Consider the following 72,089-nt stretch of genomic DNA (forward strand, 5'->3'; position numbering starts at 1 on the left):
ATTGCTCTGTCTCTTGTTCTCTCTCCCCCGCAGCAAGCACAGGACTCCAGTGGAGATTTGTGAGGGTATGAGAGTATAAACACATCCTCGCTGATCAGAGAACAGCTCGTCCTGCTCTTGAACACTTCCAGACCGGCTCTCACACAGCTATGACTGACTGTGAGTCAGAGGGTACACTCAACAACAGCACAGCGTCTCTCACACACACACACACACACACACACACGCTGACCAGCGGCCTGACAGAGAGTGAATGAGATGGGTTAGTGTAATCAACCCCAGTAATGTCACCCCCAATTACTCATTCTCTTAAAAGGCTATTAAAACATAATTGCCGAACGATTTACATCCCTGTTAATGCAGCCACGGATAATTTATTATTTTCCATAAGCCTTTCTTTTTTATGCAGACAAAAAGAGAGAGCGAGAGAGAGAGACCGTGCGAAGAAGAATAATATCCTGAGTCAGTAGGGAAAGGGATGTTGGTTGCAAAGTAAAGTCATTTAAAACCCACCAAGATGCCTCCAGGTTAGTTAATAATAAACAAAACACTAATATACTGTATGCTAGCGGACCAGATAATATTCAGTATTTTTGTGTGACTCCTGTTTGTGTTGTCATAGGAGATTTAGTCCACCATAGACCAGCAGCCTGATTTATAAAACATACATACCAATGCATTTGATCCTAAATTCCACAGACTTCATCCTATGTCAAAAGTGAGGAAAAAAATAAGAATTAGTAAAGACAAAAACTGATGTGGAAATGTTCTTAGGCATACACCAACTGATGAGCATGCATACTAATATTGTAAATTAAAATGTAAACATATTATAAGCAAATAGCAATATTCTTTAATTCTTGTTGTCTTCGGTCACTTGTGACCGGAGAATTTCACGTATAGAATTTTTTAAAATCATAGCTTCACCGGAATAGTATGAAACTTGGTGACTTTTATGGCACTTGGTATGTCAACACACTCATAATTGAGGGCATGATTCGAAAAAGCCAAGTGGTCATAAAAAAATTGTCCAAAAATGACAAAGATTTAAATACACAAAATGTTTGTGTGTATAATCAACAAATCCCCCACGATGTAGAAAAAATTGTACAGCAATGAAGGGGTGAAACTCTAAACATCTAGAGTGCAAAATCAACACATACACACACACACACACACACACACACACACACACGTACACATACACCTATGAACTGGTGTGACTGTAACACAGCAAATATGGTAAATCAAATAAATAATTCAGCTACAATGCAGTAAAAAAGTGGACAGCAAGGAATGGGTTATACTCTAAAAAATCAAGAGTGTAAAACAAATACATCCACTCACACACACATACAAAATGAGTTAGAAGACAATAAGAGGTTGAAATCAGATCAGATCCAGAAGGATTAGGCTCTGATAAAGCATTCCTGTTCCTTTTTGTTACATTTTTGTAGAGTTTTAATGTTTTGTGTAGCAAAATGCTTTCTGTGTGCAGGGTTGAGTGTAGTAATAATAATGCAAAAACCTATATAATAACCTATATAATAATAATGCAAAAAATATAAACCTTGACAAAAAGTAGTCTTTGAGAATGCCTAAATATACATTTAAATCCACAACCTAATAAAAGTAAACAATAGTGTCTAAAAACAACAAAGGAATTCCCAAGCCTCTCTATAGAGTCCTATACAGGCAACTAGTGGTTACACCATGAAATGAGATGTTTTTTCTTTCTTTGCTCACACCAGGAGGTGCTAATCTGCATTCAAAAATCGGATTTTAAAGGCCTAGTGTCTATTTTCATCTGAAATACTGCATCAATTGAAAAATAATTTTAGAAAATTAGACAATGGGACAAATTGATCATAATTATTGCATAAATATTAATAAAAAAAATATATTATATATTAAGAATAATGTTTATAAAAATACCTTGCAACCGTACTTTTGGTATACTAAACTGGTATACTTAAAGTCTGCTAAATTGTGCACTTTAATTGTGTGGAAGTAGTGCTGAAGTCCAACTAAATATTTACTGAAATATATTTGATTGTGCTTAAGTGGGTCTATTGCAAGTATACTTTAGGTACACTTTAAATATCTTGCATTTAAAGACTGGTATTGTTCAAAGGTCATACAGTCCTCATCAATAGTGACATTAAAACACATTTTAGGCTTAATATTAAGAAATGTGCATTGTGTGTTTTCATATCACTAAGTCTCGAGCAATATGTCAGTAAATATGGTCATAGATTTGTACTATACTTAGTATGTAATAAATGTATAAATATATAACTTTTTTACTAGGCAACCCTAGATAAATGGTTTCAGAAGTTGTCATACGTTCACATGTTGGATCATTCTATGCATATCTTTATAAATGAGGCCCCCGTTATGCACCAGGTTTAATCTAGCTATCAAGTCTGTCCTTTTACCTTGTTTCTCACCTCCCTGCCTACAGGAATCAAGACCTTGTTTTTCCCCCAGTGTCCTACTCTAATTGGTGCTAATAAAGATCAATTAGAGTAATTAAGTGCTTTGGTTGAATTAATCTTGGCTGGTGAATATATTAGCTTGGACTCGTTACACTCCTCCTTGCCGAAGTTGGAGAAGATGATCCCAGGCTCGTTCCTGCTAAGGGCCTCCAAACCATTCTTTGGTTTGAGGCGCCAAGAATGCCTCACCTGTGTAACTGTTTTGCATTTCTCAGGACGGAAACACTGTCCATTAAAGCTGCTGCTTAACCTCCTTGACCATAGCTGGGAAAATCTATTTATACCTGCGCATCTCACCATATGCTCATGTTCGTTCGCACTCTCTCTGTCTCTCTTCCAAGGCCTGTGTTAGTGGAAAGCAATTGTGTGGAATGTGTAAGAATTAAGTGCCCCATCATTCAGACTAGACATGCAATTAGATGAGCTGCGGCAGTTTCCAACAGACAAGCACAGAGTCTTGTCACTATAACTCAGCCCTTCCCCCTCCCTTTCCTTTTTATTCCATAAAATACACACATACACACAAACATGCATATTTAGACAAAAAACATTTTTTGGGGGATTTTGTACTGGCTTAAAACTATGTTGAACTAGTAGTTTTGCTCGCTGTGTTGCTTTTATTAATGTATGCAATGGGATTCAAATTATGATTTTAAAAACAAATAAATGTATATACACTAATGTTGAAAAAGTTGGGGTGGATAAGATTTCTCTTTGTTTTTGAAAGAAGTCTCTTAAGCTCAAAAAGGCTGTGTTCATTTGATCAAAAATACAGTAAAAGTAAAAAAAAAAACAAAAACAACATTATTACAATTTAAAATAACTGTTTTTCTATTTTCCTGTGATGACAAAGCTGAATTTTGAGCAGCCATTAGTCTTCAGTGTCACATGATCCTTCACAAATCATTCTAATATGCTGATATGGTGCTCTTATCAATTACTGGAGCTTGATAAATAATGGTTCGTTATTATCAATTTTGAAAATTTTTACTAATACATATTTCAACTTAATAAAAGGCTCAAAACAACAGCATTTATTTGGAATAAAAATCTTTTGCAACAATATAAATGTCTTTACTGTCAGTTTTGATCAATCTATTGAATCCTTGCTGAATAAATTATTTTATTAATTTCTTTGGTGTCTTACCCCAAACATTGAATAGTGTATCATGGTTTCCACAACTCTTTCCATCATTCAGCAAAAATAGTTTTCAGCATTGATAGTAATAAAAAGTTTTTCGTTAAGCAAATCAACATATTAGAATGAATTCTGATCATGTGACAAAGACTGGAGCTGAAAATTCGACATCACAAGAATAAATTACATCTAAAAATATATTCAAATAGGAAAACGTTCTTTTCAACTGTAATAATATTTCACTTTATTTTACCGTAATAGTACTGTTTTTGCTGTATTTTGGTCAAATAAATGCAGCCTTGATGTGCATAAAAGACAACATTTAAAAAAATCCAAACTTGTGTGATAGTGTAGTTTTTTGTAGTGTTTATACTGTAATGATGATCTACTTTTGAATTATGAAATTCTTCAGTAGTTCTTGGTTAAAAAAAAAAAAAAAGTTGTACAAACACCCACATATGCCTGGGAAATGTCAAAATCTAGTTATGCCAATATGTTAAATGTAGTTATGCCAATATGTAACAGAAACTATAATTGTTGTGATTGAGTTAGCTGTGTGTCTGCTGTCCGTTTTTCTATTTCCTCTTCACACCCTTGCTAATATTTTTAGCATGTAGCTGCTAAACCATCCAGGGAATGACTATTGATACCAGGATATGTACTCAGCACAATTTCCACTAATTCTGATCAATGTCGTCGACTCGCCAAGTACAAAATGGTGAATTGCTGGCGTAGAGGGATAATTGCCTTTCATGCACCGAATTTGGCATGCACTTCTCCCACTAGACCCAGTTGAAACGGTGCCTCTACCCCCAAAACTGTCGCCCTTAATGAAATGGTAATTACTAACACAGCAGAACAGCTGAGAGGCTCCGCCAAGCCAACAAGGACAAATACAGGAAAAAGAATTAAGAGAGGTAGAGGGAAATGGAAGAAAAGAAAGAGCAAATAGGGAGATGAATGAACTGGATTTCACTTAGCACTCCGCTATGAAGCAGTAGGAGTTTGATAGCTTTGTCGTTTCAATCATTTGTCCACAAATTAGTGGCATTTCTGAAGATTGGCCACGTTTTGCTCCGCGAGAGCAGCGATGCCGGCATGGTAATTGATTGCTCTCTAAGCGAACATGTCTTTAACCTTTCTGAGGTCGGGCCCAGTCGGATGCCATCACTCCTGTCAGAGTTTTAGATGCCTGGAGCCATTTATCTTTGCGTGCTCCCTCGCTCGCTGCCCAATTTGTAGCCGGTGAGGCACTGTAGGTGGTTTAATTACGACTGGAATGGGAAAACAAAACAGGAATGGCACCTCACACAAAGGGCTCCACTGTGAGCAGAGTGTCCACGTAGGCCTTTGCCAGCAACCCAGCACCCTAAAACTGAGACACACAGGGCTCTGGAACAGAGCCACAATGGAGGCTGAACCACAGCCAACATGAACCTGAGCCAACATGGAGACTGAAGAAACGCCCTTGTGTGCAGGACTGTGTGTGTCTGTGACTGTATTAGTTGCATGTGAGTAAGTGAATGAGAATATTGTGTATGAAAAAAGAATGGTTTTAATGAATTAACTGATGCAAGATCTTTGCATTTGCATCTTTGAATTTGTATTTTGTATAGTATAAGAACATTTTTAAGTCAATACTTTGAAATGTTTTTCTGTTTGGACCCTCCTCAGTGTTAAGAATTGCTTCCACCTCCCATTATTATTATTATTATTATTATTATTTTAAACCTAAACTTTAACCAATTAAAATGAAATGTCAGGATATGCAGTAGTGACCACTATAGGGTTTAGTGAATCATGAATCTATTTAGGAGATACTGAACTTTTATAATATTATAATATTATAATGATGAATTTGATATTATTATATAATAATAATATTGACAATAATAGTATTTTAGTAATATAATAATAATCTCTCTCTGTGTGTGTGTGTGTGTGTGTGTGTGTGTATACATATAGCCTAATGAATAAAAAATTTCAGATTTTTTTTTTTACTTTTGTCGACTATTCATTATTCATATACATTTTATGCACTACTGTTCAAAAGTTTAGGATCAGGATGATTTTTTTTTTTTTTTTTTTAAAGAAGTCTCTAATGGTCACCAAGACTGTAATGAAATTTTGTAATATTTTGAATTAATAATATTTTGAATTAATTTAATAAAATTAATAGTTTTCTATTTTAATATATTTTAAAATGTATTCCTGTGATGGCAAAGCTGAATTTTCAGCATCATTACTCCAGGCTTAAGTGTTACATGATCCTTCAGAATCATTAATATGCTGATCTGGTGCTGAAGAACATTTATTATTATTATCTATCAGTTGTGCTACTTAATGTTTTTGTGGAATCTGTGATATTTTTTCTTTGATGAATAGAAAGCTCTAACGAGCAGCTTTTGAAATGGATTTTTTAAACAATATAAAAAGTCTTTACTGTCACTTTTGATACATTTAGTGTGTCTTTTCTAAATAAAGTATTATTTTAATGCAATCAGTAATCAATATCTGTGATCATAATTGTTGTCACTGTATCTGAATAATAATTCACCATCCTAATGTGGATAAAAGCAGGCATGACAGCACAGTCACTATTCATTTTCACCAATATGACTTAAAAAAAAATAATTTCACAACAGAAGACATATCAAACTCCAGTCTACCTCCTTCCTTTGACCCGTCAATCACTGTCCAAGACTTCCCTCCTTCATTTGCAGTCATGAGCCTGTTAGATAATCAACACAGCCAATCACAGCAATGGCCCAATCACAGCGCCCCTGCAGCAGGAGAGATGGCAGACATCCTCCTCTGGCTTCTGAAGAGTGGCAGTTTCACACACTGTCTGTCACCGAACTGCTCAGAGCTCTGATTGGATAATGAGAGGGTGTTAGGAGATCTACTGTGTCAGAGCGGTGGCACCAGACATTGGCAACTGTGCAGTGTGTGTGTGTGTGTGTGTGTGTGTGTGTGTGTGTATGTGTGTGTTTGTGTGTCTGCCTGGCACTGGAGATGTTAATGAGGCTTGTTTGCTAGTTTGTATACTTGATACGTCTTTTTAGGGTTCATATATTTTGGCGCTTGGGTGAAAATCTGTGATTTTCAAAGTGATACATGACTCCTCACTCACATTATCTGATAATTATGATAGACTATTATTCGTATTCTTCAACTGTTTACAGTGCGTCTTACAGTGTGTGTGACCGCACACGCTGATGCTCTGACTGTGTGTTCGCTGTGTGCTCAAAACAACAGGGAATGTTAGTTTTAGACTTGGAGAAACACAAAATGTGTCTCTTTAAAATATGTCCATATAAATATTTCTGGCTGAATGAATAGAGAATTCAAACAAGCTGCCAGTCAATACAGGTGCGTGCACTCTTTTGAAACCAAATGAACGTCCAATCAAAGCTGCTATATACCGTGAATGCTTTGTGTGTGTGTGTGTGTGTGTGTGTGTGAGGTTAAGTGCCTTCCTTTAATGTATTCTCAGATTTCCTCTGCTCACTCACAAGGCCATATATTCTCAGGTGGTGGTGTTGTATATGTGTGAGCGAGAGCACCCTGACGGGCTTGTAAACTGGCTTGCGGCTGCTCTCCGGGTTGCTCTCGCGGGCAGATAAATTAATTAAAGAAATCAGTTTTTTTTCTCACTTTCTCTATCTGAGCCAATTACTTTGAGCCGGCGGATTGTGTGTGTTTTATTAGAGAGAGTAGAGCTAATTAAAGATATGGCGTGGGACAGAGAGAGCACTTCTACCTCTCTAACCTGATCCTGTGGCTCTGAGTGGCACAGGATAGAGATAATAATGGAAAACAAACACAAATGCGCCTCCACCATTAATGGTTAAATCATAAATGCTCGCTTTTAAAGAGCGGTGTAGGAGGGTGCTAGACTGAGAATGTGTGTGAGAGAGAAACTTGTTTTCGTATATGTCAGACTGAGCATTTCTTTAGTGCAGTGTGGGAGTTTGTCTTGGATATGAGAGTGTTATTGTGACAGTTTATGCTAATTATCCATATGAAAGGACACCCATTGCTTTTGGACCAAATATTGTGTTCTGGGGCATATTGAGAGGTTAAATGTGATCGTGGCAGCTTGACGCTGAACTTTGAACCTGATGAATCTTTGGCTTTCGCTCTGTGTAATTAGGAGGTTCTGGATAACTGCACAGATTTACAAAAAGACAAATTCTATTACTCACTGGTTGCTCTTTCGTAGTTTTATTCTTACCTAAAGCTTTATCTGTGCTTTATGTAAGTAACTTTATCTTCAAATCTTCAAACTGCAAATAAATGATTTTGATCTTGGCTCACAGTTTTATGAAATTTATTCTGAAACACCTGAGATACCAAGAGTCTTTCTCTCAGGGGAAAAAAATCTGAGAAGCAGGTTACTTGAGCAGAGTCTCCATTTGATCTACATTTAATCTCATCGCTGTTTAGGAGAAATGACTGAAGTGTACGAAAGGTCTCATTTGTGATTTTTCTTTCCATTTCTGTGCGCAGCTCTAGTCTTTTATCCTATAAACAAGAGTGTGCTGGACATTGTGTGTGAGTGCTTATGTCTACTGCATGTGCACATATTCATACGTGTCTTGTTGTGGACGTTATTTAGTGTGTTTGCATCTGTTGTGCACGTTCTTGATTGACAGGCGGGCAGATAAACTGGGATGCACGTGTCTGTGTCTCAATGACATGCCGCTTTGCCCAGAGGGACGGGGGAAGTGGAGCGCTGTACTTCCTGTGGAGGGGCGGGGTCCTCTCTGCAGGGGTTTTTGAGCTGGCACACGCGTGGGCAGCCGCTTCGCCACCCCCACCCCCGCGGGGGAGAAAGGGCCCCTCTTCTCAACCTCCACTAATGTATAATTCATGCTAAGTAGCAATTTTGATGTTTTGCTGGAGGGATAAAGAAATCCAAGAAATTCATAAATAGTTCCCTTTTTTCTCATCTCTAGTTAATTTATGTTATCACACAATTAGCTGACACAGAGCCTTGGATGTATGGCTCCCCTACAGTTGCGCCTGCACTACTGAGAAAGACATGCTGAAAAATGACCCAATAAGATTGGTCAGGCTTTCCCAACAGGAGAGGCTTGTCAGGTGTCTCATGTAATGGACCTCGATGCCCTATGGGACAGCCAAAAGTCCTCTGATCCAATCACATCTTCTTATTATCCTTGTAAGCATCTTCGCAAGAGTTTCTAATAGAGCAGAAACTGCACTGTTTTTCTCATCTGCTTGGTAGCTTGTGGACTGTTCATGTCTATGCCACACAAACACAAAATAATCACTTCAGTGGCGTGTTGTTTTGATATATTAAAAAGCATCAAGATGTTTTGGTATTTGTAGTGATTTATATACTCTATAAGTGGGTATGCTGTACAGTTTGTTTACATTTTTAAAAAAGAATTTTGTAATATGTAAATATAAAACTATATTTATTTAAATGTATAAATAGTTATTTTTCAATATTCAGAATAATAATAATATAAATTGAATATATCGATAACTGTGTATTAAATAATATACACATGTATAATATATTTAAATAAACACGTATATAATAATAGTTATTATTATTATTATTATATATCTGTGTGCATGTGTGTGTGTTCACAATTTCTGTATGGTTTTACAGGTTCTTGTTTTTGTAATTGTTATGTAAATAAATAAACAAATAAAGAGGTTTGTTTAATATTTTAATATATGATGTTTTATTAACAAGGTTCGGGAGGAGCACGATCAGATAATCAGTCTGGCCCAGGTGCAGCTCGTCAGCTAATCACCTTAACAAGCACATCAGGTGTATATATACAGCCAACTCGCCTCTGTTCTATGACAGTTTTCCAGCATCCCGCCTCCACCCCAACTCCGCACTCCAATCTAAATTCCATCCCATTCTTGGGATGAGGGGGGGAGTTCTCTGGGTTCGGGCTCCATCCCGAGCTCGGAGCCCTCCCTCCTGACAGCACGCCAAATATGCTTACTAATTGCTCAATCATATTATATGTTAGTGCGAACTCGTGAAATGCTGTATGTGTATATATATATATATATATATGTGTGTGTGTGTGTGTGTGTGTGTGTGTGAGAGAGACCCTGACCACAAAACCAGTCATAAGTTGCAAGGGTATAGTTGTATCAATAGCCAAAAATACATCGTATGGGTCAAAAATATCCATTTTTCTTTTATGGCAAAAGTCATAGGACTATTCATAGTCATAGGATATTTTGTAAATTTCCTACCGTAAATGTCAAAACTTTTGATAAAATTTTTTGATTAGTAATATGCATTGCTAAGAACTTCATTTGGACAACTTTAAAGGCGATTTTCTCAATATATAGATTTTTTTGCACCCTCAGTTTCCAGATTATCTAAAAAAAAATATATATATATCATTTATTTTTTGAAATAACTTGCTAATTTACAGTAGATTGTAATGTTTTATTTGAGTTTATTATATTAAATGCCTCTTCGTGGCACTCCAACACAAAATGACAACTTCAACGGCATGTTATATGGCGTTTTTTTTAAAAGCACCAAGACGTATCTGTTTTTTATAATGTGATTTGTGAAACAAATTTAGTATAAGGGTTCTTGCTTTTCGTTAAGTGGTCAGACGGCCGATTTTGAACCGACTTAAACTGTGCAATCACGAGCTGACAGAGAGTGAGCAGCGATACGTTGACGGTCCCTCTAATGGAGTCACTTTCAGCTCAATCCACTGATCTGAGTGCAGGTGTGAGGCAATAGAGCGCTCACTATATCACCAGCCATGCCAAAACTGTCATCTCCCCCCGCCAGCTATTTCATTAAGGCCTTTTACTTCACGCAATATCATTTGCTTTGACATTTCGGTGGGATGTTTTTAGCACCACCTCTGTTTCCTCTGCGCTGTTTGAAAGCCAGTGGTCATTTGTCAAATGGACTGATTTGTTGTTCAGCCCAGCAAAGAGTCCCAGTGCTTTGCAGTGTGATTTAGCTTTGGCATTGTTAATGTTGCAGTGTGTTATCAAATATCTAAGCGCTGCAGATGGTTTGAATCAGCGTGCAAGGCAAATGTCTTGGGTGAATGTGTTTTCTTTGTTTAAAAGATGCCATTAAAGCATTAAACCAGCAAGAGAGAGAGCCAAAATTCAGTCTCTGTAGTGTCAACACCTTCGAGGTCCCAGTGTGCGTGTGTTTAATTAAGACCTTTTGTCTTAATTACTTAATCACACTAATTAGTCACAAAGGTGAAATAGAGCTATACTGTAACTGTACACTTACAAACACAGACTGTAATGACAAGATGTTGTTTACATTCTTGAAAACCTCAGTTGAATATCAAATATTATCAGTTTTGATATTTTGATATTCTGAATATGTGTCCACAGTTCATAAAAAGATAAATATATATGCTAACTATCTTTAAGTCTCCTATAATATATTCGGATAATTTGACCTTTAATAACAAGGCAAAGTAAATTCAGGTTGTAAAATGTCAAAAGTGGTATGACTCTCCAAAAATTTCATGATGTTTGTAAAATGTCTTTTTCGTTACTTTTTATCTTAATATATTTTAAAAGATTTCTATTAATATGCTATTCTTTAGGTCTTTAGTCTTAAAATATCAGATTTTTTTTTTTTTAATACAAGGTATGGTTAGTTGTGTAATGTTATGTGGTATGACTCCCTAAAAGTGTAGTTGTTATGAATTCATTTCTGAAGTTTCTAAAAATAAATGTTTCTTTACTTTTTACCTTGAAAAATAGACTTTAAAACTTATTTGAAAATAATTATTAAAATGTAATGACAAGATGATGAAAATCATGCTCTAAACTCAAAATGTCAGTTTTGAAAATAGTGATTAACATTGGTATTGTTGAGTTGTTAGTTGATACTGTAAAATGATAGTTAGAAAATCATAGTCAAAATACCTCATAATCGTTTATAATTTTTGATGTTTTATGTTGGTTTACTGTATATCTATCTCATGATAAAGCTAGTATACTGCTTAATGTAATATTATTAGAGCTTACCCATCAAAATCCAAGAATGATAAATATTGAAATCCACAATAAAATACAAGAAAATTCAAAAATACCATCGTCTAAATAAATATTAAGGGAGGTTTGTGATTACAAGAGCTGTAATGGTGTCTATCGCCTCTGTATTACTCGAAGGCAACTTGACTCTTCTCAACATTTAATCAAAGTTCCTCTCTCATAACTGTCTTTTTGGAGTGTCAGTATAAAAATCTGTTCTTTAAATCTTTGACTTTGTTGCTGTGTTTTTCGTACTGTAGGTGGACAGCGCAGCTAGCATCAACACTAGAGAGGTTCACGGAGGGTCTCCGTCACGGCCACTCGCTCGGTGCGCCCCGGTGGACAGATGTGGATGGGGAGAGGGGGAAGGATGAGGAATGGTCTTGGCTTGTCACCAGGGCAATGTGTAAGGCTGGCCGGCCAGTCGGCTCGCAGCTTGCGCCTGCATTCCCCTTCGCTTAATTAGGGGTTGTTGGTACCACAGAAGGTGTCACCAACCTTTTCAGTCCAATAACAGATGGTGTTCTTTTTTTTGAGGTCCTGCCAAAGCCCACTGTCCCGCTCCTGGGAAAATGACCTAACTCGCAGGCAGCTGCTTAGTGCGGCTTGAGTGCCTCTTAAAAGAGACTTCTATCAGGGAATTAGCGGGACATACCACTGCAGCCCGAGGGGTGTGAGTTTGAGATGAGTCCACCTTTAATCGCCCTCTCTAAGCCGTTCTGAGGGCCGAGCTCGTCGTTCACATTGAAATCCAAAGTGACACTATGGACAGGGTGGGAGGAGGGCCGACACACTGACCGCTTTACGTGGCTCGGAAAGGCTTGCCGCTCCCCCCTCCCAAAGCAGATGGTGTGTATAACAACACAGAATGTGGTCCAGGGGAGGTCAGGGAGGGACAAAAAGTGAAAGGGTCCCCAGACAGTTGGGGGAAGAAAAGGCCTGCGGAACGTGAGGGAGGATCCAGGGGAGGAGAGAGAGAAAAAAAGGGCGAGAGAAAGGAGAGAAGTTTTTCAAAGCACTGGTCAGTGAGAGGCTAAAAGAGGAGGTAGAGAGCGTCGGGCCGCAGATGCGATACGTGGGAAGGCAGGGGGTCGGAGCTTTACAAGCTGCATGCTGGGTACACACAGCACTACTGCTGTCAGTCACCAACTCACTTGGCTCCTCTCTCTTTCTCTTTCTCTTTAGACCTCTCTCCCTGTACATTCATATGATCAATATGTCATAGCAACATATATTTTTCCATTACTTTAACTCATCAAATTAATGTAACCAATTTGACCCTTCATTCCAACTACATTTATTAATTATACTAGATTCAACTCAGATTTTGACTTGTTTAATATGAAATTAAATATACTGTATATGCACTCTAAAAAATGCAGGGTTAAATACAACCCAGTGCTGGGTAAATATTGGACAGAACACATGCTGGGTTGTTTTCAACCAACAGTTGGGTTAAATGTTTAACCCAACCTTCTGGGCAGTAACCCAACCACTGGGTCTAAACAACCCAATCACTGGGTTCGTCCATATTTTACCCAGTGCTGGGTTGTATTTAACCCAGTATTTTTTAGAGTGTAAGATTTTTTAAAGTGTTGATTCAACAAGTTGACTAATATATCATGACTTGACTAATATAATAATATAATATAATTGTTACGTGTTTGATATTTTTGTGGATGTTTCGTAACATTTAAGTGAGACACAACTGATGCTGAAGCAAACCATGGAAGAAAAGGTCCAGGGAGGCAAGTAAGCATATGTAACATAAGTCCAATTTATTTTGAGATGTACTAATTACAATCATTAACGAAATATAAGTTACTTAAATCAATTGAGAAAAATGAGTGACACCAAAACAAAGAAATTATCAAAAGCAAAACAACCCTAATTACTAAACCCCAACCCAACTAATCTCACTACCAAACAAAAAATGTAGAAATAAAACTGCAAGCTTCTGCGTATCCGACGCCCAACCTATACTCTCATTAATAACAAAAATACACGGATGGCTGTCACTCCTTACCTGAAACCAACAAGAAAAGGAAACTAAACTTAAATACAAAGGCTTACCTATCTCCTTTTCCCAGGGTTATTCTAACAGGTCGCAGGTGATAAAAGCCATACTGGTCTTACTTAGACAATCTGTATTACACAGCGTGTTAAGCTAATAATTAAAGTAGCTTACTAATTGTTCAGTAACAGGTGTTCTCAAGTAATGACAAACAAGGTTTTTAATGCATCTAGGCGAAAACTCAAAAGTCTCACATTAACGAGTAACGAAAAGAATAACAAATTAACAGAACAATTCAGCAGAACTTAAACTAAACAAAATCCATAACTCATTTGAACAACAGAATGAAAGCGGTTGACGAAAATGGACAGCCGCCCGCTGGCTGGAACGCAGGATGACTGACAAACAGCCAAGGAAGCCCAGCCCCTTTTATGATGGGTAGGTCCTGCCTAATTGGTCAACCGGTGAACTGAGTCAGCCAATAGACGAAACCTAAGAATCAAGAAGAAGAAAACAAAACGACAAAGAGGAAAAAGAACGAAAAATACAAGGCGCAAACAAATACAAACAAGGAATGTAACAATAATATAATATAAAGAGTATATATATACATATATATATATATATATATATATATATATATATATATATACACGAGGTGATTTATATTTGCTATATGGGGTTATTCATATGTGTTGTATGAGCAGCAGCGGTATTTCTTACATGCTCACAGCAGCATGTTGTGGGTGTATTGGCAACAGCAAGTCTCGGCACTTGCTCTGCCGCAGCAGCAGCGTAGCAGATCTATTCCGCCAAAACCAAACACATTAACATTGTCATGTACATTACCATGCCAATCCCTCTGAGAGTTGTCATGATAGAAATATATATATATATAGATAGATAGATAGATAGATAGATAGATAGATAGATAGATAGATAGATAGATAGATAGATAGATAGATCGATATGATTTAAACATGCAATTTAATTAAATGTATGTTAAATTTTCTTTATGGAATATAATATCATATGCATCACTTTTTTCCGGTGTTGAGTGCTCGCAAACAAAAGTGTCTGAAGTCTGTTCCAAATACTGCACAAAGCATTTTAATTTTAAACAGATTCCACATACCAATGCTTTCACAAGTCACTCATTCAGTCTTTTATGATTTATTTTATCTGAACAGCTTGGTCTCCAGACTTTTTCCACACACCATCAATAGCAAAAGAAAAGCCTCTCTTCTCCTAACAAGCATTTTTCCTTCTGCTGTCTCTCCTTTCCTCTCTATCAATCAAATGCCCAAGCACATTTACGGGCATGGAGAGATTTGCCGTATTGATAGATGCAGACCCTGGACTTTTAATAGCCTGTGCTGGTGGCTCAGGTGATGTGTGTGAGATGTAGGGCAATACTTTTAATCACTGATGAGACAGAGGATCCTATTTGATGGTCATTCTTCTATCAAAAAGTGTTCTGGCACTTACAACATAACTCATATGTGACAGTATAGTCTCAACCTGATGAATGCAGAGCTTTTGAGTACCTTACTGCTATGATATGACTGGTTGCTAACAAACCCCTCTGAGCCAATCTAAAGCTTTGATTGGTGAAAAGTGTAGGTCACCGTAACAGTTCTGTTAATGTTAGTTGACACGGATCTGGAATCCGTTCAGGAAGCTCCTACTCAAATCCACAACAAACATTCTCTTTTCACACTATGCCACAAATGAGCCAATTCATTTCCAGCTGATAAGAGCTCAAGAGAGGCCTGATTTCAGCTTAATCACTTCATATTCTTGGCGTACGTTTGTGGGTATGTTGCTCAAACGTTACCTCCCTGTGTTGTGTGAGAGCTCTTAGTCATTCTTTGAGAGATGTGTGTGTGTGTTAATGAGAGTGCACAGGGAGACGGGCTGTTTAACAGGAGTCATGTCTTTGTGTTGGCCTGCATGGAGCGCTTTAGTTAACAGTGAATAATGGTGCTTGATTACAGCCCATGAGACGGCACATTGCTTAAAATCAATTCTCAATGCAATTACCCACCACAAACGCCTCCCCTCTCTGCCGGACAGAATAGGAAGTGATTGTGTCAAAGGACAACATCATCTCTGCAAATGACTTGTTGCCTCTTCATATAGTTCCATTAGATGTGGCAGAATATCAGTCAGGGTGCCTTTCAGCACACTCATTCTCATATGTACATATTCACACCTTAGAGAGTACAGACATGTTAACGTGTTGATTTATTTGTAGACATATTGAGAGAGATGCTTGTTGGGCTGTATACACACACAGGAAAAGCTACAGTCAAGTCCAATAACAAACACAAACACACAATTGAATTATTGATACCTGTTCAGCTTTGCCGTCTTTCTCAATCTCTCTGTTTTCCCAGTCCTAAAATTTTATAGGTGAAGTTTTGGTTTGTTGTGTGCAGGTCTGGTGTTTCAACAGGCTCTGAAGTTTGCTGGTTGGTGAAAAAAAAAAAAAAAAAAAATTAGAAGTAGAAGATAGTAGTGTAAAAGTATGTGTTTTTCCCTGTATGTGTTATAGGAGGGACCAAGGCTAGCAGGGTTTGTATCTCAGTAACTCAGTGTTTTGAGTCAAATTTGTTATTTCTTTTGTTAAAAATGTATCATTTGGCTTGAGCTTATATAATTAACTTATTACAAATATGTTTGTCTAAAGAACATGTTGAATTGTTTAAATTTGGCTTAAAATAATAGGATGTTTAATTTCCGATTCCACTGTGACAACTTACCCCATACCACAAACTGCATTTTTTTTTGCTACTTTTATTCTGCAATGATCAAAAGTGATCAAAAGTAACATTAAAGATATTATAATGTTACAGAAGATTTGTATTTCAAATAAATTCTGAGAAAAAAATCATGGTTTCAATATTAAGTTTTCAGGTTTGACAATAATAAGAATTGTATTGGCTGCTGAAGATTCTTTTTTGCCATCACAGGAATGGTAATAATATTAACAGTTTTTATTCACTGAAATAAAAAGTGTGACAACTAACCCCAGTCTCCCCCATGTGATAAAGAGAAAGTATGTATTTTTGTTTGAGGTGATGGAAAGTGTTTCACTATTGACTTGTAGGCTTATAGCTGACAGAAAAACATTAAAGAGTATGTGCAGGTCACTGTGTGTGTGTGTGTGTGTCTGTGTGTGTGTGCATGTGTTCTTTCTCTTCTGGAGGCCTGTTTTTGTGTCCAATTGATTAGTTATTTGCAGGCTTTGAGTGATGGATTTGTCTCTATGGAAACCACTAGTAAACTGTGGTGATTTGTCTTTACAGCCTGTAACTAACTCGTTAATCACAAACACACCCACCCCAGTAAGCAGAGTCTAGCAGCTGTGCATTTGACCCTTCAATAAGCTCCACCTTTAAACTGGTTCTAACCAATCCTACCTTAGCAACTATTGCTTTCTGCCATATTATAATTGAATGATTTCATCCAAGGAAAGTAGCATGTAATGCAATGGCACACATCATTTCAGCCCACGTTTTTTATGGATTACATAAATTCACACAAGCAATAAATTATTCATAATTTATTAATTCGCTAATTCTTTGTCATCTTTTAAATTTTCCTTTCTAAAATGTCTACATGACATGCAGGTAAACAAAATATTTGAGCTGGAGTCATGTGAGATTTTTGTGAGACTTTGTCTCTCTGTATGTCCTGATCCTCTCTCTTACTGTATAAAACCTCTGTATCCCTCTCCCTCTCTCGCTTTCACACCTGGTGTCTTTTTTTTCCCTTTCTCTCCTTTGCTGTGAAATGTCAAATGGAAATTCTGTTTTTCTGTTTATTACCCAATAGATGGAGGCAACATCAGGATCACATGATATATAAAGTCAGTGTTGCATAGAGAGAGATTGTGTGTACGAGTCTGTTTGTGTGCATGTGAATGTTTACGTGTATATATATTTTGGAGAGAAATGAGAATGGAAACCTGTAAACGGTTGGTGGTTCACAGAAAATAGAGGTCTGAAGACGAAAGGGACAGACACACGCACATGCCGACCCCCCACCTCCCAAAGATTTACTGTTGCCTTTGTGACTGAGACCCAGTTCCCCTCACATAAATACAAAGACAAGGCCCAAAATGGGTTTTTCAAATGACTTACAGGAGGTTCAAAACACTACAGAAACTCCTATTAAACGTCATTCTCTGGAAGTCATTCTTTAAAACATTCCTGTGATTACCTTCAAAGGCTGCAAACTGTTTACATAAATTGTACAAGCTAATATGTTGAAGATATAAACCTAATGTTGTTCCAAATGAATTACTGACTTTCTTCTGTGGTACACAAAGGGTGAAATTGTGAAAAATATTTTAACCACTCTTCAGGTAATTTTCAAAAATTTCAGTTCCTCACAAAACTATTGTGTGGAATATAGCATATAATATATATTTTTTATGTTGGCTTTGTAGCTTTTTTAAAGTTTCAAAGCTTCAGTCCTTATTGCAATTGTATTCCAAAGATGGGGGTAGTCGTGGCTTAATGGTTAGAGTCGGACTTATAACCTGAAGATTGCGGGTTCGAGTCTCAGGTCCACGACTAAGGTGAGACCATTGAGCAAGGCACCGAACCCCCAACTTGCTCCCCTGGCGTCGCAGCATTGGCTGGCCATTACTCCGTGTGTGTGCGTGTGAGAGCGATGGGCACAAATTCAAAGTATGGGACACCATACTGTCTATACACCACATTGTTATTGTTTATTAAAACTATTAAAAAAAATGTGGTTAATTGAAATAAACAAGTGTTCCAGCATCCCGCTGCGTTTACATGGAATCCTGGGTAGACTCCAAGGGTTCCCGGCCTGCGAGACTCAATAATGTGAAGCCTAAAGCATGAGGCCCACACGGGCTAGTCTGTGACTGACAGCACCCGAATTTACACACAAACACCGTCACCATCACATGAGCAGCATCGCCCAGACGGAGGGAGGGAATACCCATATGATCTCCAGTATACCGAAAGGAGAATCCCCTCCCTCACTCAAACGCGTGACTCACAAACACATCCGGGAAAGCACACACTGGCCCAAAGTGGAATTGTAGTGGTGAATATTTTTGCATGTATTTGCATAGCTAATGAGTTTAGGGATGTTAGTTGTGATTTATTTATTTATTTGATATGAATTGTACGTGTGATGCTGTCAGTGTGTGAAAGTATGAAAGCCTAAATTCAGTAATTTTCAGTTTAAATCTCGCAGTTCTGTTTTTTAGTACGCCACAGAATAAAAAAGGTGACTTTTTATCTCACAATTCTGACTTTTCCTCTCAGAATTGTGAGCTTATAACTTGCAATTCTGTGAAATAAAGAATTATGAGGAACAAAATTCAGAATTGTGAGATAAAAAAAGTTGCATTTTTTAATTCTGTGGCAGAAATGGGCTTCCATACAAAAGTCCGTTATATGCCATTCTAGAGATAAAGACGAGCAAGAAATGTAGCCCTGTGGAGAGTGACTGATGCGATAGAGGGAGAAAGGGAAAGCTGGGGTTTAGCCAGCACTACAGTCGTCCACACTACCGCTCCCCTGCTGCTCTACATATGCACACCCAGCAAGAGCCCTGCTGGTACACCTCTACCGCCTCCTTTCTCGTCTGCCGCTCACCGTATGACCATCTCACATTATACGTCCTCTTTCTCAGCACCTCTACCTTGCCATCTCTTCCTCTCTCATGATATCTCTTTTATTTCTGCCTGAACTCCACACAGCTCTCCTCATCTATCTCCTCCAATCTGTCCCGTCCCTAATCTCACTCGTTCCCTCTGTAGTGCTATCCATCTCCCGCAATCTCTCTCTCGCTCCATGAACATGCCTGTGTTCTCATTTATAAACACCTTTGCTTTCATCTGTTTCAGACCCCGTGGCTACTGTTTTCCATCGTTCTCTGAGTGCCTTTAGATGTAGCGCTCTGCCATGACATAATATTGAATTGCTCATGTTGAGTGATAAACTCATATTCCATGTCACATTTCATGTCTGAGAATGAGAAACAGTCCTATAAATAAGTCATCACGTGTCTACAATGGGCCCTTTTCAGACTCTGATGCTGTATTTGTGTCACAGGTTTATATATGTAATACTGTTCAAGAGGTCAGAGGAAACCTGTTGCCTTAAAATTATTAAGTAAATAATAATTAAAAAAATAGTCAAGTGAATTGTCAAATTCACTTAACTTTTTTTTTTTTAATTATTAATTAATTTTTTAAGTTAAGTCAGCTTATCACTTTTTACAGTGTACCATTTTGTTATATACTTTTATTTAGCAAGTATGCAAAAGCTGATGAAATCAAAAAAGTGAATGTTCTCAACTGTAATAATACTAATGAATGTTTCTTGAGCAATAAATCAGAATGTTAGAATGATTTCTGGATCATGTGACACTGAAGCCTGTATAATGGTTGCTGAAAATTCAGCTTTGCCATCACAGGAATAAATGATACATAAATGAATACATTTTAAAATATATTCAAATAGAGAAGTTATTTTAAATCGTAAATATATTTCACAATATTACTGTTTTTACTGTACTTTTGATCAAATAAATGCAGCTTTGGTGAGCATAAGACTTCTTTCAAAAACATAATACATAACAAATATTTAAAAATTAAAAATATATAAAAATATATATTTTTATATATATTTGAGGTGGTGATGGCGCAGTGGATAAGACACATGCCTTTGGTGTGAGAGACCCGGGTTCGAATCCACTGTGAGACACCAATGTGTCCCTGAGCAAGACACTTAACCCCTAGTTGCTCCAGAGGCGTGCGACCTCTGACATATATAGCAATTGTAAGTCGCTTTGGATAAAAGCGTCAGCTAAATCAATAAATGTAAATATATAAAAATATCTTACAGGCCCCAAATTGTATATGCTCCGAAAAGTATTAAAAACAACTAAGAATATATAATATATATATATATATATACACACACAAATCTTATTACATAATATATATATTTTTTTCATTTATTTTTTATTTTAATTTAAATTGCCAGGGTTCATACAGATTTGGGATAGTTCCCGTTTTTAAAATGCATGCTGAATTTTTTAACCAACACTGTAAATGATAAAGGAAGTGAACAGCATTTCTATGAGAGGTTTCTCTCTTGGTTAGGTTAGAAAGAGTATTGATCCACCAGTGGTGTCCAGTGGTTTATTTACCCACAACAAATCGATGCTGTGCTCAGCTGTGGGATCCTCTGGCCTGATCCTTCTTAGAACATGTGGCGTTACACATGTATTACAAGCATCTTCAAGTGTTCATCTGTTCAAGCATCTCTGCAGATATATGAGGCATTTTAGTACCCTATTTTGTTAAAACAATATATATATATAACACTAACTCATTATATAAAATATAATGCTTCCTGTCATTTAGAAGATGCTTTTGTCCAAAGCAACTTACAGTAGCTACATTCATGTCAGGAATGATCCCCCTGGAGTAACCTGGGGTTAAGTGCCGTGCTCAGTTGCACAATGGTGATAGAACATAGGCTGCTCTTTGCGGGAATCAAACCTGCTACTTTTTAGTTACCATTGCTTGTCTTTAACCACTACACCACCCACAGTTTTGCCCATCTGGTGGCAGTGATTTTGCCAAGAAAGACATGTTCCTGGATCAACATGTTTTGTTGGTCCTGGAGCAACGTGTGTTTAAACATAATCCTAACCCTAACTCAACCAGAATCATCAACTACCATTAAAAGATGGATGATTGACCTGGATGTTGATCCAAGACTATATTTTGCTTACAATTATGCATTCAATAAATGCTTCTATCCAAAGTAAATTACATTTCACTCAAGGCATACATTTTAGCACTTAATACATTTCCTGGGATTCGAACCCATGACTTTGGCTTTGCTAGTACTCAGGAGTTTATTCATGTCTGTAGAAAAAAGTAATATGCCAAAAATATTTAAAAAGTACTTTGTAACTGAAAGCTCAACAGTACACCAGCAGTGCGCTAGCAACATCAAGGTTATGGGTTTGATTCCCAGGGAACACATGTATTGATAGAATGTACGCCTTGAATGCAATGTTGGTTACATTGGATAAAAGTATCTGCCGAATGCATACATTTAAATGCAAACTGAGAAATTAAAAACACAAACAGTACAAGTCACTTTGGATAAAACTGTCTGCCAAATGCATAAATGTAAAAGTTAATGTAAAGATAAACTGTAAAATTAAAATTCAAACAGTAGAGCATAGCCCTATAGCAACATCAAGGTTATGGGTTCGATTCCCAGGGACCTATAAAATGTATACCTTGAATGCAATGCAGGTTGCTTTGAATAAAGTATCTGCCAAATGCATAAATGTTAATGTAAAAAACTAAAAGTAGAGCATAGCCCTATAACAACATGAAGGTAATAGGTTCAAATCTCAAAAAAAGTTAATATTAGGAAAATTACAGACATGGAATTTTTGGTGTTTTTCTACAGGTGGTAGATAACAAGTGTACAATAAGAGCCTGCGAGTGAGACCACATTAAGAAGGTAACACAAACAAGAAGAAATCTTCAAGAAAATTTCAAGGCTATAGAGGCTTCAGGTTTGTTTTGGAGAATGTTTGAGAGCTTGTTTGGTACCGGCAGAGTCACACAGACCTCCACCCTGCCGGTGTGTTCTGCTAATAATTACGCTTTTCAGCACCTCTTCGTCTCTGCTCGGTTTGTTGTCTCCTCCTGCCTTGCAATCACTTTCTCACCGTGTGTGCGCCTCATAAGCACTGGCCACTCTCAGCATGTAACAGCACTATATGGTGCTCTGCGTGAGAGTGTGTGTGTCACAGTAGCCAGTGGCTGTAAGCTCAGCCGGCCTGCTGCTCACAGAGGGAGTTATATGTGTAATTACCGCGTGACCCCTGCTGACCCCGGCCGTCTCGTGTTAGCGGTGTGTGTCGGCCGTGCCGCGCCTGCTATCATCTTGTTAACCACAATGCCGAGGAGGGGACAGTATTTAGGGGTGAGACATGGACACTCAGCAGAGCATTAGCACAGTTCACACCGCTTGTCCATCTGCCAACCGTCTAAACACACAAATACACAAGACATTTTGAAATAAATAATTATGTTCATTAGTATGGGTTATTTTATTCTGATAGTTTCAATTTGATAAAGTGAAAGAGCTGTGTTTAAAATTATTACTAAAACAGCACCTACACGTCAAGCCCAACAACACTAAAATCATTCAAATATCTTTACATTTAGTTTAAAGCATTAAAATGACAGCAAAAATCTAACAAAGATTATAGTTCTGCACTATGAAAACTTTTTGTCTGTTCTACACAAAAAGGTAAAACAAAAAGCCAACTTTTGCTTTTACCAGCTTTTAAATAGTCTTTCACCTTCAAAATTCATTTCCTGTCACACCTTTCATTATATTTTATAATTGAGTGGAGTAGAATAGAGTGGACAGGAAATGATGGGTGACAGGGGTTAGGAAATATCACAAGTTAGAAATGATGTGTTAGAGTATATACGTGCCAAGTGCACTGACTATATCTTATATTTTCAGCATTTGCACAACTTCCATATTGCAGATATGATTGAATTCATGATGTCATTGTGTTGGGCTGATACACCATGGGCTAAAATTTCAATACGTTTTTAGAAAGCTGGTTTTGTATTTATGAGTAGTATACGATCATTTGAAGAATCTTTCCTGCTTTGTTCTACAATGAAGACTGCAGTTCAAAAGTTTGGGGTTGAAAAGGTTTTTAATGCTTTTGAAAGACGTCTCTTATATGCTTACAAAGGCTGCATTTATTTTAATCAGAAATACTGTAAATGTAGTAACACTGCAATATTATTACAATTTATAATAACTCTGTTCTATTTGAGTATATTTTAAAATGTAATTTATTTCTAGGATGGCTGAATTTTCATAAGTCATCACTCCAGTCTTCAGTGTCACATAAACCTTTGCAAATAATTTAAAATGCTGGTTTGGTGTTGAAGAAACATTTCTTAGCATTATCACGTTGTTCTGTTTTATTGAAGTCTTGGTTCCTTTTTTTTAGGATTCACTGATGTATGTAAAGTTCAAAAGAACAAAATTTATTAGAATCCTTGTTGAATAAAAACCAGTTTCTTCCAAAAAGATCTTGCTGACCCCAAACTTTGAACAGTAGTAGACTACAATCCACTACAATCCAGTTGTAGTGCTTATTTAGCAACTCGTGTTCGTGTTGTAGAGAAAAACTTAAATATCTATTCCGGTAGCAATAACCACAGACCTTATTTTACTTATAGATCCAAAACCAGCATTCGTAAAACCCAAATTTTTCCTGAGGGAATTCCCGAGGGAAGCCATGACTTGAAAATGATAATTCTCTTCCACATTACAGGCCTACAAACAGAACATCTCTATATGTTGGCTAATTAAATGCAGATCGAGGCATTTAGCGCTGGTTTCTGATGAAAATATAACTTCAGAAGTTCAAAACTCCTCACAAGGCCTCAGACTTTAATAGCTGCAAGCAGCTCCGTGTATCAAAACACACCATCTCGTTCCTGCCAAAGCTATCAATGGTCCTGTCTGTCTTGCTGCGTTTCAGCCCATTGTGTTGTGAATTTGTAATTCTAGGCAATGGTGAATTGCAGTGATTATGTAGCCGTAATTTAACCAGGATGATGTGTTTAATTGAATTGTTGCTCCCTGATGTTTCTCTCTAGTGAGGATGCTGTTCTGTTGACAGATGTGTTTTGTCTGTGAATGCTTGTTGTTGTTTTCTTCTTTTCAGCCCTTGCTGTGTGCGTCTGTTTTTGTGCAACTACGCTTTCTTCCCGAGTTTGTGACCTTGGATGTTTTCTTTAAATGTTAATGTCTAGACTTCTGATATATTTCTCTGTAGCGAGCATCCGAGGACATTTTGCACTCGAGTACACTGCCTTCATACCATTTTCTTTGGGTTGACGGCTATTTCTTCTGCAAAGTGAAGTGCTGAGAACCTATTTCACCGCAGTCGTCACCCTCCCCCACATCATCTTCTCTCCATATAAACATACACTCGCTTTCCTCTTCCTCTCCTTCCACGCACTCCCTTTCAGTCTCTAGACTCGTCCTCACCAGGCCCATCTCTGATATCCACTTTTCTCCACCTTCCCTCTCTCGCCATCTCCTTCTTTCTCTCCCGCTCATTTCCTTCCATCTCTGCGGAGGGGCAATTACCCCAGCGTCTCTAAACGCCGGCGATCTGAGCATCCTTGCGCTATGCATTGTCTGCAGCAATTTACCAGCCGCATCTCCAGATGAATGCCTCCATTCACAATTACACCCCCTCCATTAGCTGCTGTCGCTGCTATGTTTGGAGGGGGGGTTTGTTGTCTTGTTTTTTTTCCGTTCACGTCTGTTCAAAAAAAAAAAGCAATTAAATGTGGACAAAGCAAGTGAGGATGGAATTGTGCCCTCCTTTCCTCCTCCGAATGAAGAAACTCAAGTTTTTAGGCCTCATTTTACAATTTCTTCTCTTTTTTTGCTTCTGTTGGTCTCCTTTTTGGGGTTGGTGTTTTTTGCGGATTGTTCTGTATTTTCATTTTGTGCCACTTTTTCAGAGAGTGGTTGGTGATTTACCTCTCTCTCAGAGTCACAAGAAACCATTTCCTACCATATCTGACTGGCCTGTGACATAAAAGGGTTTGCGCGGACAACATCCCAGCAGCCCCAAAGTAACACTGAAGGTACAGTACGACAGCCTGGGTGGCAGTGATTTAGTATTCCAATAAATCATTGACACAATCTAATTTCCTATAGATTTCAATTTCCCCTGAACAGATCGGCATTGATCGATTTCAGGTATAGAAACATGTCAGGCCTCTCTCGGGACTCTGGTGAAGGATTAAGGCAGGTACAATATAAAAAGTGATAAGTTGACTTAACTTAAAAAAATTGAGGAAACCCGTTGCCTTAAAATTATCAAGTAAATAATAATTAAAAAAATATGTTAAGTGAATTGTCAAGTTCACTTAACTTATTTTTTAAAATTATTATTTACTTAAAAAATTTTAATTAAATTTAAGTAAATAATAATTAAAAAGCTTACAGCTTTCCTGTAGCTCAAATAGCAGAGCATGGCGTTAGCAACACTAAGGTCATGGGTTCGATTCCCAGGGAAAGCAAGAGCTGGTAAAATGTAAAAACTGTAACTTGAATGCAATGTAAGTCGCTTTGGATAAAAGCGTCTGCTAAATGCGTAAATGTAAAAAAAAAATAAGTTAAGTGAATTGTCATTCATTTTAAGGCAAGGGGTTTCCTCAATTTTTTTAAGTTAAGTCAACTTATCACTTTTTACAGTGTAGCTACTTGTTTTTACTGTAGATCTGGACATCAGGACTCTTATATTTGCAAAAATAGGTATGGCCAGACTAACTAGGGCTTCTTGCTTGTAGGAGAAATCTTAAAGCGCTACTGTCTGATTAAGGACCTTGTGAAGTAATCCCAGAAGGTGCTCTTTGGTTGGGTTTGAAACAACTATTATGAAAAAGAAGAATCCAAGCCACTTCTTCTGGTGCAAAAAAAGTTAAAAACCCTTTATTCGCCTTCTGGCCATCTCAATAAACATTAAAAAGGCATAAAACTCTGCACACTGATGCATTTCGGCCTTCAGCCTTCCTCAGAGTTTCTGGCTTGTTCAGTAATGAATACAACACATATGGACAATAAATAGCAGCAGCAATAAATAACGAACATAAACATAATGCCACTTTTGTATTTTAATTTAGAGTGATGGTATACGGTTTGGGTAGTATTAGTCAAAGCTGTCAAAAGTTACAGTAAAGACTAAAGATTCTAATTCAAATAAATGTTGTTCTTTTGAACTTTCTCTTCATCAGAGAATCCTGAAAATAATTGTCATGGTTCCCAGAAAAATATCAAGCAGCAAAACTGTTTCAACGTTGATAATAATAAGAAATGTTAAAATATAAGACACTTTTTTTATTTGTTTGTTTGTTTGTTTGTCTGAAGGATCATGACACTGAAGACTGGAGTAATGGATGCTGAAAAATCTTACCAGTCCCTAACTTTAGAACAATAGTGTACCTATTTCTTTTTTATAGAACGTTCTTATTTTATTTATTTGTGTAACTTCTATTGACAGGACATAAGATGTGACAGAAAACCATAAGGAGAAATGGGATGGAGAAATTATACCAGGTGGATTTAAACTCTGGTCATCTTGCAAATATGCAAGACCGCACAGCATATTGGAGCCTGTGTAGCCATGTCTCTGAATTTTTTATTGATTGTTTTCTTCGGTATAACTGGCATGCAAGATTTATGTTGATTGGCATTGCATTATGAGGATCAAGGAAATCCCATGATGGTTCAAAGTTCAGTAATATTGGCAACATCTCTATCAATATATAAATCAGCAAAAACCTTGTCATTCATGGCTGTTTGGATAACATTAGACATACTCCATCTCAGGTGTTTTCAGAGATGCTTTCTCCTCTGTGAAGTAAAGGTAGATGTCGGTTTATGTTGTGGAAGGATATCAGGTTTTGAATGTGTTGGGAGGGTGTTCGCCGTCTCTCCTCTGGTTTTTCCCCCAGAGGTAGGAGCCTTATGGATTGCAGGAACGAGGAGGAGAAATAAATTGGAGAGTAGGATAAATCGATGCTTGACGGAGAGGCAAATAGACCTTCCAACCTCAGTCCAAACGCAGAGCTTTGGTTATTTTCCTCAGGGCTGTATTGGATTGGTTGACAGCGGCTGAGGAGAGGGCTCAGACAAGACTTGGCCTACAAATGATGTCCTTTGTTTTAATTCATTAATTTCATTAATGTGTAAAGAACTTTTACCATTTTGGGGTGGACATTGGTCCTTTCTTGGCAGAAGGGTGTCTAGAGTTTCAAAAAGTAATGTCAAATAGGGCATAATTTCACTGTGCTGCATTTGGGTTGTTAAAAATTCTTAAATCATGTTTTCCGTATTCAAATACCTTCAAATTTTGTCCATTCAAGTCATGACTTGAACCCCATATACAGAGCTAACACTCAAAACACTACAGTAAACATCAAGCAACAGAGTCGAGATCAGCTGGTGTAAGCACAAATTTCAAGTCAAAGCTGCAGAGCAAACTTGTCCAAAAGGTCAAACTTTAGAGAGCAACTATGTGCATGTGGATTTGTTTGCATGTTTGTGTGATGCAGAGTTGCACAGTTTAAGCTTATAAATGTATAATTTATTGATGTAAAACCTTATAAATTAACAAATAAAATCTGGTCATTATATAAAGCGATTGTATCTCTTCACAAAACTTAAACAGCTTCACATGGATTCATTTTACAATGTCTTTATGACCTTTTTGAATCTTCTAAGGTTATGTTACCTGGACATTTAGAAGAGTCAGAACCTCCCAGGATTCATAAAAATATCTTAATTTGTGTTTTAAAGATTAACCAGAGTCTTGTGGTTTTGGAATGACACGTGGTAAGTGATGACAGAATTTTCATTTGTGGGGGAACTAGCCCTTTAAGTCTCTTTTACATGAACATCAAAAAATAACTCCTTACTGTATGCCACTAATTTACATAATCTTACTTTTTTGTGTGTTTTTATATGATGATTATTAAATGATTACACTAAGTTTTACTATTAAAAGCATTCCAGACCATGATGATTAGACCTATTTTATGGTCTTAGGTAGGCTGATATCCCGTACTTATATGCAGTCCATGCTACATTTAGGATCATAAGGCGATTTACACAGAAACTGTTCCCAGATGTAATTTCCAAGAGAACTTTCATCTGTAATCTTTATCCAAACTTGCAGTGTTGTTCCACTGTGGGGTTCTGCTGCAATATTGATGTTTCAATTAGAACAGCGTTACATACTGCCGCAGCCTCGTAACACGGTGCGTCTCCAACCATCTGCTGCACTTCCACATATGAAGAACGAGACACGTGGGGCTAATCGAGCTGCACATGAGCGATGGGACCAGGAGCTCATTCACATCTCTATACAGATCAAGAGGAGTCTGTAGGCCCGGCATCTCAGGTAGGCAACCTGGCTACAAGTGAAGTTTAGGCGCATTACAACTGTCAACAAGTTTACCCAGCTGATCTACTCTCAGCAACTCTCATTTTGTAAAGATAACCAGATGCACCTATAGAAAAGACATATAGACATATATGTCATATAGAAAAGACATATTTGGGGGTTGTACATTTCAGTGTCTTTATGTGACTCTGCGAATTTCACTATGGCAGCCGTAAAGATGCACTCATTAAGTTTTTATTAACATTTAGCTGTCTGTTATTCATCCTAGTAGGACCAGTTGTTTTGACCTTTATACTGACTCCTATCGGTCTGGATGCATGAAGTTTGCTTATGTGTTGCTATTGTTTTTATTTGGTGATTAACAAGGCTGCTTATGTGATTCCAACATGGTGGCTCACATGACAGGTGATAACCAGAATAAAACAGTTTTTTTGGAAGACTGACATGTTTAAATGTCTCATATTTGTGCACATTAAGTTCTGTTCATTTATGTTAATTAAATTATAAATAATAAATATTTTAATTAGCAAAACAATAATAAAATCAGTTAAAAAAATAAATCAGTCTCAAAAAGGTGTAATGCAAAAATGTAATGAAATATTGCAAGCGCGATATTTTGCAATCCTAAATATTTGGTTTCGTCCGCAACCTGTTGTTCACTAGAAAACATGTTGAAGAGATTAAAGGTTTAGATGCTTGATTCAAATGAATGCAGGCAGTCGGTCTGTTATTTGGCAGTGTTATTTATTCTGGAGTAAGCAAATAAAGCACAGTAGATGATTTTTCTTCATCTCGTAGGTTGTGCCATTTGATCCTTCCCCCTTGTGTGGAAAAAATCCCACATTTGTCCTACTGATCTTGTTCAAGTGGAATGATTCAGAGGCTCTGAAGATGTTCGAATACTTTTGTTGCGTGGATGGATCGCGTAACAGGTCTCCACTTTGCCTCACAGGGGTGGTCTCTTGCGACCCCCACAATGGATGCAGACAATCAGTATCCAGTTGTATTGAGGGACAGATTTAACGATGTCTTTGTGTGGATTAATTGCATGGGATTACTAGATTCTCGGTGCAAGACCTGTTCAACAAGAGCTGTATAAGGATACCCCCACTGACAAGAGATGGTTCTCCACATCCACAATTCCTAAACAAATCCTACACGCGCGCACTGTTTAATTCCCTTTTTATAATTAATAGCTAATTCACATTTTTCTGGAATACTGGAAAGTGCAAGTAGGAATTTTGAAAATGATTTTTAAACGTAATGTAAATAAATGGTAGCTAGTTTTCAGCGCGCAATATGGCGATGTTCTTTCGCAACAAAAATAGTTAACTTGGTGCCCCCAGCAGTAAGCTAAAGGCCGCGTATCGAAAACACTTTTAAGTTTTAATTTGTAATATGAATAATGATTTGTGGTGCATTACTAGCGGCGTGACTGCCGTGCTGTTGCTATGGTTACCTGGTTTAGCAATTGCAATTTCTGGCAACAGTGTTAAAGTAGCTACACGCTAAAATTAACTTGTAATGTAACTTGTATTGAAGCCTACGTCTGAAACCCTTACTGAAACCTCTATGTAAACTACCTGTATGAATCAATGTGTTTTTACTAAGACCACTTGACACCCCCTCCCCCCAAATTTGTATCTGCTTCTATGGCAAGATATTTTGTTAATCTTTTTTCTGCGTCGCAGGTGATAATACCGTCATTGATTAGCGTAAATATGAGAAGAGTTTGATTATTGTGTGATTTAAAGCATGTCTTTGTAAAATTTAATTAATTATTTTCAATCAGGATTTGAACATGACTGGGATCTTGTGTGAAAATCCACAGAGGGAAATATGTTGATTACCTAATTAGACCATAAAAAATGAAATCTTTACAGCATGCGGGTCATATAATTACTGTTAATTTAACGCTCAGATTCTCTGTCATTAATTTTTATTCCCTTAAATGTAGTTTGGCAGCGGTTCCCGGAGCTCAGAAATAGATTTCACTGTATTTGAGAGCGCGCTGGCCCTTCCAAATGAATTACCAGAGACCCCACAGTACAAATAACAAGACTCGCATCATTTATGCGTTGTTAAGCCATGTAATTGAACGATCCATAGTTTGCATATTATACCATTAAAGTAATGTGCTTTGGTTTTCTCCCAACACGACTGTTTAAGCTTCTGTGGCGTTGTGGTAATTCTCTGAATTACAACCTTAATTGCCATAAATGTTCTTTTGATTTGGGTGATTTCACTGTTACGCCACAATGATGTTCATTATTACGCGGATGAATTTCCGGAACGTGTCTTTAAAGTTTTATTTTTTTTCGTTTTTGCAGCGACCTTTAACCCCCCAATTAGGCCGTCCTTATAGAGTTTTTATGCGTCTTTTTTACCTGCTTTCCCTGGTTAACTGATTATTGAATGCCTCGGGATTGTTTTTAGAAACTTTTTTTTTTTTTAACTCGTAGACATGTACAAACTTCTGAAGGCTCATAGACCCGTCCCATCTGGAAACAAATAAATGGAACCATTTCAGACTAAATGAACGTTTGTATCCCCATAATAATCAGAAAAATAACACTTTTACATTTAGGCTAATAAACCCTTTCTACAGGCTAGCAGTTAAAATAGGCCTATCTTAATTATTTTTTCCATTGATATAAACGACCTGAGTTTGTAATAGTTTTAGGTAAATGTGTTGAATGTTATTGAATGTTTTTCTACCTTGTTTATTAGGCTATTGTTCAGTGACGCGTAATTGGACGTTGCTGTATGCCTGCTTCAAAGTTCATTAGTTGTGCAAATGACACTTTATTTAATGTTTTTAAACAGTTCCTTAAAATCAGCTGATCTCTCTGTCTCTCTCAGTCTTTCTTGTTTCTTTTTGTCTTTTGTCCATTATCCATTCTGATGTGCGTAGGGCCTTCCAGAGGAGGTGATACTGGTGACGTATGAGGCGTTGTTTAATTTACTGTTCTCTATAGCAACCAGCAGAGCTGCTGAAAAAATGTCCCCCTCCTCGGACAATGTCGTGTGTTTTTCTTTACAGAGGCTCACAGAGAAGCCAGCTGGTCAGCTTTAGGCACCTGCGGTCCCAAACGGCCCACTGTTTTCCCTCTGAAATATTCCTTTGACTTGTACACCGTGCAAACCCAGAGGAAAAATATATCATTTTAAATCTTTAATAGGCAGATGTTGACTAAAAGACAAGTGTAATTAGATATTTAAAATGCCAATTAGATGTTTGGAGTAATAGTTGTATTTGTAATTATATTTCTTATGAAATAAGACAAAGTAAAATAAACATAACCGCCGAATAAATGGCATGTTTCAGACAGTCACTGTGCAACACATGTACCTCTGTCTGGGTGAATTATAACTTCTGTTTGAACCAAATCGGGATTACCCTGTTTTATCAGGGATCAGATAAAGTGAACGCAATCTAAAACGTTCATAGAGAGTTTTTCGCTTTCTTTCAATCATAAAAAATGGTAGGCTGTTTTTTTTTAAAACATTTAAATCATTTATTTATTTTTACCTATTTACCTGAAGCTGCCTTTTACTCACTTTTTAGTACGCATCTTATACTTACAGTGGCTTTTATTTTTTATTTTTTTATTAATTATTATTCTTTAGAGAAGTAGGCTACAATTTTTTATACAACCAACATATTTTCTGCTCTTTATTTCTGAATGAGAAAAATGACAATATACCTAATATAACATGTCATGTCTCTAATTCTTATATCACCCACTTTAAAACTGATGAAAGGTAGGCTACATAGGCCTATTTAAAATATGTAATAGAAACGAATGTTAACATGTTAAATTAAATATCTGCCTCAGAATAAATACTATTTTTGTTTCTTTTTCTGTTCTTTCGTCGTCGCCCCCCCCCCTTTTTTAATTACTAAATTTTTACTTAGACTAATCTGTTCTGGATACAGCATCATTTGACTCATCAAAGTTATTGCCTGTGATGGCCAGCAAACTTGGCTATTCATTAAAGAACTGTTTTGTTTGTGGCTGTTCTTCCGAATCAAACTCCTGAATGAGACAAACGACATTTTAAACAAATTAGTTAATACTTTTTAAACGTGGTCTGCAAAACGTTTTTTCTTTAATACTCTGAAAATTCTCCGTAAAGTTGACTATCCAAATACTTTTCAGCAAACATCACGCTAGAAAGATTAGAGAGCCTAGTTTCCCTTATTTGACAAATGAAACCCCGAACCTGTAATAAATAAATATGAAATGACATCACATAAAATAGTTTTCATTTATTGCATAAATTCTATTTTACAATACACATACATACATACACACAAAATAGCAAATTCCATAACAGACAAGTTTGAAATGAATTCTCTCCAAGTTATAAAAAGCATAACCTTTGATGTTCTTCGCTCCGGTCTTGGTGGCCCGTCGGTCCCTCACATTTCAGAGGTGCTGCAGGACACGGAGTTCTTTTGAGGGAAAGAGGCAGTGTTTGTTAAGACTCTCGAGCATCCAATGAACTGAAGGCTGCCTCCAAAAAAACGCGTCCATTAACCCTTTCCACCCAATGAGCGTCGTCGGGGGGCGGAGCTCAGGTGCGCGCCGCTGCGTCCTCTTGGCAAAGAGCCTGGAAGACGCCTGTGGCAAAAGAGTAACTGTCAAATGCAAGGTTCCTTTAATAGGAGCGATCAGTCCGGCTCCGAGAGTCATGGCGACTACAGCATCCAATCATTACAATATCCTCACCTCCAGCCCATCTATTGTGCACTCGGAGCCTGGGAGCATGCAGCAAGCCACGGCTTACAGGGACGCGCAAACCCTGTTGCAGAGTGACTACTCGCTGCAGAGCAACAGTCACCCGCTCAGCCACGCGCACCAGTGGATAACAGCCTTGTCACACGGAGAAGGAGGTCCGTGGTCGTCCAGTCCCCTCGGCGAGCAGGACATCAAGCCAGCGGTTCAGAGCCCCCGGGACGAGATGCACAATTCCAGCAATCTACAGCATCAGACGCGGCCACCCCATCTGGTACATCAGACGCACGGCAACCATCACGATTCAAGGGCATGGAGAACGACGACGGCGGCTCACATCCCCAGCATGGCCACGTCGAACGGACAGAGCCTTATTTACTCGCAGCCCGGCTTCAGCGTGAACGGTCTCATCCCGGGCAGCGGCCAGGGCATCCACCACCACAGCATGCGCGACGCGCACGAGGACCACCACAGCCCACACCTCAGCGACCACGGCCATCCACCGTCCCAGCACCAGCACCAACCGCACCAGAGCCACCACGACCACTCGGACGAGGACACGCCGACCTCGGACGACTTGGAGCAGTTCGCCAAACAGTTCAAGCAGCGGAGGATCAAGCTGGGCTTCACGCAGGCGGACGTCGGACTAGCTTTGGGAACGCTCTATGGAAATGTGTTTTCGCAGACCACAATATGCAGGTTTGAGGCCCTGCAGCTCAGCTTCAAAAACATGTGCAAGCTCAAGCCTTTGTTGAACAAGTGGTTGGAGGAGGCGGACTCCACATCTGGCAGCCCCACGAGCTTGGACAAGATAGCTGCGCAGGGGAGGAAACGGAAAAAGAGGACTTCCATCGAGGTAAGCGTCAAAGGGGCTTTGGAGAGCCATTTCCTTAAGTGCCCAAAGCCAGCCGCGTCGGAAATTACTTCGCTGGCGGACAGTCTGCAGTTGGAAAAAGAGGTAGTGAGGGTTTGGTTTTGTAACAGAAGACAGAAAGAGAAACGGATGACTCCTCCCTGCGGACCTCTGCCGGGTACCGAGGACGTATACGGAGACACGCCGCCGCATCACGGGGTTCAGACGCCAGTGCAGTGAGAAAAGACAAAAACAAGACAAAAACAAGGACACATCTTATCATACTGACTGCCTCAGTCTTCATTTATGATTACGTTCACGTTGGAGCTATCCAAAGTGAAAGCAGCTGCGGTTTAGACTACTGAGGCGGGAGAGCAGATTATATCCGTCTTCAATGTTACTCAAAATTCGTACTGCTGCAACAGAGGGGACCGTGCGTTCCCCGCGCGAGCAAAGAGAACGGTTGTTCTCTGAAAACCCAGCACTGTGAAAAGACGCAGTTTTAAGGTGTAACCCTACTATTTATCAAACACTTTGAGACGAGCGAAATGTCCCTCAAACGCGAGCATGGGTGTCCCATAGCCAGTTGTTTACATCTAGACGCATTCACTGCATTTTCTTTTGCGGAATTAGCCTGAAAAGTGACTAGTGTTGCAGCATTTGACAAATACACGCCATTTTTACTTTTGTTGTGGGCGACTGAGGGTGAACATCGATTCGATTGAAAAAAACAACAACATCAGTGTGACATGCATCCACCCACAGTATTCAACCATTTTCTTGGGATCAAAAGGCCTTTAAACATTATTATTATTTTACATACAGCATGGCTATGTACCAATTCTTCTACTCATGGAGACACAGTGAGGTGCAAGGTCACACTAAACAGATGTTATAGTGTTGGCGCCAAGAAATTAGTCTCACACAATTGATTCTGGTCTCTTTCTCCGTTTTATCAATACGGATGGCTCTAAACTGAAAAGAAATAAAAAGAAACTTCCAGCATCGAGCTGCAGACAGGTCACCGAAGGGCTAGTGATAGAAACCTGGCATTTCCTTCGATCTAGTCATATTACCATAAAATACAATTGTTTCACAGGACTCCACACAGTGCTGTAAATACTGTATACTTTTTAAAGGACATAGCTACGTTATTCTCTCACTTGAGCACTTTTTTCGTTTTATTTTTAATTTGGAAAAGATTTTAGAGCTTTTTGTTTATTTTATTTTCGTCTTATTTCTTTAACATTAGAGTCTTGGTATATTTTGCCTTTATATAGTCATTTAGCCGAATATTGCTTGCTATCTCTTGCGGAAGTCAGTTGCTTTTTACCCACATTCAGCTGCTTTTTTATAAATTATGAGCTGACTTTACTATATGTTTATGTATAGTAAACAATGTTCAGTCTCCAACAATGTTAGCACTATTTTCTACCCAACGAATTCAATATTATATATCTCAAACATTTGAATGTCTTTTTTAATTCTTTTGAAATAGAGATTATTTACACAGTATCGTGGAGAATGGGAAAAGCAAGCGATGTGACCTGCAATATTTTCAATTGAAGTCAAACCATTCATCATTGTTTCATATGACAAAGCGTTTTTGTGTATTTTATATTTCCTTCATTTATCAAGCATATCAATTTATAACACGGGCACTATTATTATTATTAAATATTCTCCACGTTTACCCAACATCAGAGCTATACAGGAAAATTATACTTTGACTTTGGATTTAACTGTTTTTGTTCTATTTGTTGTTTTTTTGTGTGTTTTATAGTTCTTCATTGTGTTGGTTCCGTTTCGCATTTATAGGGACACAATGCAGTGATGATTTACTGAAAATGTAAACACTGGAAGATTGGAAAAATGGGAAGATTTCTCCCAGGGGCTTGCTATGTGTAAATACAATACAACAATCAGAAATTATTATTATTATTATTTTCTTATTGTATTATTTTGCTTCTATTTTAATTCATATTTTGGTGTAAATCTATTCCACAGTCTGTTATTATCGTTCTACTTTTTTGTTTTTCAAAAGAAACATTTACATAGATTAATTGATCAAACTGTCATGTAATTCTACAAATACTGTGGAGCTATTTATTTGTTGTTTTATTTACTCTGTCAGAAAGACTCCATCAAACGTTGAACTGGATGATTTTGTGGGTATAATAAAATGCGCAGAGGTTGTGATAGAAATCGGATTTTGTAGTAGCCTAAATTATGTTTTTTTCTTGATCGAAGAATCAAACCTGACATTTTATGTCGTCGTGTATAAAAAAAAATATGCGGATGAAGCTTTATATTTATTGACGTCTCGGTCAAGTTTTTAAACGAAATTTTTAAATGTGAAACAGAATGAACAAATACACGTTCAAATGGTTTAATATGTCAGCGCAATCTCAAAAGAAACTGAGAGCGTGAAATTTGTAAGCCACAACAAGTTTTCTTTATTTTCCCTGAAATAGAGAAATAAAAACAGGATATAGCTATACCCTGAGCACTGTCACTGAGATGTGTTGCTGAAGCTTTCATGCGTTTTTTTGCGTTTAACACAGCGCGCTGGTTTTTGTGGTAAAGGCAGAAAAAACAAGTACGGACAGTGTTTAGAATATCTAAACTAGTTCGATTTCAATTTCGTAGGTTTTGTAAAGAACCAGTTATAGATGAAGCACTATTATTTAGGGTGTCGCTTAGTTTGTGACATCAAAACGTGGGCCTCGATAGGCCTTCTTTTATGGCATTAATTTATTTCACGTGCTTTTTTGGTTTTTTTTTTTTTTTTTGCTATTGTTTGCAGTCAATCAGTTTGAAATAATTTAAATTTGAATATAGTTTTGACACCAATAAACCATAAAATATATTTTACTAATAATGTGAAACATTACGTTTTCTTCGTAATAGCTTATAGTCATGATTACTAATAGTGAGCTGAATTAATGTTTTGGAGTTGCTCTTATGTTTTTCGTGGTGCTTGTTTGGAAGGTTTGAAATAGGCAATCGTGCAAATCCCAGCTTTAACCATTCAGAGATAAATTACAACTAGACTAGTTTAAAAAGTTTGAGTGATGCAATTTTCTCCATATTTGGGAAAACAAAACGTTTTAAGACAAGAATTGACTGTATTAATACCGTGATTGTGTAAAACGATTATCCTTATCCTCTAGTGCCATCTAGTGAGGACTTATTCTAGGACACCCAAAGCAACATTGATTAAACGTAACAACAGCAGCACATGGCGATTTGTAGCTCAGCATTCCGGGGTTTTCTTCGGTGCTCTCTGACTTAAGCTGTGCAAATGAACATGGCAGCATATTTATGTTACACACACCATGGATCATAATGAATCACAGTTGCTCCTGGTTTCCCCCCAGAAACATACTTTAGCTGTAAATACGAAAAGCGTTTGATAAGTATATCTTTTAGTTTTCTTTCTGAACTGTTTTTCAGAGACAAAAATATATACAATACAATATACGCAAGGTTAAAACTAAGCGCAAAAGCAAACATCTTTTGTTTATGTCAGGAAAGGTATGTGAGGTGTTAACAAGACTCCTGAAAACTAGATTATGTTAACAAAAGTTCTATGAAACAGAGAAAAGGTCAAACGCATAGTGATGCTGAAACATTGTAGCAGGAGTGCAGTGCCACTTCTAAATGACAGGGTCCATAAGCAGAGGCAGACAGTGTTATTATGCTTTGTACTGTTACAGGGATGTAATGACAGTTTTCTGTGTGTACTCACTAGCAATATTTGTATAGAAATCAAGAAATCGTTTCATCTAATTAACTGCATCCCTCCAGGTCCTCAGGGCCCATTAGAGCTCCTCAGTCCATCATTAAAGTAGACATAAACAATTCATTACATCACTGTTAGTCCGATGAGACTGTCACTACCAGATGCAATATTAATACGCTGTTAAACTCTGAGGGATTAAGACCAGGGAAGTTTTTGACTTTCAATTTGACCAAATTATTGGATCTTACGGGTGGAGTGAATATATAGACCAACCACAGGCCAAACATAATGTGTGTGATTAGATCAATTCTTTTTATAATTTTCCAATCACAAAAGACAAACCCACAAAATATTAAGCCTCACTTTATTGAACCAGGACCTCGACTGTCACTCTCAGATCTGACATGATGCTAAAAGCCTTCTGCTTCCAAACAGCACAAATTTAATACAATATCCAAAATGACAAAACATTCACTGCACCTACTGTACATTTTAACATAAATACAATCTATGTAGCGTTAGGTTACTTCAAATTAACCGTAGAGTTTGTTTATAGGGTGTACTTATTATACTGCTAGTAAAGCACAGGTAAGTCAAATTGAAAACCTTTTTTTTTTTTTTTAACATGGCACTTAAAAACTTTTTCCAAAAGCACTAAACAATTTATGCTTAATCCTTGATTTGACTTGAATAAATGTACACATTTAAAGAAAATACAGTACATTGCCATTTTTCAAAATGAAAATGTATTAAGAAAAAAGAAAAACCCTTTGGTTTAGGGTGATTTTGGCAAATCACAATTTAGCATAGCACAATATAGACGACCAGCAAACTAACAAAGCACTTCTCTCTTTAAAACTAAGGCACAAGGATATGTCATCTACCGGTTAGCATGCGCTTGTGTAAAAGGAAACGTCAAGTTTTGCAATAGAGGAGAAAAGCTTATATTTTGGTATTTGCCCTATTGTGTACATACATGTGCATAACAGGATTGACAGGAGATATGGGCAAAGTTTCACACAAACAAGGTATTGCCACAAAAGATTTCTGTGCCCACAATTCAAGTCAATGTGGCCCTGAATTTATAATCAATCAATAAATAATCATAGTACACTATTTAACAATATTTAACATCGATTTGACAACATTTAACAAAGCAAATTAAACAGTGGTGCTGAAACACTCAAATAAGTACGTTTAAAACAAAACCATTCAGCTGTAGTGCAGCATACTACAAACGTCTCTCTCTGAAGACAAAAATAAAACCCTGAGATTAAGATCAAAAACTGAGGTCTGATGAAACGTGTAAGATTCAATACATAGTGAGACCAGCGAGTGAAAAATCTATAACATCTTCGAACCGGCAGTTCACGGCTCAGTGCAGTTCAAGGCAGCAAGTTCACAGCACCATGCACCACCCTTCTCCCCGGGGTCTTAAAGACCATCCCGTAAAACTGCTCCTGCTCAGGACCCACCGACTTTTACTGAGTGAAACTCTTCTTGATGGACACGTTCGGGAAAAGGCCACTGAGCTCCTGGACGAAGCGAGAGTCGACCTGCGAGCAGAAGGACACGTCCAACAGCTTTAGCTGAGGACAAGACTGCATTAACTTCCGCAGAGAGGCAGAGCTCACCATCCGTGTGCCTGAAAAACAACAACGAAAACAGTTATAGGGATAGTTCACCTAAAAACGAAAAAATAAATTACTTTTTCTGCAAAGATACATTACATTGATAAAAAAGTGAAAGTTTAATGTTACAAATATTTTTATTTCAAACAAATGCTGAAATAGAAATGTTTCTTGAGCACCAAATCAGCATATTAGAATGATTTCTGAAGAATCATGTGACACTGAAGACTGGAGTAATGGCTGCTGAAAATTCAGCTGTCATCACAGGAATAAATGACATTAAAATATATTAAAATAGAAAACATTCATTTAAAATTTTAATATTTCCCAATTTTTCCGTTTTTACAGTATTTTTGATCAAATAAAATGTAGCCTTGGTGAGTATAAGAGAATTAAAATAACAAAAAAAAAAAAAAAAAAATTAACCCCAAAAACTTTTAAACGATCATGTATATTCAAGATTATTGTTTTTGTTTTTAGCTTTCCTTCTGCAGGCAAAACCACTAAAATATTTTTTCCAAAAAAAAAAAATCTTTCACAGAAGAAACAAATGCAGGTTTGAATCCTTAAATCTTAGCGCATTTTAAATAAAAACACTCATCTCACCCAGTATATCAAGGTGCTCCAGAGCGCTGCAGTTAGCGGCCAGCTCCTCCAGGTCAGAGTCACACACGGTGCGGTTGGCGGTGAGGAAGAGCTTGCGTAGGTGGGGCAAACTGCGGGCCAAGTGCTGGAAGCAGCCAGAGCTGCTCTGAAGCGTGGAGCACCAACCCAGGTCTAGCTCTTGGAGGAGCCTGCAGCCCGAAACCAGCTCTGCCAGACCGCGCTCACTTAGGTTCCTGCAGCGCCACAGGTCGAGGGAGCGTAGAGAGCGGCAGCGTGCGCTCAGCATGCTCGCCACCACATCATAGTCCTCAATCTGTGATCAAATCACCATGTAGCTACAGTGAAGCACTCATTGATAACTGACTATCTCTAAGCTATTCTATGAGCGTATGAAGACAAACAACCAGACCAGCCAATGTTCCTATAGCTGAAAATGAACACACTGATTTGCAGTTTTTGCTCACACCAAATACAAAAAGTAGGGCCAATTCTAATTAATTAGGCCACTTTGGAATTGAAAAATAAAAAAAAAATAAAAAAAAATGGAATGCAAAATGGTTCTTCTAGGGCATGTTGCGAAAACCCTCTTTTGGAACCTTTATTTTTCTGAGTGTATAACATCATAAAATTGCACACTGATGCAACAAATCTTGTGTATCATGGGCAATAATATCCCAATAAACATAAGCATGGATGCCTACTTACTATACCATTCAAGTTCCTTTTAATATACTATTTTCCATGTATTATTATTATTATTATTATTTGAGATACACTAAAGCTAATCTTGCATACTGTATAATATTTAGTATGTTACAATAGCATTTTAGTGCCATATTAAAATTAAACAAACATTTGAAATATTTCAAAAACAATGACTTTTGCCTCAAACTCCTAATTTGCTGCTTTAGTTAGTAAGGTAGTTGTTGAGTTTAGGTATTGGGTAGTATTAGGGATATAGAATATGGTCATGCACAATATGTGCTTTATACATACTAATAAACAGCCAATATGTTAATAATAGACATGGTAATAAACAACTATAGTTAATAGTGAGATTTGGTCCCTATATTAAAGTGTTACCATTAATATTTTGAAAATTCAGTCAAATGACAAGAGCAAAGTTAAACATGGTCGCATGGACTTTATTCTCAAAATGCTAAACCATTACTTTCAAAAGCCTTTTTTATGTTGACCATTGTTTTTAATAAAAACCATTGTAATCTGCAAACTGGGATTTAGCCACAAACCAACTACATATCAGTTCAACTGACCAGGGGACTCACCATGACACAGCTTCCCAGGTTAAGGTGCTTGAGCTCTGGGCAGAATGTGAGGATGCTCAATATGGCTGATTGCTGCATGTGAAAAGAAATAAAATGGAGAAAACAGTAATGATTAACACATAACACTAATGAGAGAATAACATAACATTCTATTCAGATGCCAGTGGAGTCAAAATGAGAAGAACAAACACACATTTGATATCACAAATCAAAGATGACAACATATTTAACTCCGTTATTCAATATTCTTCTAAATAGATGTGTCAAAATAAAACTATTATATGACCTCACGGTTTGGCACACATGGCTGACACTCACATTGGAGATAGAGTGATATGATGTTTCTCAGAAAAAAATGGGTTTGTTTTGATTTAAAAAGCTGAAGTGTCATGAGAGCACCACTACTAAGAGAATACAACCATTGTTTTCATTATTGTGTTGGTTTTAAAAATAGTCACGTGAAATGAAACACCCATTTGAAGATTGACGGTTCTCTTTGAGTTCATTTTGTGTATATTTCCATTGTTATTTACACCATTAGGTTCCCTAGAAGACATTTCATTTACAGTGATGATGACAGAGAGGTGGGTTTGCTACAGACAGAGTCTGCTGCCTGAGTGTTCGTGTGTATGTTTACGTGCAGTCGCCATCACTACAGAAAAGGTACAGAAACATTATACCTGTTGGAAGAGCACCAATACGACTACAAATGCTGATTCACAGTTAACCACACACGGAGGGACAGGACGACCCAAGATAAGTGGCAATCTTGGGCCTGTATGCCAGTATGCCAGATTTACACGGCCTGATGTTAAGCAATTAGAAGGACAGGTAACTATAACAGCTTAAAATAGACTGGCATAAGCATGTTTTCTTCAACTCCCAAGATAACTTGCTTTTTTAATGATGTAGTATAATCAATAAACAAAGGTGATGCACGATAAAGCATGCAACTTTTGGGGGAACACAAAATTTCATGGATCAGTAATTAGCAATTTCAGCTTTGATGTTAAAAATCTTCATTATTACCACCCAAATCTTTTGCTTTAATCATGGATACAGTCAAAAAGATGTGATGCAGGAAATACAGTGAACATGACACAATCCAGATGTTACACGTAATACAAGTAATGAAGTATACAATGAGGTACAAAAACAATGTTCATCTAATCTGTATGGAACTGAGAAGGGTTTCCGTTTGCTTGTGTGTTGTACTGCTGCAGGAACATAAATGGTTGTGATTGGCTGTTCCTGACAATGGCCCCTCCCACAATTGATAAAAAGCAAATAATCTAGGTTGACTAGCTTTTAGCCAGTAAAATTTGCTAACAAGACTATTAAACTTACCCTCATGCTGTTCCAGACCCGTATGACCTTATATTCATCTTCGGAACACAAATAAAGATCTTTTTAATGAAATCAGAGAGCTTTCTGAACCTGCATAGACAGCAACGGAACTGACACATTCAAGGCCCAGAAAGGTAGTAAGAATATAGTTAAAATAGTCCATACGACATCAGTGGTTCAACTGTAATTTTATGAAGCTACGAGAATACTTTTTTATCTGCAAAGAAAAAAATAAATGACTTTATTCAATAATTTCTTGTCTTCCGTGTCTGAATTCGATGCACGTTTACGACAGTACCACAATGCATGGGTGCATTCCTTTTTTTTGTTTTTGCAAACAAGGCACAGCGTATCCAGGGTCTATGTCAGAACGGCGGCTCCTGCATCAGCAGCACCACATGCATATATTCTATGTGAATGTGCATCGAAGACTGATACCAAAGAGAAGAAATTGTTGAATAAAATTATTATTTGTGATTTCTTTGCAGACAAAAAGTATTCTAGTAGCTTCATAAAATTACGGTTGAACAATTGATGTCACATGGACTATTTTAATGATGTCCTTACCACCTTTCTCGGGTTTGAACATGTCAGTTGCATTGCTGTCTATGCAGGGTCAGAAAGCTCCCGGATTTCGTAAAAAATATCTTGTGTTCTGAAGATGAACGAAGGTCTTATGGATAATTAATATAATTAAATGACAGAATTTTCATTTTTCGGTGAACTATCCCTTTAATGTAAATTTAAAAATATTTTTAAACAGTGTGGCAAAAATGGGGTAAAAGATTAACAGTCTTGTTAGCAAATTTTACCAGCTAAAATATAGTCAGCCAAGATGATTTGCTGACTTGCCTTTCTACTATTGCTTTCTGTCAAGCTGCTTATTGACTTATGTCAGGGTAGTACCATATTTCATTTTTGATGGGAATGAAAACGAGGCTGTGAGGGAAAGATGTACGGTGTGTTCAATGGACTGTTCGATTGTTTGACAACATTCAGGTTGTTTAGTTGATCAAATGTCTTTCTGAAAAAACTTTAAGTAGACAAAAACTCACAACTAGTTGTGAGTTGTGAAAATTAAATGATCTAGGAGCTTTGCATGCGAAAGACTGTAACTCTACTCCTCACGGCCTCATTTTCATATGTGCTAAATTCAATATGCCATCAAACCTGACTAAGGTCTATTGCTGAATTGCTGAAAAGAAACTTGTTTCATAATTGATTCACTTTATACACTTACTAAAATGAAATAAATGAACACTGAACTGATTTGAGCTCATTAATATACTGCTTTATAGCAGAATTTGAATTTGTTTAATTTGAAAAATTAAAAATGGAAAATTTGCAAATTCAAATCAAATTAAATTACAAATTAAAAATACATAAAATTCATAGCTTCATATAATTAAGTGCACCCCAGATGGTTTTACTTGAGAAAATCAGGCATTTTCTCAGTCTTGCTCTCACCTCAACTTTGGTGCGGTACAGCACGAGCCTGCGTAGGTTAGTGAGTTTGGCGATGTGATTGAAGGCCTGAGGTTGCAGACGGTCACAGGAAGCCAAATTGAGCTCCTGGAGGCACGGACACGTCTGGGTGATCACTTCTAAACACGCTTCAGTCAGGAAATGACAGCACGACAGCTCCAAACACACCAGACTCACCCCACAGGCCTTCATAAAGCTTGAGGAAAAAAGACAGAGATGAAGCGACTATTCCCATACATTTGGTAGATCAAATATTTTAAATATCTGGATCATAGACTCATTGCCATTACCTGCAGAACCCAGCGGCCGTCACGGCTCCACGGTTGCCTGTCCAGGACATGTTTAGTCTCTGCAGGAGGGTGCAGCGGCTCTGCAGGTGGCTCAGAGAGGCGTCTGTGAGCCGGGCCCAGTACGGCTGCAGGCTGAGCTGAATGTACTGCAACGGGTCACAGCAGTGTTTGTGAAAAAGCTTGCAGCTCTGAGCCAATCGGCACAGGTCTGGAACCGGCAGGTGACTCACGATCAGCTGGATTAGCTACAGTGACAAACAAACAGTGACTTTCAGACCCAACCACAGCATGCTAAATGTTCTTCTTGTGCATCAAAATAGTTTCTTGCAAAGACAGAGATACTAAGATTACTCTCAAGATGCTTTGTGGAGGAACTGATCATGTTTTTGCTATGTGCAATGTTGGAAAAGTGAACAATAGAATGAGTGTGATGCTGGATATCAGTTAGCAGATAATGGCCAGATTATGTTTCGTTTTTGCTTTAACGAGACTGTGAGGTTGGCAGAGGTTTGGACAGGAGATCGGAGCTGTGTGGAGGTAATAAGGGATTACAAATGGGAAAGGTATTTTTAAATTACAATAAAATGGTCTCTAATTATCTGAAAATGACCTATTGCAACCACACATGTCAGGGCTTGAGGAACTAGACCACATCTCAACTATTTATTTTAAATATGTGTCTGGTACGCAGAAGATTTCAACACTCTGTGGTCCAACATGTGTTGTTATCCACAGTTCTTGAAAACAAAATCATTGTTACTTGGCATACGTACTATTTATTAAACACGCTGATGGCACAAACTACATGTTCCTAAACATTCCAAAACTCACAGGCATCAATGAGAGTTTCCAATGCTAACCTCATAAGGGAGCCTATCAAAGTAGCCGTTCCCCAAGTTGTGCCTATTTTCTCCACCCGACCTGCAGCAGAGGCCTCCTGCTTCACTGATCTCCTCTTCACTGTCACTCAGATCATTGATGTCGATGACAGGGATCTTATAGAGGGCCAGAATGGGTCTTTCCCGAACGCCTCGCAGGATCACAGCATCCAGCTCTGTGTAGTATTCCATAAGAGAGCTGTTCACTTCCAGACGCAGCAGGTTGGTGGCAAAATTGATCTGCTTGATGCTGGGGGAGAACTGGCTAGCTTGAGGGTTCAGAGCTTTGTTGGGCTTGCCGGCCCACAGAACCTCCCACCTGCAAAAAAAATTACATGACAAAACTCAAAACACTAACAATGTCATCCAACTCGGAAGAATCTGCGATATTGTTATTCAATTGCGATTCTTTACTAAATATTGCAATACATCTTGAAATCAGAAATTTGGTCTCAGTTTAGAGCAGTTCATGATAACAAACAAAAATGTATGTAACTGGCCATGACTATGAATTTGGTTTAAACTGTTCAGTAAAATTATTTAAAAGAGAGTACATTTAATTTATTTTATATATAGGTATATATACACACACACACACACACACATACACTGAACAAAATAAAAATTATACACAAAAGGCCTATTTCGCTCAAATATTGTTCACAAATCTGTCTAAATCCGTGTTAGTGAGCACTTCTCCTTTGCCAAGATAATCCATCCACCTCACAGGTGTGGCATATCAAGATGCTGATTAGACAGCATGATTATTGCACAGGTGTGCCTTAGGCTGGCCACAATAAAAGGTCACTCTATAATCGGCCTTTTATCACACAGCACAACGCCACAGATGTCGCAAGTTTTGAGGGAGCGTGCAATTGGCATGCTGACTGCAGGAATGTCCACCAGAGCTGTTGCCCGTGAATTGAATGTTCATTTCTCTACCATAAGCCATCTCCATAGGCGTTTCAGAGAATTTGGCAGTACATCCAACCGGCCTCACAGCCGCAGACCACGTGTAACCACACCAGCCCAGGACCTCCACATCCAGCATCTTCACCTCCAAGATCGTCTGAGACCAGCAACCCGGACAGCTGCTGCAACAATCGGTTTGCATAACCAAAGAATTTCTGCACAAACTGTCAGAAACAGTCTCAGGGAAGCTCATCTGCATGCTCATCGTCCTCATCGGGGTCTCGACCTGACTGCAGTTCATAGTCGTAACCAACTTGAGTTTGCAAATGCTCACATTCGATGGTGTCTAGCACTTTGGAGAGGTGTTCTCTTCACGGATGAATCCCGGTTTTCACTGTACAGGGCAGATGGCAGTCAGCGTGTATGGCGTCGTGTGGGTGAGTGGTTTGCTGATGTCAACGTTGTGGATCGAGTGGCCCATGGTGGCGGTGGGGTTATGGTATGGACAGGCATATGTTATGGACAACGAACACAGGTGCATTTTATTGATGGCATTTTGAATGCACAGAGATACCGTGACAAGATCCTGAGGCCCATTGTTGTGCCATTCATCCACGACCATCACCTCATGTTGCAGCATGATAAAGCACGGTCCCATGTTGCAAGGATCTGTACACAATTCTTGGAAGGTGAAAACATCCCAGTTCTTGCATGGCCAGCATACTCACCGGACAAGTCACACATTAAGCATGTTTGGGATGCTCTGGATCGGCGTATACAACAGCGTGTTCCAGTTCCTGCCAATTTCCAGCAACTTCGCACAGCCATTGAAGAGGAGTGGACAACCTGATTAACTCTATGCAAAGGAGATGTGTTGCACTGCATGAGGAAAATGGTGGTCATACCAGATACTGACTGGTTTTCGGATTTAGACAGATTTGTGAACAATATTTGAGAGAAATAGGCCTTGTGTGTACATAGAAAAAATCTTAGATCTTTGAGTTCAGCTCATGAAAAATGGGGGCAAAAACAAAAGTGTTGCGTTTATAATTTTGTTCCGTGTATATATGTGTGTGTGTGTGTGTGTGTGTGTATATATATACATACACACACACACACACACACACACACACACACACACACGTATAGTAGTGCTGTCAAACAATTAATCGCATCCAAATAAAAGTTTTTGTTTACATAATGTGTGTGTAGTGTGTGCAGTGTGTCTATTTATTATGTATATATATAAATACTAAACACACACACATGCATGTATATATTTAAGAAAAATATGTCACGTTTATATATTAAATATGTTTATATATGATATAATTTCTATGAATATAAATATATACACGTAAATACAAGTAAATATTTTCAAAATATATGCTGTGTGTGTGTACACACATTATTTAAACAAAAACTTATATTCTGGATGCGATTAATTGCAATTAATCATTTCACAGCACTAAATGTATTTATAATAATATATATAATAACATTATTAATATATAATAATATATATAACATTAACATTGAATGAGTGAAATATATCTGGACAAGCTTTATTGGAGTGGGACTGTTCATTTAGAATAATGTACATTTTTAGGCTATTAATTACTAATAAATGGACTAAATAGCCTAATAATAAAAAATAAAGATATAAAAGATGAATTCTTCAGCTTAAAGTAACTGGCAGGGCAACCTGGAGCTAAATTCCATGGCTCACATTTTGTGGGATCAGAACCTACAATCTTTTGATTACAAATCCAGAACATTCGCTCACACCTAACATTTTACCTCACATCAGCTGGAGGGTTTTGGGAGAAAGGGTTGAGCGAGCATGCTAAGATCTTGACAATGGCCCCGGGGTGGTAGGTCTCCAGCACCTCCACAGCTGTGGGATAGACGGGTTCCTCGAAGGCCAGTTCCAGGTAGTCCTGGCTGTGGAAACTGTGCGGCGTACGACGGAAACGTGGAGTAGAGCTGCTGCACTGCTCCCACCAGCTTCCGTAAGTGCGGAACACAGCTGTCTGGGTGAAGTCTCCTGAGCTGGGATAGACATTAGGCACTCCCGCCAGGTTCCACATGGTATAGGACATACTGTTCTCGCTGCCGTAGTGAGAACTGAAGTCCAGGACCTCTTTGCCATACTGCTCGACCTCAACGGTGACAGGCAGTGCCGAACGCTGGCCCAGTTCCACCGCCCGCCGGCTACCCAATGCCTCGCTCCGTGTCCCGCTCCTGGAGCGCCGCCGTAGACAGATATAGTAAAACATGCTCAGAAGGGTTAGCATAGGAAACATGGAGCAGCAGGACTGGGTTTGAGTCAGGAAGCACAGCCCTTTTCTCTTCCCTGCGCTGTAGCGCGATAGGCTTTACACAGTACAGACTATAGGCCAAGCTGCATGCATGACCTGTGGGTTATAGAGAGACACACAAACACACACACAAACAAAATCACACAAAAAAGTTGTGAGAACCCTGAAATATAAAAGAAGATCAGTAATGTTTTTGGCTTCATTCATGAAACAAGTTAAATTCATTTGTGTATATTATTCATAAAAGCACTCAAGACAAGTATGAATTTATGAACAATATACACATCTTCTATGTTTTAAATACTAAAAAAAAAGTTGGATTAAATACAAGTAAACACTTAAAAACAAATACAGATAAATGTATTGACAGGAAGGTTATTATTTTTTAACTAAAACTACTAAAACACGGTTTTTATGTTGATTAAAACAAAACAGAAATTAAATTTAATATATACAGTGCCTTGTGAAAGTATTCATACCCTTTCATTTTTTTCCATGTTCTATTATGTTACTGCCTTATGTTAAGCTGCTTAAAATTAGTTTTTTTTCCACATCAATCTACACTCCATACACCACATTGACAAAGCAAAAATAGAATTGTCACAACTTCGTAAATTAATAAAAAAAACTGAAATAAGTACATTGCATAAGTATTCATACCTTTAACTAAATATTTAACTGAAGCACCTTCACAGCCTCAAGCCTTTTTTGTTTGATGAGACAAGCTTTGCTCATCAGCATTTGGCAATTATCTGCTATTCTTCTCCTCACCTCTCATGCACTGTCATGTTGGATGGGGCAGATGCACATTTTCAGGTTTCTCCAGAAATATTTGATTGGGTTCAAGCTCAGGCTCTGGCTGGACTACTCAAGGACATTCACAGAGTTGTCTATAAGCCACTCTTGCTGTGTGTTTAGGTCCATTGTCTTATCGCAAGCTAAACATTTTGCCCAGTCTAAGGTTCGGAATGCTCTGGACAAGGTTTTCATTAAGTCTATCTCTATATTTTGGTGCACTGAGCTTTTCTTCTACTCTGATGAGTCCCTCAGTCCATGCCACTGAAAAACAGCCCCACAGCATGAGGCTGCTACCAGCACACTTTACTTTTGGGATGCTACTCTGCATGTGATGAGCACTGCCTGCTTTCCTTCAAACATGATGCTTGGAATTGAGGTTCATCAGACCAGATAATATTATTTCTCACAGTCTGAGGGTCCTTTAAGTGCTTTTTTGCAAATTCTAAGTGTGTTTTCATGTGTGTATACTGAAGAGAGGATTGAGTCTTGCCACACTGCCATAAAGCCCAGATCGGTGGAGCATTGCAGTGATGTTTGTCCTTCTGTAGATTTCTCCTATCTCCATATATGATCATGGAGGTCAACTAGTGTGACCATCAGGTTCTTCGTTACCACTCTAACCAAAGCCCCTCTCCATCAATTGCTCAGTTTGGCCAGCTCTAAGAAGAATCCTGGTTGTTTCAAACTTCTTCCATTAAGGGTAACAGAGACTACATGCTTCTGTGACCCTTCAATGAAGCAGAATTTTTTTCTGAACTCTTCCCCAGATGTGTGGCTTGACGCAAACTTGTTTCTGAGCTCTACAGACTGTTCTTTTGACCCCAGGGCTTGGTTTTTGCTCTGATATGCATTATCAGCTGTTAGACCTTTTATAATGACGTGTGTGCCTTTCCAAATAATACCCATTCAATTGAATTTGCCACAGGTTAACTTCACTCAAAGTCTAGTAACACCTACAAGTAAAATGAATGCTCCTGAACTAAATTCCAACTGTCCCAGATAAGGGTATGAAAGTTTTTTATTTTTAATAAATTTGCAAAGATGTTAAAAAACTTTTTTTTTTGCTTTACATTTATAGTGTATGGAGTGTAGATTGATGTGGGAAAAAGTAATCTCGTCGCTTCATAAAATTCAGATTGAACCACTGATGGCAGATGGACTATCCTGACGATACTTTTCATACTTTTCTGGTTTTCTGGGCCTTGACAGTGTTAATTATTTGGCAGTCAATGCGACAGTCACAAGCCTCCTGGTTTTCATCCAAAATATCTTAAATTGTTTTCTGAAGACGAACTAAGCTTTTACGGGTTTGGAACGACATGGGGTAAGTGATTAATGACTGGGTTTGCAACGGCATGGGGTAAGTGATTAATGACAAACTTTTCATTTTGGTGGAGCAACCCTTTAAGATTAAAGTAAAAACTAAAAATATAAAATAAAAGCGAATTCTAAATATTAAAATCTCTAATAGAACACTAACACCTGTACATCCATTTGTAAGTGTTTTCTGTACATTTTCTGTTGTTTGGCTTGTTTTCACAAAATGAGTTTGTAAAAATTATTTTCTTATGGTTTACTTCGCTTGTAGCCACAAATATTCATTATATCCAAATGAACAGGCAAGCTGCATGTTCTATTGTGTAAAATATATATCATAAACTATTGCAAAACTTCCCTGAACAATCTGATTACTGGCATAAACAAAGTATAAACGCAAACTTCCTGTTGAGAGAGCTTCATATGAAATAAAGAGGGTTTTTTTCTAGTTAAGATGTATTTCTGTTACTTCCACAACATATTCTAGTGGTTTTAGATACTGACATCATGCTGATTACTGCCAAAATAGTGAAAAAAATTGTGAAAGCCATTCAATGACATGGCAAATTACCAAACACAGCAAGTTAAAGAAATAGTTAACCCAAAAACCTATATTTAAAACACACACGCACATTTTGTTTCAAACCAGACTTTCTTCTAACAAACACAAAAGGAGAAAATGACAGAATTTTCTGGTGTTTTCGGGTGAACTATTCCTTTAATGTTAGACTGAAAGCTGTTGCGGATGGCTGCTAGATCTATCACCACCGTATCGATTGGTTTTATCCATATGTGGCTTTCTATGTGATCTAAACGTTTCAAACGTAACAAGAAAAGAGGAACTGTTAGCAAGCCGAGCTATAGTTCATGAATCGCCTATAATATATAAGAACGCAGGCCGTCATGCCACACCGCCCTGACGGACTTAAAACAATGACAACTTACAGAGGATTCAATGGTGTGTTGGAGTGTTGTGCTGAGTGTGTTCTGTGTTCTCGATCCATCTCTCACTTCTACTGTCATTGCTCGCCCATTCTTCACTGTTCACGCGGAATATAAACATCCGCTTCACCTCTGCACAATGCATTGTGGGAAGTGGAGTTCTACCACACGTCATCCCGCATAATTGAATTAACGAAAGTCTTTCCAAAGCACAAAAAGAACAAGTCTTTCAATTCTTTAAGAACTCTTTCTGATCCGAATAATTAACCTGCTTTACCCTTTAAAGAACGACAGTTATGACCGAGAAATGATAGAATGTTTAGGCACGATTTTAACATGTACAGATCAAATAGGCTTTCTTAAATATAAAAATAGGCCTAGTTTATTTATAGAAAGACTTCGGAGTTCAGATCCAGGATGTTTTCTCTGTTCGCACCTCCAGAAATATAGGCCTATTGAATTTAAAAATATGCGATCACGATCTTTTTGCAAAATATAAATGCCATAAAGTTTAGACAGCTAGCTATATTCAGTATAGTTGCACAGTGTTTGGTAGATCTTTTAAACAAATTTGTGGTAGGCTATAGATTTCTATAGCAATTTTATAGTAGGCCTAATTTTTAATTCAGTCTCAGAAAGACACAGATATTATAAACCTGTAAGTTGCAAAGAAAATTAAAATGATTCAAATTAAAAGAATGAAAAAAAAAATAATTGAAATTAAAAGAGCATAGGCATGACGTGACTCATGGCTTTGGCGCGCTTTTGAGCCTCCGCGAAGCGCTCAATAATGGACTCCACGGCGTCACCAAAGAGGCCGGAGGGAGTCACTGGAGCGTTCAGCAGCACCTTACGGTCTGCATCCTTGAGGTCAGCCAGGTTTAGCCATAGGTGCCTCTGAAGGACGACCATAAAACCCATGGCCTTACCCACGGCTTGGGCCGCTCGCTTCGTCGCCATCAGCGCGAAGTCTGTCGCCGCGCGCAGATCCTTTACAGCCTCTGCAGTAAGGGCTCCGCCCTCCGCCGCCTGCAGGAGCTTCGCCTGAAAAACCTGCAGCACCGCCATGCCGTGCAGCGCGGAAGCCGCCTCGCCATCCGAGGCATATGCTTTATTAGCGAGGTGGGCAGTGGTCCTGCATGGCTTCGAGGGAAGGCTGATGTCCGAGCCTAGGGTCTTGGCTGCTGCAGGACACAGATGCGCAGCGACTGTCTCCTCGACGGGGGGAGAGCGCACGTACCCGTGGGCCTCCGCCCCATCCACGTGGGAAAAAATGGCCTGTGTGGCAGAGTGGACGCGCACCGATTGGGGCGCAGACCATGTTTTCACCAGCTGCTCGTGAACGTCGGGGAAGAAGGGGACGGACGCCCTCGAGTCAGCCTTCCTTGTGGACCTGAAATACCAGGAGTCGAGCTTACTCCTGGTAGGCTCTTCCGGAGGACTCCAGGTAAGCTCCAACTCCTGGACAGCCTTCGACAGAACCCTCATGAGCTCCTCTTGGAGGTCTGGGGGCCCCATGCTGTCCGTCTGATCGGGCTCCGATCCCGCCCAGTCCTCCCTCTCCGAGGCCGAAATGGACATCGAGTCGTCCACCTCCTCCTGGCCAAAGGACACAAACTCCTCGATGTTGGAAGGAGGGCGGAAGCAGTCCTCGGGGAAGGAAACCGGGGAATGGGGCGACCGCTGGGTCTGGCGGAGCGGCAAGATGACGCTCCCGCCACCAGGAGAGGGGGGGCCCACCAGCGGCACGCTGGCGGCAGTGGGCCTCACCCCGAATAGCCCGCGAGCCATATCGCGGCGGATCCGGAGCACGCGGGCTGGCAGGTCCGCGCAATGTCCGCAGGTGGACTCGTCCAGCGCCGCCTCAGCGTGGGCCAGGCCCAGGCAGGCGACGCAGTGATCGTGTTGATCTGGCGGTTCTATTGGTCCCGCGCAGATCTTGCAAACTTTAGCCATGATGAATTCGACAGGTGAAGTAGAAGATTCTGACGTAATTGTCGCGGGCGCCGCTTTTATACTGCCTCGAGCTCGTCAGTATGTGTACGCGGTTGCTTGATTCGCGACAATTGGCCAGTCATTTGACTGGCGTGAGCCAATAAGACTTCAGGAAAGGTTGAAGGGAAGGAGTTCCCATAACGGAGAATTCTCCGTGATGTCTCGTGAAAGCTCGAGAGGGAACATTCAGTTAAAACTGTATATGCAGCATGTTTGGATAAACAGGCTATTATTAATCTCGGTTAAATGATTCCATTTTTTCTTTCTGTTTTATTATTGAAAGTTATTATTAAAAACAAGCTTATGTGAGTTTTGCAATTCCCCTTTTTTGTAATAAATGCTCTCATATGGTACTATTAATGCTCTCATTTTTATACTATGGTCTGACACAAAATCATTTAGTGTGGCATTTGAATAATGATGATTGTAAAAAGTTATGGAAACCCTAATGAGTTCTTTAGAGTTGACTAAAGTATATTGATTTGATTAGTTTGGCTTGTCAAAATTAGGCAATATTACCAAAAAATAGTCATGACATGTACATTTACATTTGTCCATTTAGCAGAAGCTGTTATCCAAAGTGACTTGTAAAATGTGATGTCAAAGTATTGTGTTAACCACAAAAAAAAAACAAAAAAAAATATTATGCCTAATCATGTCTGTGCATAAATTATTCACAGACTAATGACTGGAAATAATAAAAAAATGGCACTTATAGTTTGCTATTCACCACATTGATCTGAAAATGACTTGTAGCTAAAGATAGTCTTTGCAAAACAATTATATACGTGTGTGTGTGTGCATATATATTTAATATAATACATATACTATATAAAACATATATAATACAATGCATATACAAAGGTCTAAAATAATTCTTGGTCACTTCTAATTTCCCAATAATTTCTCACTTCCCGTCTCACTCTTTTTCTTATGTAAAAGGCATTGAGAAGCACCAATCCTTTGTAGTCTGGAAGAAAGACATTGTTTAGATGTTCTGAATAATACATTTGTCTGTTAGAATTGACTGAGAATGTGGCGATTGTGACATTTATTTCATCGTAAATGGCCACATTCCCTCATGACCTGTCCTGCTGGCCTCTCTGGTGGATAGAAGGCACCGTGCAGGCTTGGCTCCAAAGAATAAGTGCCGCTGGCTGTCCATCATGGACAAGTGGTGGGCTCACAGAGGGAAACAGATGCATATGACCACGTCTTGGCTGGCATTTGCATCGATGAATGACTTGTCCAGTCAGTTTGTCTCATGGGTGAATTGAAGCCCCGTTGTCACCACAAAGAGCATTGAGTCTCTATGGAAGCGTCACTAGGCAATCACAGGCCAAACTCTCATTAGGAGTGGAGCTGAACGGCAGATATCGAAGACAATTGATTTTGAATAACAGGTTTTTCTTCAATTGCTGCTTTATTTTAACCTAAAAAGACATTTTTGTGCATTATGAATGACTGATTTTCATAATTGCCATATCAGTTTTTGAGGTCTGCCTGAAATTCATGACTAAAATGAAAACAAAACTGGAAAAACCTTGTCAGCCACTATTGCAAATGTACTGATGACATTTTAAGGCAAGACACTAGGCAAAGATGGCTTTTTTCATGCACTGGTTAATTTTGAAATTTTAGTTTTTTTATAACATGTTGTTTAAGAAAGTGGAAAGGAAACCTCCCAATTCGTTACTGCACTTTATCTCTTTGCATCTTTAGGTTTCACTTGCAATACATATTTAAAAGCTGCTTTCTTGAAATTATTTTTTCTAACACATTGCGCAAGAAATCTCATACACCAAGCTTTCCAGATGTATTTTCTATTGATATTCTTAATATTTTCACAGAAGGTTGGTTCATATATATAATTTGCCTAATTTTATACAACATTTTATTCCAAAAAACATTGTGATTTTTTTTTTTTTTCTGGCAGTTTACAGTATTTTCTGATTTACGGAATGATAAAAAAGAGTCCTATCATGACGGTAGATTTTAGCATGGTAATGGATATGACAATGTTAATGTATTTGGTCTTGGCGGAATAGATCTGCTACGCTGCTGCTGCTGTTGGTTATTGCTGTTGCTGCAAGCAAGTAAGTACAGGAACTTGCTACTGCTAATACATACGGCAATGCAGTGTTGTGAGTATTTAAGACCTACTGCTGCTGCATAAATAGCATGCATAATAACCCGTAGCAGATCTACACAGGTGGAGCTGGGGAAGGTGGAGGGTTTCAGAGGAACTCTGAAAGCGTGCTGCAAAATGGATGCTAACCAGCCATTTAAATGTAAAGCAGCAAGCTCATTGGCTGCACATACAACATGAACCAATCAGCTTGTGCTAAGTCGTTTAACACTGTGAATATTATCAGTTACATTTAGAACCCATCAGCCTGCGCCATCTAGAGTTTCATGAAAGAGCTAGGCATATAACCCTTCCGTAAAAATACTAATTTGTCAGCAAAACCCATACAGAAATGTAATCGGACATATATTGCCCTATATATCAAGAGTGATATTGCCATATGTGTTACCTAAGGTGACATATAATATGATGATTTTTTTTCTGTTATTATATATAGCAAGCATTCATGTCAACAATATTTATTTATAAATGTGCAAAAACAAGCATATGTTTTTGTAATAAACATCTTTTATATATAATAACATGTATTGACAAGCTTTAGGATGGATACACATGTGCATGACATATATGACCAAAAATGTATTATACATACATAAACGCCTACATATTTGAATATTAAATTGTTCAAGTTTCTAATAGGTTTCATAAACATTTTTATTTTATATGACAATATATTTCATATATGGAAACCGGTATGTGTATATATAATACATTTGCATATGGGAATGGTCCAAGAATTATAAATCTGGCTTTATCCAATGTGATTTCTGTTCTGAAAATGTATGCAAATTAGTACATATTTATTTAAATAATGTATAATTTGTATATTTAAACAACATTTCCGAAAACTTGTAATACAAAAAAGTTTTGATTCAATGTATTCAAAATGGGGAAGTATGGTGATATCTTTTTTTTTTTTTTAACCCTATTCACCTGGAAATACACAGTTCTTTTGGGTCCAAATGCACAAATCAGATGGTTGATGAGAAGATAGAGAAGCAGGCTGATGGTTCGATGAGAGAAGAAGTTGGATGCGTTTGTCTTTGATGGGAAAAAGCATGAAAAGCGATGATATGGAGGATACTGAGAAACTGTGGATCATTTAGAAAGAAAAAAGTGGGGGGAAAAGGAGGACTGTGGAAGGATTGACAGGAAGAACGGTTTGAACGACAAAGAGAAGGTTGACGGTGTTGAGTTTGTTAGCCTCCAGCGTGGACAGCTCCCTTGACTGACAGTGTGATCAGCTGTCAGCTCCTGCAGGCATCACCGACAGGCCTCCTGTCTTCTGTCAGGCCTCAGTTCCAGCCTGCTGTTCCATACCCACGTGCAAACACACACACACACACACACACACACACACACACACACACACACTAAAGCCCTATTCTCCCTCCGACCCAGCTGTCAAAAAGAGCACAGCTAAATAATGAATCTGGCCATATTCCTTGAAGGAAAGGCAGCAGGGAGGGGAAACGCAGAGAGAGAGGAGTCTGAGGATCCTCGAGGGAAAACCAAAAACAAACCTCAGTCCATTTAATCCCTCTCTTCACAGCCACAGAGGAACAAGACAACAGCATCAACAAAAATTCAGCTATCCTTCCATCAGCTGTCATAAATAAGACTTGCAATGACATTATCCTCTCTCCGCCGATCAAAGACCACTTAGCCGGTGCTTACCAGACACAAACAGGGAAGGAGGAGGAAAACAAAGCAAGCTCCCTCTATGGATCCTTCAGCGATACTATGCTGTTTGAACATTAGGAGTCCAATTTTCACGGTAATGTACTTTTGCAATATAAAGTAATTTTGAATAATGAATAATTACTTGAATAATAACTGTAATTTTCACAGCCTTTAATAAAAAAATTAATAAAATAAAAAACAAAAATTATAAAATCCTGCCGATTACATGGCTAATAAAATGAGAAAGAAAGAAAGTGTCTGACTGTACTATATCCTTCTTACTACATGACTAGTTAGCAAATAAAATACACACGCAAATGAGTTTTTGATGAGATTTTTATAAGCTTGTTGTCAAAATACTACTTCCACACAATGCCATTACTGACCAATCAGAATTAAGTATCCCAGACAGCCTGTTAATAACTCTAGATAGTTTCCTCTAACGGACCTGGTTGCTGAATGTCATTGGCTTTAATGGTTACACGTACAAGGTTAAAATATAAATCGCTCTCAGCATTTCCACAGGAGGGGAGGCTATTTAATGCTGCCATTTTCAGCCTAGGCTGTGGATTTTCTCTTCTCATCCTCTTATTGCCTTTAGAAACCCATTCACTTAACAATAGCAGCGATTTTCAGTATTGAAGCAATCAAAATTGAAACCCGCTAAAAATATTCCTGTCTCCACTCAAGCTTTTCTGACAAAGTAACATCCAAACATTTGATGCACTTCAAGTCTTAAAACATGCATGGCTGTATTACCAAAACTGAATTGGTTGGATTACTAAAGGTTGCAAAGTCAATGCTGATCCATTATCATTTTTTGAAAAATTTTTTTTGCTTAAGACGCAAAAGACAAAACCTACTTATATCAGCTCCTTTCTATGCATCTCGCTCTGATTCATCCCCTCAAGTTAGTGTTTAGTAATGATGCCTGCTTATTTCCGTACACACTTGTGTTTGCACACACACACACACACACACTCTCCGGCCCATTGGCTCCAGGTGAGAGCATTACAATTCACATAGATTAGAATACATTTGCCACCTTGCCAGGTGTTCTCAAACGCAGGCCTATCACCATGGCAAATTGCTCGGCAGCCGCACAACTGAATGACACTTCACATTCAAATCAAAAGCAGTTACTCCAGCTCTCTTTGGCATGATAGTCTTTTGAACAGGAGCAAGAGTAGGGGGAGGAACCTGTGGCTATAACAACATTATCTGAATTAGAATGGCTTTGATCGTTAACAATGGACGGCGAAACACTTGAAATAAAGAGCTTTTGTAAATCCAGTGCCTCAAAACTGGGTATGACTCAACGTGGCGCAATGGCTTTCCTTTGAGTTAAACTAACATGTACTGCTCACACGTGTGTGAATACGAACATTTTAACTTCAGAACATGAGAGCACATATGAATTATTCATGTTTAACACTTTCTGTTTTTGATCCCTCTCAGCCAAAATGATACACACCTGTTTTGTTTTGGTTCTTTTAAAATCCCTAGTGGCATTCAAAAGGCATATTCATTGCTTTTTCATGAAGATCATACCTGCCGCTAATTGTAACCGCAAACACGGCTCATAATTATTCACATTTAATATCCATTTTCAGCTTATCGAAATGATATTTGATTACCCCCACATATCTTGCAATTGACTTCATTTAGAAAGGTCGACTATTTGCACCGGCCAGGGAGTGATTTAAATGTTTCACGATGATTACTAAAGTTATTCGCCTTTTGTCTAAATGACAGAATCTGCAAATATAATTAGCACGGGTGGAAATGCAGGGAGATAGTGGTGCTGGCTGTCATCACGTTCTCCTATTGTTACAGCGCTGTGTCCTCCAGCTGAACTTCACTACACTGAGTTTAATTGGTTTCAGGAACTCTGCTTTGAGGAAGTCATAACCTTGATCTTCCCCCAGATAAGAGACTCCTTTTTTTTCGCCATCAAATGCATGCAAATTTCAGGCTCAGCCTGGGAGAATTGTAAACAGACAAACATTGTTTTATTCCATTGTGATTCTGATTACAGAGAAATAATTAATCACAGTGTTTTAGTGGCCCAGAGACAAGAGGTGCAATGATCTAATGGCAGAGACTGGCACAAGCTACTGTAGCAATAAGAACAACTGATGAGAAATGACCATTGATGTCCTTAACTTGGAACTTCACTTAACAACAGAGGAAGATCAAGGAGTTATTTGTTTATATATATATATATATATATATATATATGCAAGTATACTTCATATACTTTGTGTATGGTCAGAATGAAAGACCAAACTGATAAGAATATCACAAAAATGCACAAATAATCCACAAGACTCCAGTCCATAAATTAACGTGTTGTGAAGTGGAACGCTTGTAACAAACAAATCCATCAAGGCATTTAACTTTAAACTGTTGATTCTATAAGATTTTATAAGATGTTAATTAATTGATTGGAGTCGTGTGGATTATTGTGATGTTTGTATCAGCTGTCTGGACTCTCATTCTGACGGCACCCATTCACTGTGTAGAGGATCCATTGGTGAGCAAGTGATGTAAGGCTTAATTTTCTCCAAATCTGTTTCAAAGAAGAAAAACCCATCTACATCTTGGATGGCCTGAAGGTATGCAAAATTTTCAGTAAATTTAGATTTTTGAGTAAACTATTCCTTTAAATACTTATTATGGCTTTAAATGCCACTGTTTTGTTCAAGAGAGGTTTCATTTTAGTATACCCTTATAATATACTGACAACCACCATAAAAACACAGTGGTAAAGAGATGAATCAAAGTTCATCGCAAGCTGCTAAATGCAAATATATAGAAGGTGCACAGAGGTTCATACAAATACAAAACACCATCATGGCAACACATGACACTAATATAATGCAATAGACATTATTTTAACAACATAATATGTAACAGAATTTAAATCTTAAATTTAATATTTACATTTTCTTTTTTCGTTTTCACCGTATATAAGGGAACTTACTGTTCGCCACTTAACCATTTTTACAACCACCTAACACATATCTATCTTTAAAGTTGGGACTGCATTTTAGATATTATTGTAAGGATCTATTGTCAAAAATAAACAAGGATATAAAAAATTGTTTTCTGTAAGGCAAAGAATATGTGAATAAACAGTGGACAGGTTACCTAGACACTGAATAGCTATTTCATTCTGCAGTCTTGGCACGCAAAACCTTTTCTGAGAGCACTTATCTCACTATTCCTCAAAGGTACAGAGATCAAATCCCTACGTCCTTCACACCTGCCTCGCTCTTCCTCAGTCAATACGAACTTGAACTCTCTCTTTTCAAAAAGAACAATCTAGGAGATAGACAAATATACAATTGGTAGAAATAATAGACACATGTGAAACGTACTCCTCTCCCACTTTCTCAGAAGAGAGAAAACATGTAACCCCCAAAAATAGTAAAAGAAAGCCAAAATACAAATTGCAATAAATTATATATTGTGACACATCCAGCTTAAAAATGAAAGCTAACAACAGCTCAAGGGTTATGATGTATATAACAATTTAGAAGAAATCAACTTTAATGCTGAATTAAAAGCTTAGTCTTTCAAATCAGTATCAAGTGATTTTGAACATTGACATTAATATATTATCATTCAAAAGTTTAGGGTTGGTAAGATTTTTTAAATTGAAAGAAGATTATTATGCTTACCAAGACTGAATTTATTTGACCAAAAATACAGTAAAAACAACATTATGAAATATTTGTTTTACTATTTATTTTTTTATTGTCAGATATTTTGAAATGTAATTTATTCCTGTGATGGCAAAGCTGATTTTTTTTTAGTTCTTTTTTAGCAACCATTACTCCAGTCTTCAGGCACATGATCATTCAGAAATAATACTAATATGCTGATTTGAGGCTTAAGAAAAAAAAAAATCTTATTTTTATCTAATATATCGAAAACAGTTGTGCTGCTTAATATTTTTATGTAAAGTGTGATGCATTTTTTTCAGGACCCTTTGATGAATAGATCATTCAAAAGAAGAGTATTTTTCTGAAACAGAACATTTTTGCATAAAAGTATACATTTCTTAAAAAAAAAAAAAGACCTTGGTTTAGTGTATGTCATCAAAAACACTTAATATTCTGTGTCTAAAAATCAACACTTCCTGGGTAAATATGCAAGTCGATATATTTAAATGAATTAAAACCGTTAAAATAGTTACTTCTATGAAAACTGTATTATTGTAAAATGAACACTCCAGGTGTTATACTATTAGAAATAATTACTATCAGCCCCTTGTGGCGTTGCATCCCAAACACTCACGGTATTTAAAAGTAATTTTAGTCATTATTATTATCTATTCATACTATTTAGTCTTGATATTCAAAAATATGTATTATATATCTGACTGTTCTTACAACACTATAAAATCCCAATTCATCCAGTGCAAAAGCCTTTCCCTTTCCACCCCACTGCTGCCAACCATCTCCCTCTGCAAGCGTGACACACTCCCATGGAATGTATTCAAATATTTTGACATTTTGCCTTTCCTTACTTCCAGAGCAGAAATGATTTGTGACAGATGGAGAAGGGCTCTGTCTGATGAGCTCCCTCCAACACCACGGGCACCTCTCTCTTCCTCGGTGTGCTCTCTCCGTTCATTCCTTCTCTGTCTCTCTCTCCTGTCATGTGTGGTGGCCTGTCTCTTTCCACAGCTGCCCCAGGTGCATCCTCCCTCAGTGATAAACACACAAAAGGGAGACTCCATCAAAAAGTTGAGACAAGAACATGTTGCCGTTACCTCGAGCTGTTCTGGTCTGATGGTCCGAGAACACTTACACAGCCAGTGCCAATGGCTTGTGACGGAGGCAGCCTGAACACAAAGCTAAAAGATGTAAAGTTCAACAATGGTTTCCACAAAAGTTACCTGTCTTACTAAGTGTCCCATTACTATCAGTAAAGAAAGCTGATCAAAAAGACAAACTGATGGCACGACAGCAGGTCAACATGACAGCTGGTGCTGTTTTGTGTCTAATTTAGCCATGTTATTTTGATCTTTTTTTTTCACTAGTAAAAATGAAGCATGGAGGAATAGCTTTAATTGTCACAGTCACTGGGCTGCTTGTCTGTACTAATGCAGCAGCAGTGAGAGACGCAGTACATGCGATGTTGACACCAGAGCAGGAGTTTGAATAATGCCTCTCATTAGCCACTGAAGCGATTCTTCTGCCCGTGTCTGTCCCCGGTCATTTTGCGCCAGCGTGATAAAAAAACAAGCCCATCGCGTCTGAAAGCTGTCATCAATCAAAGATGGATGTAGTTTACTGCTATGAAAAGGCATGAATCTGTTATTTTCTTAGGCACAAACATCACAACTGCTGTGTTCCAAAACAGAGTTGCTTACGAAGACAACATTTTAAGACATCATAAACATGAAGAGTGCCTCTTAAGCTTGTTTTGGCTAAATTATTAGGCAGCATTGCACACATCCTTCACAGAGAAAGATTAGGATGCGTTAAAAGAAATGTTGATTATAAATTAGTTGTTTTTTATTTGATTAAATACATAAAAGTATCAAACAAATATTTTGATGTATTTTAAAATAAATTTATTCACTTTGTATTTTACGCCCTATCAGAGAATTGTGCCTTTAGTTTAGCAAAACGCTAAGCCAAAAATCTACTCAAAATGCTAAGGCAAAAATCTAAACAAAAGTACATCTTGTGTTGAGTAGAGTTTGTTTTATATTTTGTCAGATTTTTAAATGTTTTTGAAAGAACCCAGCTAACAAAAATGTTTTGTAAATGTTAAAAAACATATATATATTGAATGTTTTCAGTGTTCTCTCAACATTAAAAACCTCAAGTTTTAAAAATGTTTAAAAAAAACTTTTTTTTCTCAGTTATATGAACGTTAAGGGAACATTCCGTTTTATAATTTAACAAACATTCTATGTTCTATGAATATTCTGAAACAAGTAGTACGATTTTTAAATGTTAGACAAACATCCAAGTAAAACATTTCAGAAAAAAAAGTTCCATAAATAACGTTATGTTAATGTTTTGAGAAAATGATTAAAGACCAGATAATTTTTCAACTATTTCAATATATTTTAAAATGAATGAATTCCTAAATTTTCAGTAGCCATTACTCCAAACTTCAGTGTCACGTTATCCTTCAAAAATCTTTCTGATATGCTGATTTGCTTCTCAAGTAATATTTCTTATTATTATCAATGTTGGAAACATTGGCTTAATGTTTTTGTAACATTTTCTCCCAGGATTCTTTGGTGAATAGAAAGTTCAGTGGCAATTATTTGAAATAGAAATCTTTTGTAACATTCTTGCTCAAAAAAAGTATTACTGACCCCAAACTTTTTGAACAATACAGGCAGCTAAAAAGGTTTTGGAACAAAGCTAAAGAAGAACTGTCACAGGATGAATTTTCAATACAGATACTTTTTCGTCTATACTGTAAAAAGATGCTCAGCAATCAGTCACATTTGGAAAACAAGGAACTGTATATATAATCATTTATAAAGCAATTTCCTTCCAAAAAAAGACAGATAAGGCAAAAAAAGAGAGAGAATATCTTGTAAGGCAGCATCCATCTGTGCTTCGAGTCGTTGATTGAGTGTACGTCTGGACGTACATACTCTCAAAAGCCCACAGGGCAAATGAAACCCCAGCTACACAGCGTATCAATCAATAATACACGCAGCGTATAAGACTGAGAGGGAGGCGCAGTCTGAGCACATGTGATAACAGGAGATTTCCAGCAAATGAGAACCCTGCACAGAGCTCTTCATCATCACACAATCTGCAGAATCTGCCATCCCTCAACTCTCCCGTCACATTTTCTCTGTGTTTGTGCGTGAGGGCTCAGTGGTTTGAACTGAAGCGGATAGACCGAATGTGTTCACAAAGTTCCTCTGACACATTCTGTTTTCATTAGTGGTGGGATGTTTTACCCAGGTTGTGCCATCTTGGATGTGGAGGTTGTTTTGCTCCATTAACTGAGGTTTTGCATCCGGAGTGAATGGGGGAAATTAAATAAACCCTTTGGATACTTGCCAGTGATGGAGGTAGAAGGTCCAGCACTGAGGTTAATCTGCTTGTAGACTTCATCGTTTTCCTTTGACAGACATCAAGCGAGGAGCTGAAGTTCTGGACTGTAATCATCTGGTGTCATCATCACTGTCTGGGGTGACCTAATACAGCACAGCACCACAGGATGAAAGAGCTTGTTTACTGATCCAGAATCAGAATAAAGAGCATTAATCACTTTAATGAAGAGCAAATCAAACCATCACAGATGATCCCATGTAACAGAATGTGCTGTTCAATTCAAACGGGCAATGTTTCAAAATGACATATCAGTGAGAGTTGGTCATGTTGATTGATTTCCTCTATGAAACGCTAATAGATTTAGTCCTCACTGGGCAATTGCCACTCATTAACCTTCAAGCGGTTTCATTTGAGAATGTATTGCTGCCATTTTGCAGCACCACACAAAGGCAATTCAGCAGATGATAAATATCCCGACTCTTTAGTGGCAGGTCACATATCAAATGAGCACTTTGGCACTGCAAACTCTGGCTAATAGATAAACACACGCACACACAGCTCACCATACTCTAATAAAGAGATGAAAGTTCCAAAAGAGTGTATATTTGGACCATTTGGTGTATTGAATAGCACATGTTTGTGATGTCTCACAAGGAAGTTATTTCGGTCCACTCTTATTTCTATTTTTAGAACCAGTTTTGTCATTGAAAATGCTAATATATATATATATCCACATTATTCGATAATGTTCCCTGCAGCATCACCAACATCAGCAGAGGTCAGAAAGAATTTAAAGTTTATACTCGGATGGACGTCACAATACAAAAGAAAAGACCTGTTGCTACTTCTATTTTGTTGTGACTTTAAAGGGATAGTTCATCCAAAAATGAAAATTCTGTCATCATTTATTCGCCCGCAAGACGTTCCAAACCTGTATGAGTTTTTTTTTTTCTGTCGAGCACAAAAGATATTTTGAAGAATGTTGGTAACCAGTTTATGACAACCATGGTAGAAAAAAAATGGACAAAAATTATAACTTTGGGGTACAATAGCTTGTAGTACTGAGGCAGTACGCTCAAAAGGACTCATTTGTACCTTCTTACCCCTAAACGGTGCGTATTAGTCAAGTCACCTTTATTTATATAGCGCTTTTAACAAAACAGATTGTGTCAAAGCACTTGACAAACTGGAGGACAGAGTGTCAGTAATGTATAATAATAAGATTAAACACTAAATTTTCAGTTAAAGGCATTTCATTATTGAATTCAGAGATGTCAATGTCTAGCTCAGTTTACTTTAAATAGTCTGTGAAATCAAATTGACGATAATCGCTAGAAATTAAGTGTCCCCAACTGAGAAAGCCAGAGGCGACAGTGGCAAGGAACCAAAATTCCCTCTGTGACAGAATGGAGAAAAAAACCTTGGGAGAAACTAGGCTCAGTCGGGGGGCCAGTTCTCCTCTGGCCAGGATATTATTGTTTATTTATTGATTTAATAATATTTTAAATGTATAAATGTATTATATTTCTATTTTTATATTGTTGCAATTTCTAACAATAATAGTATTATGTACTTAGGTATTTTATTATATTTTTAGTTATTTTGTTTTATTTTTATTGTATTTTTAGTCGAGGTCTTCACTGGGGATATGTCCCCGGGGCTCATCCAGGTGTCCGGCCTCCGCTGACGATCAGGGCTGCAGACATAGGCCGTTTCTCAATATGCGTACTTGTCTGTACTTGTGTTCTTGTGGACTTGTGAAACGTCATCAGTCGCTGCCCAAGTACTGTTCCAATTCAAAGTTCACATCTAGCCAAGTCCAGTTCAAATCCCCGGATGTGTTCTTGATCCGCCCCTTTTACCGAGGATGCATCGAGAGGTGACTTGTGCGGACTTGATACGGGCCATAACCCAGAATTCAGTTCGTCCTCGAGAGTTCGTTCTTCTGAGTCGAACTTGGCAAGTCCAAACTCGAAAGGACGGAAGTCCAGACTCTGCGAACTTGGTATTGAGAAACGGTTTCAATCTCCCGATGCCGATTCGCCATCTGATCCGGACACAGACTGAGAAACAGAATAAGAAAGAAACAGACAAATATTAGCGTAGATGCCATTCTTCTTATGATGTAACGAGTACATCGTGTGTTATGAGGAGTGTTCCCGGTTCCGGTTGATCTAATCAATGCAGCCTAACAATCCTTTAACGGATTTGAATAATAGAAGTGTAGTAGTGTGTTATGTGTAAACCAGGTTAAAGAAATGGGTCTTTAATCTAGATTTAAACTGACAGAGTGTGTCTGCCTCCCGAACAGTGTTAGGTAGATTGTTCCAGAGTCTGGGTGCTAAATAGAAAAAGGATCTGCCGCACGCAGTTGATTATCAAACGGCCAGAGTTTTGAGAACGCAGCGGACGTGGAGGACTATAATGTGATAAGAGCTCGCTCAGGTACTGAGAAGCTAAGCCATTCAGGGCTTTATAAGTAATTAACAAGATTTTAAAATCTATACGATGTTTGATAGGAAGCCAGTGCAGTGTTGACAGAACTGGGCTAATATTGTCATACTTCCTGGTTCTAGTAAGGACTCTAGCGGCTGCATTTTGGACCAACTGTAGATTGTTGATCAAGCGTGCAGAACAACCACCCAGTAAAGCATTACAATAGTCTAACCTTGAGGTCATAAACGCATGAATTAGCATTTCTGCATTTGACGTTGAGAGCATAGGTCGCAATTTAGATGTTTTTGAGATGGAAAATCGCAGTTTTGCAGATGCTAGAAACGTGGCTTTCAAATGAAAGATTGCTATCAAACAGCACACCTAGGTTCCTAACTGATGAAGAAGAATTGACAGAGCAGCCGTCAAGTGTTAGATAGTGTTCTAGGTTATTACATGTGGGGTTTTTAGGTCTGATAATTAACACCTCTGTTTTTTCAGAATTTAGCAGTAAGAAGTTACTCGTCATCCAGTTTTTTATATCGACTATGCATTCCCTTAGTTTCTCAATTTGGTGTGTTTCACCAGGCCGTGAAGAAATATAGAGCTGAGTATCATCAGCATAACAGTGAAAGCTAACACCATGTCTCCTGATAATATCTCCCAATGGTAACATGTAAAGCGTGAAAAGTATCAGCCCTAGTACTGAGCCTTGAGGTACTCCATACTGCACTTGTGATCGATATGATACCTCTTCATTCACTGCTACGAACTGATGGCGGTCAGATAAGTATGATTTGAACCATGCTAAGGCACTTCCACTAATGCCAACAAAGTGTTCTAGTCTATTTAAAAGAATGTTGTGGTCGATAGTGTCTAACGCAGTGCTAAGATCCAGTAGAACAAATAAAGAGATACAACCACAATCAGATGATAGAAGCAGGTCATTTGTAACTCTAATGAGCGCAGTCTCAGTACTATGATAGGGTCTAAATCCTGACTGGAATTCCTCACAGATATTATTTTTCTCTAAGAAGGAATATAATTGTGAGGATACTACCTTTTCTGCAGGATAGGGTACTTTCCCGCCAAGCTAAACTAAATACCTCTAGTTTTGTTTTCCTCCAGCTGCGCTCCATTTTTCGGGCTGCTCTCTTTAGGATGCGAGTGTGGTCATTATACCACGGAGTCAGACTGTTTTCTTTGATCTTCCTTAAGCGTAAAGTAGCAACTTTATCTAAAGTGCTAGAAAAGAGAGAGTCCATAGTTTCTGTTACATCAAGTTTAACTGCGCTGTTGGATATGCTGAGGAATTGAGATAAATCAGGAAGATTACTTACAAAGCAGTCTTTTGTGGTAGAAGTGATGGTTCTACCATACTTGTAACAAGGAGTAGAATTTACAGTTTTAGCTATATGGAGTTTACCCAAGACTAGATAATGATCTGAGATATCATTGCTTTGCTGCAGAATTTCAACACCCCTAACATCACTAACTTCAATTCCATGTGACAGTATTAAATCTAGAGTATGATTTCAATAATGAGTAGGTCCTGAAACGTCTTGTCTAACCCCAATAGAGTTCAGAATGTCTATGAATGCTGATCCTAATGCATCTTTTTCATTATCGACATGGATATTAAAATTGCCAACAATTAAGATTTTATGTGCAGCCAGTACTAACTCAGATAGAAAATCAGCAAATTCTTTAATAAAGTCTGTGTGGTGCATCAACATCATAGGGGATTTATCACTAACACGTGTTTCTCAAGATAATGTTATACTCAGCACCATAAATTCAAACAAATTATACTTAAAGCCTGCCCTCTGAGAAATACTGAGAATATTGCTATAAATTGTAGCAACACCTCCCCCTTTACCTTTTCGACGTGGCTCATTTTTATAGCAGTAATCTTGGGGGGGTAGACTCATTTAAAGTAATGTATTCATCTGGTTTTAGCCATATTTTTGTCAAACAGAGCAAATCTAGGTTATGATCATTGACCAAATAATTTACAAAAAGTGCTTTTGTAGAAAGGGACCTGATATCCAGTAAGCCAGATTTTATCAATTGTTTCTCTGTATTGTAAACATTTTTTATTTGTTGAACATCAATTAAATTGTTACTCTTAATTTGGTTTGGACGTTTTCTGTATTTTCTAGTTCGGGGAACAGACACAGTCTCTATAGTGTGATATCTAGGTGAAGAAGTCTCTATGTGCTGAGAATTAACTGACTTCTGTGATGTGAGGCGGCTAGCAAATGGTCGGTTTAGCCAGTCTGTCTGCTTCCTGACCTGGGCCCCAGGTAGTCAAGTACGAACTCTAAGACTATGTGCCATATTTCTAGAGAAAATAGCGGCACCACCCCAGGAGGGATGAAGTCCATCTCTTTTCAACAGGTCAGGTCTGCCCCAAAACCTCGACCAATTGTTTATAAAGTCTATGTTATTCTGCGGGCACCACTTAAGACATCCAGCAATTGAGTGCCAGCAGTCTGCTATGAATCTCGTCGCCACGGTAAGCAGGGAGCGGGCCAGAGCATATTACAGTGTCTGACATCGTACTTGCAAGTTCACACACCTCTTTAACATTAGTTTTAGTGATCTCTGACTGGCGAAGTCGAACATCATTAGCGCCGACGTGGATAGCAATCTTGCTGAATTTACGTTTAGCATTAGCCAGCACTTTTAAATTTGCCAAGATGTCAGGCGCTCTGGCTCCCTGTAAACATTGGACTATGGTGGCTGGTGTCTCTATTTTCACGTTCCGTACAATAGAATCGCCAATAACTAGAGCACTTTCATCAGGTTTCTCAGTGGGTGTGTCACTGAGTGGTGAGAACCTGTTTGATGTTTTGATCGGAACGGAAGAGCTATGTTTTGACCTGCGACTAGGCCGCCTCACAGTCACCCAGTTGCCCTGCTGCATGGGCTCTAATGCCGGAACCGAACAATGTACAGGACTCCCTGAGCTAGTTCCATCCAAGGACGTATCTAATGTTACAGCCCTCACATTCTTACTATCCTCAACTAAAGTTTGGATGCGTGTCTCTAGTTCTAAAATCTTCTCTGTCAGCCTAACTATTTCCCTGCATGTATCACATGTGAATCCCTCATCGACGACAGAGAGAGATAAACTGTACATGTGGCAAGCAGTTAAAACAACAATTTTCATTTCATTTTTTAATTTCTATAGTACAAAATAATACAACCATTGCCCAAAGTGCTGTACAAAAATAGAAAACCAAAAAAAAAAAAAAACATTTTCATAAATATAGCGTTACAAAGACAATGACATAGCACCACACACACACACACACACAAAAAAAGACAACAAAAAACTCAGCACTCATAGAGATTAAAAGCCTGAGTTATTTAGCCATTACTCACCGTGATTGATGAATGATACCAACTTAACTTACCACTTACCACTGTTGTTTGATGAACTTGTGATAAATGGAGTGAGAAAAAAGAAAACAATAATAGGCGCGAATGGAACTGCGAGTAACAAGCTAACTTAACCGGCTAACGCGCTGCACTGGCGGTTTTAAAAGCGAACGATCAAATTAGTTAGATTAGTTTGATAGATAATATCAGAAATATGGTGGGAATGAAGTTATATATTATCACTTTAAACAACAGAGAGTGAAAATAAGGTAAAGATTCAATAAAAAAGCGGAGCTACAATCACAAACCTCTCAGCAGCACAACAGACAGGAACAGACTGAAGCAATCGATCAGGCAGAAGAAATCTTAAAACTGACGGAAAATGAAAAATTGAGATTTAATCCCTTAAAGTAAAATATGTACCCTTAAGGTATAGTAATATGCACTCTTATGAACGCTTTAGAGGAAAAGAAGGTTCAAAGGTGTCTGCCCCAGTACTACAAGCTTACCCCTAAAATCTTTTGTACAATTTTCTTCCTGAGAGTGTATGGAAAAAATACTGACCCATTAAGTCAGAATTTAAGTCTGTGACCATCATACTGTGATTTTCTATGAAATCTGTCAACTTGTGCAGACTGTAAATCAGATCAAAAGTTGTAGGCCTATAGGCCTAGTGTATTCCAACCTTTATTGTTTTTTGTCCATACAGTGAAATTCACTGGGGTCCAATGTTGTTTTGAACCCCACTGACTTTCATTATATGGACAAAAATTGTTAAAAATTCTTCAAAATATTTTTTTTGTCTGTGATCCATAAAAGAAAAAAGTTAATTTTAGTATTAGAAAGTTTTATTTTATGCTGCTTTCTTTTTTTTATTTGTTGCAAGGTATTTCAAATGCCATTTACACTCTCTCGTTCTGCTTCATTTTTGTTGTACAAAAAAGTACACTGTATTTTTCACACTTTGTATGTTTGGACTTAATCATTCAGTCAAGGATTAAGGATATTACTGGCCACATTCTAGCTAAAGTTTACCACGTTTGATTTAGTGTGACCTCTTTACAAACACTGAAGCTTCACTCCTCAGGAGAGAGAGGTGTTGCCATGGAGACCCTAAAGGTGAGTTCTGAGGGTTTGATCCGGCGCGAAGGAGCGTAACCGAAGCCACGTGCACGTTCTCTCACTTAACTGACTGACTGAGCACTCACACCCAAGTATAGCGTCTGTGAGCCAAGAATTCAATTAGTCACTCAAAACCCAGCGATAGCCCCAGGGGAAGTCATATCTCCACCATTTAAAAGTATGATTACAAATAAACCAATAACATTTTGACTCTCCGGGAATGGACCAGTAGATTAGAAAATTCAGATTAGATCTAAGTGCCTGTAGATTCTCATTAAAACAGCACAAACTACTGAGAAACAATAGGTAATTAGGAGCCTAATGAAGCACAGAACCGTTAGCGCGACTTGACTGTGTGCCTCTCTGCTGGGACCCAGTTT

At 38.1% G+C, this 72,089-nt stretch overlaps 2 protein-coding genes across 4 annotated transcripts; one reads left to right on the forward strand and one right to left on the reverse strand.

Annotated features, from left to right (window-relative positions):
* Positions 1-33,314: 33,314 nt before the first annotated feature.
* LOC306887400 (POU domain, class 3, transcription factor 2-like) lies at positions 33,315-34,573 on the forward strand (the record flags this gene model as incomplete). The annotated part of the gene is made up of 1 exon (XM_079445095.1): positions 33,315-34,573. The coding sequence occupies exon 1, from the start codon at positions 33,437-33,439 to the stop codon at positions 34,571-34,573; it is 1,137 nt and encodes a 378-aa protein (XP_079301221.1). The 5' UTR covers positions 33,315-33,436.
* A 3,852-nt stretch (positions 34,574-38,425) lies between these two features.
* Positions 38,426-52,025, reverse strand: LOC306886816 (F-box/LRR-repeat protein 4-like). Of its 3 annotated transcripts, XM_079444131.1 has the most exons (9): positions 51,895-52,025; positions 48,314-48,930; positions 45,584-45,920; positions 44,724-44,968; positions 44,611-44,629; positions 44,416-44,520; positions 41,602-41,673; positions 40,316-40,628; positions 38,426-39,723 (listed from the first exon to the last, which is right to left on the reverse strand). In XM_079444131.1, exons 2-9 carry the CDS (start codon positions 48,817-48,819, stop codon positions 39,560-39,562), a joined length of 1,761 nt encoding a protein of 586 aa, XP_079300257.1. In that variant the 5' UTR covers positions 48,820-48,930; positions 51,895-52,025; the 3' UTR covers positions 38,426-39,559. The 3 variants fall into 3 exon arrangements, with proteins under 3 accessions (XP_079300257.1, XP_079300255.1, XP_079300256.1); XM_079444129.1 differs by having other exon boundaries at positions 44,416-44,629; XM_079444130.1 differs by having other exon boundaries at positions 44,416-44,629; positions 48,314-48,997.
* Positions 52,026-72,089: the final 20,064 nt, after the last annotated feature.

This window comes from Barbus barbus (assembly GCF_936440315.1).
Source record: "Barbus barbus genome assembly, chromosome: 21".
NCBI classification, from domain to species: Eukaryota; Metazoa; Chordata; class Actinopteri; order Cypriniformes; family Cyprinidae; genus Barbus; species Barbus barbus.

What these genes read in the sequence shown, in the direction of transcription:
- LOC306886816 (XM_079444129.1), bottom strand. Translation starts at nt 48,819, where the DNA reads ATGTTTCCTATGCTAACCCTTCTGAGCATGTTTTACTATATCTGTCTA. An exon ending in TTGATAGGCTCCCTTATGAG is followed by an intron (nt 44,969 to 45,583) that starts GTTAGCATTGGA and finishes TTGTCACTGTAG; the next exon opens with CTAATCCAGCTGATCGTGAG. An exon ending in TGTACCGCACCAAAGTTGAG is followed by an intron (nt 41,674 to 44,415) that starts GTGAGAGCAAGA and finishes TTTCACATGCAG; the next exon opens with CAATCAGCCATATTGAGCAT.